Consider the following 72,089-nt stretch of genomic DNA (forward strand, 5'->3'; position numbering starts at 1 on the left):
TAAAAAAGGCAAGTGGGACACATATCCCAGATTCCTGTCTCATTCCCAGCAACATCAATTTTCAACAGTGCAGGATGAGGGGGCAAATCGGGGGCCTGAATGCTAATGTTCCAATATTGCCAGTATCAGTAAGGAAGCAGACCTTCTGCAATTTGCATGGAGTCAGACTAGTTTTACAAGGCAGCTCAGTGGTGGTATAAACCATGATTTGGTGTGAGGAACTGGATGAAAGGTGAGTTCAAAAGGTATTAGCAACTTCTCATGTCTTTTATGAAATGCTGTATTCACAGGTTATATATGTTTTTAACACATTGATTAATGATAGGAGTTGAAACAGAAACTGCTAGTAACACTCAGCAAGTCTGGCACCATCTGTGGAGAGGGAAACAACTTTTCGTTGGGAGAAATGTTAGAAAATAAATGGCTTTTAAGGGGGTGAAATGGGCAGGCAGGGTTTCCCTGAAATGAAAATAGCTCCTGTGGGCATTGCTGTTGGGAGGTGGGAATTGCAATATTGGGAAATTCCTGCCAGCCTACAAGATGAAAATCCAACTTATGCAATCAAGGAAGCATTTTCCATTGGTTAAAAAAAACTTCCACAATATCCAAAAATATAACTCAATTAGCCACGACAGATCAGCCATGATCTTATTGAATGGCGGGGCAGGCTCGAAGGGCTAGATGGCCTACTCCTGCTCCTATTTCTTATGTTCTAGAGGCCGGAAATTTGCTGACCTGCCTGCTACGGAAATCAGAGCGGGTGAGGGGTCGGACCATGGACAGGTCTGTTGGCCTCGGGCAGGATTTTCGGTTTTAGGGTGAGCAAGGCCAGAAACTCCTGTTCAGAATCTCCTACTTAATTAAATTACACAAAAGGGAAATACTTTCTTTGCAAGTTTTAACAAACAAGTTTTTACAAAGATTAAACATATTAGTGGGAAAATTATGTACACAATACAGCTGCCAATTGTTATCATTATACATGTCATTTAAAAAATAATACCAAGTAAACAGCCTGATAAAAAATACACCCACTCTATATGTAAATACCAAATATTCTTTACAACAGAATGATTTAATTAGCATTCAGTTGTATTTCACTGATGTTTTATATAAGAAATTCTTTTTGGATTTACTCCAGAAGTATGTTAACATTGGCCTGTGATATCAGAGCCAACGTTCCTCTTTTCATGAAGAAACAATAGGGAGAGCTAGCCAGTTTTTCAATGAAACTAACAAATTGCTGACAAAATTGGAAGAATGCATGAAATTTAAATCTGTTGGATGAGATTTGTAAGAATGTCATTTTGACAAGGCACCCTAAGGTAAAGGCAAAATTGGAACATGGGAATTAGGAGCAGAAGTAGGCAAGCTCAGTCCTTCGAGCCTGCTCTGCTTTTCAGTCAGATCATGGCTGATCTCTCTCTGTCTCAAATCCACCTGTTCCCCATGTCACTTTATCCCCCTTTTTATTATATATATATTATATATATAAACCATTCAACACTTTGGGCTCCACCGTGCTATGAGGATGCTGGAATCTGCAAAAAAAACCCCAAAAATGCTGAAAAAAAACACACAGCAAGTCTGACAGCATCTGTGGAGAGAGAATAGAATGGGGCGGCATGCTGGTTAGCACTGCTGCCAGGGACCTGAGTTCAATTCCGCCTTGGGTGACTGTGAAGTTAGCACATTCACAATATGTCTGGATGGGGTTTCCTCTGGGTGCTCCAGTTTCTTCCCATATTCCAAAGATACGCAGGTCAGGTTGACTGGCCATTCTAAATTAGTGACAGGAGGATTTGCAGGTTAAATATGTGGGTTACGAGGGGGTAAAACCTGGTGGGATTGCTGTAGGTGCAGTCTCGATGGGCTGGATGGCCTCCTTTTGCACTGTAGGGGTTCAATGATTTTGAGCAGCATAAGAATTTGCAACCGATCTTTTTACAGGAAAACCCTGAATGTTTCCCCAATAGTTAACAAAATTTAAATGTATTTAAAGATTCTGCTGTGGAGTGCGCAGTTGCTGTTTAAGGAAAAATGGTGTCAGTTATGACAGCATTCTGTGAGAGCTGATACAATTCACCTGAAAACAGCAAGTGGAGCCTCTTTTCAAAGATTCATAAAAATGGTGGTAAGCATGGCAACATGGCAGAGTGGACTCCCTCTCAAAGAATTGGCAGAATTGACTGACTAAAAGTGCATAAAAATAATTCATGGCTATTACTGTAAAATGTAAACACAACTATGAAAACCTGCAATTAAAAAACCTTCAGCGGAAGACCGGTAGAAACACAGAAGAAATGGCGTGGATGCTGATTACATCTGTTCTCTGGAATTGCCCTCAAACATTTGCTGGGGTTAATTGAGAGAAAAGCAGCAGAAATTCTTTCCCCTTCTCCAATCATGTACTCCACTTACCACCACACCCACTTCCTCTCCCCACCCCACATCCCACCATTCCAAAGCCTTGTCCTGCACTGAAATATAATGATCAGTTTTCAATTTGGCTACGCAGCTTCAAATTCTGACAGCATTCCGATATTGCTTACATTGAACAATGTTTTATCAAGTAAAAATCCAACTATTTGGTGGGGTACAAATGCTTCTGTCAATAATGAATATCACTGGTGCTTTCTGCTGCAATTATACCACTTTTTACTCATAGCCAGCCTACGAATTACCTGATCGTTTTCCAACAGCCCAGCCCAAGATGCTTCACAGGAGTGTAGAACAACAGCTACATAATGCTCCACATAGAGTCTGGTTTACTGTGGATGCTCTTTTGCAGATACAAGATCACTTGTGGGCTGGAATTTTACTGCCCCACCCACCATGGGAATCAGAGTGGGCAAGGGGCAGACAGTAGAAAGGTCCATTGACCTTGGGCAGGACTTTATGGTTTCGGGACGAGCGAGTCTGTAAAACCTACCCATAATGTCCAAAGGAAAGGTGTTAACAAGCACAATTTCTTACCTTATCTCCTAAACCTTTTGAATCAGGTATAAATGTGCAAAATTAAAATGGCAATATAATATCAAAATTCTCATTTTCTCATCCATCATGCTGCAGACTTTTAATAAAATCAAATAATTTCCCATCTCAAAAGATGTCACTGTTCATTTTGAGGAAAGGTAACATGTTGGATAATAAAATACTAGCAGAAAATGCATTGAGGAGTATGCCTAAAGTGATAAATGAGTCCTTGAAATCTGTTGAGTAAGATTAAAAAAAAAGTTTGCTGAATGTTTAAGGCAAGTTGTAGCAATTAATTGCTTTTACATAAGTGAGTCATCCAGCTTGTTTGCTGTTCACCATTCATGGAAGAAGAAAACATGTCGAAATTACTCCTGTACTGATTTGGAAATTCTATAAGTGTTTTGGTTTGAGTGGAATTTTATTGACATTGATGAATTTGTAACAGGTGACCATGGGGAAAATAGAGGATCATTGGATAGCCAACATGTGAGCTACACAGATAATAGTATATATTTGATAAAGAGCGCATTAATCATATTTTGGTTGAGACATTAAAACAAAGCCTTTTTCAGATAGACAATAAGGGGGTCATTAATCCAAACAATGACAAATGGGTTTTGGAGTAAACTCCCTAAAAATGGTGTCAGATCAGTTCTTTCAGCTAAATTCATTGATTTCTTTGGGAATTTTATCTGTGTCCGTGAATTTGCAAATGTCTTGGAGCCCATTGAACTCAATCTCAACTTCTTGCGCGTGAGATTGCATCACATGGAGTTCACTATGCTGCAGTATCTGAGGAGGAGCAGGAACCTGATGCAGTCCAGTAGCTGTAGCAACAGGAACAATGACTCTAGCAGCAGTACCAGCCTTCCCCACAGCCACAAGCAAATCCATGGGAAAGAGGGGATGGAAACAGGGCTGCACTCTGAAGGAGGCAATACTCCTCAACACAGGGTCTAACAGCCCAAGAGTCAGCTTCCTCCGCCTCAACAATGCCTCCAAAGGCTCAGACTCTTACAGCAGGCGGTCACAGATATCTGCGTCTTCTGGAAGCAAACTCTGCCCGTGAGGAACACGTCACAAAATGCCCAGAGTTGCCGAGGTCATCACAGTTCTCAACATCTTCATGTCTGACTCCATCCAGGGATAACATTTGCAGCATTTCACAGTCTGTAGCCCACGACTGAATGTGATCATGTGGCTGTTGGAGGTCATCACAGGGGTATGCACCAGTTTCAGTGTGCTTGGGGTTCAAACTGGACAGAAATAGGCTGTCAGGGGACAGTTGTAAACATTTTGATTGAGGTTAGGAGAGGTGTTGGAGGGCGCTAGGAGGTAGAGTAATGGGGGGAGGAAAGTGAAAGAAGTCCAAAGAGACTTCTTTATTGATGTTGGAATTGGGGACGAAGTCAGACATCTTGGAACTGAGAAGAGTGTTGATGAAGCTGAGGGCTAACCTCTTTATCATGCTGTGCTGCTAAGAGTTAGTTTTCCTGGGAACAGTCATCACAGGTGATATCAGTCTCAACCAGAAGTCAAAGTTTCAAGAGGGCAAAGAAACAGGCAAAAGGGCTGATGTTAAGGAAGTAAGCCTGGCTGTATTGTGGGTGAGGGTTTTGTTTCACCTTTACCAAAATGGCAGCCAGTATGACCCACACTCAAACTATGCTCATTACACAGATGCCATTTGCCTTAAAACACAATTAAACCATCTAACACCTTGGCTGCAAAGAAAAAAATACACATCCCCCAAAACAGAAATCAGATAGTGTGGCAAAAACCTTAAACAAAGCTTGGGGATGCTGTAAAATTACTTCACAATTTGAAAGTATACAGCAATGATTGAATTAGAAATGAAAGTTCACTTTTATTGGATTTGTAATTAGAAACATCACCGACTTTAATGAAATCCAAGGTTGGCCAACTGTAAAACAAGCAGCCAAGTTGAAGCTATCATAAGTTAAAATCAGAATGAAAGTATCATTACTGAAAACTGAGAATTTTGTAACTAAGTTCATTGCTAAACATCGTTGATTTAGCAATTGTAGGTGAGCGCTGAGGGAAGTGGGAATTGACTTTTGTGGTATTAAAAAGGTTTCCGTCTGTGAGGGATTACTGAAAATAAGAGGAATACAGAGCTCCTTCCCCGGGTACTTGAAAAGTTTTGAATAGTAAAGGCTCCTCAGCATTCTTCACCATCAACAATTTTTGCCCCACTGATGTGAGATTGTGTTCCAGATGGTTAATTATAGATCCAAGTTTCGCACAATGCCAATCTGTTAACCTTCATAAATGTCAATATGTGTACAAGGTTCTATTTATAAAAGGTTGACATAAACTAAAAAAATTACATTTTCACTGTGAAGGTCAAACTTGCACTGTTCTTCTAAGAATTCACATCAGCATTATACCTAACAAACAAGTAAACTGAATGATTATATCTCCACTATAATAATGCAAGTTATAAAATTATTGAGTCATTTTGAAGGATGCCATTTTACCCATCAATTCCACATAAAATCTTTGTACAGTGATCTGATCAGTCCCATTTCCTCTGTAATCCTGCGTGTTTATTCCCTTCAATTACCCACCCAATTTCTTTTTGAGATCAATCATGTCTGTTTCCATCACTTTCGCATCAGCTTATTGCAGTTGATGTGTACAAATGTTCTTCATCACATCCTCCATGCACCACTTGCCCAAAACCCGTCCCCTGGTGCTTGTAAAATCAACTATTGGGAACAGCAAATTTTTGTCCACCTTAGCTAAACTGGAACTTTCAAGCAGTTATTGGAACTTTCAAGCGGTTATTGGATAGGCACATGGAGCACTCCAGAATTATAGGGAGGGGACAGCTTGATCTTGGGATTGGACATAGCTCGGCACAACATTGAGGGCTGAAGGGCCTGTACTGTGCTGTAATGTTCTATGTTCTAAACTTGACAGAATTTTTTCACCTCTATCAAATCTCCACTAAGGCTCTTTTGCTCCAACGTGAGCAACCCCAGCTTCCCCAAAGCACTCTTGAAGCTAAAATCCTCCAGCCTTGGAACTATTCTAGTAAATCTCCATTCCGCCTTTTCACAGACCCACACACTCTTCCTAAAGTGTGATCTGGAAACAATATTCTACTTGTGGCCTCATTCATTCATACTTTTGTGTTCTGCCGGAAAGCAGATCCTTTGGTTCACTGTCAGAAACTCAGCTGGACTCGCCACATAAACACAGTGGCTACAAGACAAGTCAGAGGCTAGGAATACTGCGGCGAGTAACTCACATCCTGTCTCCGAAAGCCTATCCACTACCTACAAGGCACAAGTCAGGAGTGTAATGGAATACTCCCCACTTGCCTGGATGGGTGCAGATCCAACAACACTCAAGAAGCTTGATACCATCCAGCACAAAGCAGCCTGCTTGATTGGTCACCACGTCTACTCCCTCTACCACCAACGCGCAGTAGCAGCAGTGTGTACTGTCAACAAGATGCACTGCAGCAATTCACCAAAGATCCTTAGGCATGACCTTCCAAACCCATGACTACTTCCATCTGAAAGGACAAGGGCAGCAGATGTATGGGAATATCACCACCTGCAAGCACCCCTCCAAGCCACTCACCATCCTGACTTGGAAATATTTCTTTGTTCCTTTGCAGTCACTGGGTCAAAATCTTGGAATTCCCTCCCTAACAGCATTGTGGTTCAATCCACAGCACATGAACTGCAGTGATTCAGGAAGGCAGCTCACCACCACCTTCTCAAGGGCAACTAGCGATGGGTAATAAATGCTGGCCAGCGATACCAATGTCCCATGAATGAATTTTAAAAATTGTCTGATGCTTCATCCAGAGCCAATTCGTTGTGAGTTTAGTTGTGACCTATATATAAATGAGATGGGCTGGAATCTCACCACCTTTCACGCCAACAGGATTTTACCATCCCGCCACAATGAACAGAGATTTGGCTTGCCAGCAAATTCCTGACTTTACAGCAGCAGGAATGTGGGGAGGCAGTGGGAGGGGTGGTTGCCGTTGCTAGGACTGGAACATCCAGCCAGTAGGAATGGCTGGAAAATCCCACCCACAATTAGTTTTGTTCCATGATGTTTCTGGTAGATTGCCAGATCACGAGTATATGTCACCTCTTTCTTTAATTTCACATGACATGGAGATGCCAGTGTTAGAATTCTCTAACTCTAATACAATTAGAGTTTGATTGGTCACCACATCTATTCCCTCACCGCCAATGCTCAGTAGCAGCAGTCTCTAACTCATTCTGAGAATTACATTTCACTGTTTTGAAGTCTAGTGGGAATTGTAGGCTCTTTATCCTCTCTTAAGTGAATGTTGAGTTTCTTTCTCTTGCCATGTTCTGTTCTTGTTCTTTCTTCTCTCTCCATCTTCCACCACCTAGAGGAACAAGGGCAATGAATGCATGGGAATACTTGCACTTGGAATGCATCTTCAAGTCAAGCACTATTTAGACTCCTCTTCCTTCATTGTTGCTAGGCCGATGACCTGGAACCAGTTACTTAGAAGCACTGTAGGTGTATCTTCAATACATTCAACAATTCAAGAAGAAAATTGCCACCTACTATCTTCTGAAGGCATAATGGAATGGACAATAAATGCTGGGTTTGCTATGGTCATACTCAAAATCCAAGAATGAATAAAAAATCTCATTAACTTCAAATCAGAAAGATGACCTTACCGCATCTTAATTTCTGTGCACAGCAGAGGTCTATGTTCTTCATTTGGAAGAAGATTCTTTCCTGATCTATTCACAATAACCCCATTACAATTAGAATGTGATGCTTATTATAAAAACTCAACAGTTGACATAAACCAGAGAAGCTTAATTATAAATGTTGCATTATTAACAATGAAACAGGCCCATGTTCAGTGTGCCGAAAGAAAATAAGATTTAGGCTGTTCCACTTGTATCAAGAACTTTCATCTTGCCTCAGTGAAAATTGAGATTCATTAATGCTTGGCATTACATTGGTTAAGATTTACAAATAGCCGACATCACTGAAGTTATGAAGTATGGGAGAAGGTATTGTTTTAAATCAATACAGTTTAAAAATTAACATTGCAAACATCCACACAGGTACAAGCTATTAGTTTGAATTCTGAGCATCATGTCATGAGCCAGTTTCCACGCATTGGCACTGCTGATTCCAGTTACTTTTCCGAGCGGAATCCCTGCTGTAGGTTGCTACCAGCAACTGATATTGAAAGTGAACACAAGAACATACGAAATAGGAGCAGGAGTAGGCCATCTAGCCCCTCGAGCCTGCCCCGCCATTCAATAAGATCATGGCTGATCTGTCGTGGCTCAGTTCCACATTCCCGCCCTCTCCCCATAACCCTTAATCCCCTTGCCTATCAAAAACCTATCAAACCGCGTCTTAAAAATATTTAGCGAGGTAGCCTCCACCACTTCAACGGGCAGAGAATTCCAGAGATTCACCACCCTTTGAGTGAAGAAGTTCCTCCTCAACTCCGTTCTAAACCGCTCCCCCCGCTTTATCTTGAGGCTGTGCCCTCTAGTCCTACTGTCCTTTCTGAGCAGGAAGAGCCTCTCCACCTCTATCCTATCCATCCCATTCATCATCTTATACGTCTCAATGAGATCTCCCCTCATTCTTCTAAACTCCAACGAGTACAAGCCTAGTTTATTCAGCCTCTCCTCATAGTTCAACCCCCTCAACTCCAGAATCAGCCTAGTAAACCTCCTCTGCACTCCCTCCAAGGCCAAAATATCCTTGCGCAAGTGCGGCGACCAAAACTGCACACAGTACTCCAGCTGCGGCCTCACCAGTGCCCTATACAGCTGCAACAAGACCTCCCTACTTTTATATTCAATCCCCCTCGCTATGAAGGCCAGCATCCCATTCACCTTCCTGACCACCTGCTCCACCTGCAGGCTGGGTTTTTGTGACTCATGCACAAGGACCCCGAGGTCCCTCTGCACCGTCGCATGCTGCAGATTTTCGCCACGTAAGTAATAGTCCTTCCTACCATTATTCCTACCAAAGTGGACAACCTCACATTTGCCAACATTAAATTCCATTTGCCAGTTCCTGGCCCATTCGCCCAGCCTATCTAGATCCTTCTGCAGACTCTCCACACCCTCCGCATAATTTGCTGTTCCACCAATCTTGGTGTCATCAACAAATTTCAACACCATACACTCGGTTCCCTCCTCCAGATCATCTATATAATGGTAAATAGCTGAGGCCCCAGCACCGACCCCTGGGGCACTCCACTAGTCACCAACCGCCAATCCGAACATGCATGAAGGGGAATCATTTAAGGGTCATCCTGGGTTTTGGTGTCCTTGCACAAAAAAAAGCTCACCTCTTGCTGTCTGTAAGAATGTACGACATATATTGGATAGGTAGATAATTGGAGCTCTGAACCCCATATCCAGAAAGGTGTCAGTACCTCTAGCAAAGAGAAAGAGAGGAAGAAACTATAGAAAGTTACAGAAACAGAAATCCTGCATTACCTCCTGATTTTATAATCTACCCAATTTTTTTTTGCCCAAATGGATTGCGTGGGCACTTAAATTGTTATTTGTTACTAGTAGCTCCTTCCCAGAGATCAGGTCAATACCTTTTTTCTCGTGAGGCTTCAGCTTCCTGCATATCAGTCCATCACTCACAGCTTATTCTTGGCATTGCTTCAACTGCAAATGGCATTGAATTATTATAGTCAAATCTTCAGCTCTGCATGAAAGCCATTTTCCAAGAACTAGTTAGAAAACTCCCTACCATCTGAAATGTTCAAAATCAAAACCACTGGAATCATCATTACAAAATATTTCACATAGAAAAATCCAGAAGACACAGAAAAGGGACTTTTGCCAGCACTTAGTGACCTTTGCCTCCCATTAATAGCTAGATCTCGCTGAAGAACTCTGATGCTCATTGGATACAGTTGTTTATGAAGGGAACAGAATCTATAACAGGCTCCAAAGATGGTAGCCCATAACTTCTGTGTATCAGCGGAAAACCATGGGCTACAAAACAAGGAGAAAAGGTCACTCACTTACCTCCATTGGAAATATATTAGGTAATTTCCAATGGGAACAACACCTTCGGCCTGCACTGGGACAGTCTGTACAGCCTCCAGCACGGTGTAGGATCAGTCTAGCTATGCCCACTTATAATGGGAATGCCCATTAAGGTTAATTCTTTACACATCAATTTTGTATTGAAGAGAGGGAGCAAAACAATTCCCTGCTGTTAAAATATGTTGAAGCATTTTTAAAAAATCTTTTTTTTATGCTATTATTATGGGCTCATTTAAATTGTAATTTTTAATTTTATTTTTATGATTGAAGATGAATACTACTTAATAAGTGATCATAAGTGATTTTGTGTTGTTTATCATTATACTTAAGCATTCAGTTAAACATTTTCCTGTTCAGCTATGTTGCTTACTTCAATTATGCTGTTCAGTTATAATAATCTTGTATGTAAATGTTGTATTTTGATGTTGAAATAAGACAGTTGTCGCAGTCTGTGTAAAGTTTAATGTGAAGCATTTATTAGCAAAAATAATGTTATAAATACACCATTTTACTGTAATATTAACATTTCACTTAAGAAGCTGCAGTAATACATTTGGGATAAGAGCTACTGCTACTTTTTCACATTTTTGGCAATTTTATTTCACTTTACCACAACGGTTCTGTTGCCTTTTTATTGTAAATGGAGGGGGAGGAAAGGAAATGACAGAGGGAGGGAGGGAAGAAAATAAGGGATGGAGAGAGGGAGGGAAGTAAATGAATATTACTCTCCAATTTGTGCCAGGGCACACAAGAGCAAAGCAAATGCTGGCCATTTGCTGGGGTGGGTGGGGGGGGGCATCGGTTCTTCAAGGGAGCTGATGGTTGGGAGGCTTAAATGGGGTTGGAGGGGGCCAGGTCAGGGTATCCCCCTGGAAAGGGATCATGGTGGGCCTATGTACCCTTGAAGCCCACTTTCTTTCAGGTTTAACACTCCTTAATAATGCACAGCGCAGCTACAGCCTGCCTGTCCCAAAATACTCTCACAGGACGGAGCCATTCTGCAGCTTGTCTCTTGGAGAAGCATTTCACACCCCTTGAAATTTCAGTCAGCTTTGTGGTTTTACTGAAGCTGTGTGACTGCTTTGATCTTTTTGCATTTGTTTGTTTAAAGTGCATTTCATGCCCCATTAACTTTTATGAAGCTCTGTAGGGTTTCCCTCAGGCACCTGCCTTTGTAGTCATTTGTTTATGTTCAATTTTGCACCACATTAACTTTTAGGAGACTAAGTCAGCTGAGGCAGGCATTATATAACCTACTGAGGTTGTTTGTTTATACAGCATCTCACACATCATTAACTCTCAAGAGGTTTCTTGATTGCACACCTGGATCTGTCTGACCTCTCTTGTTTTTAACCTGACCAAGCTGAAACTGAAAAAAACTGCTTAAATGCATAGCAAAATCCAAATGAACTGTAGCTGAAGCTTATTAGACACTCCAAACCCACTTTGTTATACATGAAAGTATTTTTTAGTGGAATTAACAGCCTTATGACAAACCAACATTAAAACAAAACCTAAAAATGGTGGAATGATGGTACAGTGGTTAGCACTGCTGCCTCCCAGTGCCAGGGACCTCGGTTCAATTCCAACCTCAGGTCACTGTCTGTGTGGAGTTTGTACATTTTTCCCAAGACTGTGGATTTCCTCCGGGTGCTCCGGTTTCCTCACAGTTTCCTCACATAGATATGTGGGTTATGTTGTTTGGCTTTGCTAAATTGCCCCCTTAATGTCAGGGGTGGCTAGCAGGGTAAATACTTGGGATTATGATGATAGGGCCTGGGTGGGATTGTCATCAGTGCAGGTTCAATGGGCTAAATGGCCTCCTTCTGCGATGTAGGGATTCTATGACTAAAAATGTATCTTTCTTTCACTTTTATGTATTTTAAATATCTTTTAAGCACATTTACAAAAGATTAACTCACTTAAAATATCTCCCCAATGTGTCTGATGCCTCTGCTAACTGCAGCTAGAATTGAAAAAGCTGTGTAAATAAGCGGATGTTAATACCTAGCATAAGCAGGTGAAGCTAGCACAGTCCCATTCATTTTCATTCAGCCAGTTCAGAACAGTGCTTCCATACGGACACTTAAAAGAAACGTCTGTGCACTGGGATTTCCACATAATCCTGGCGCATCTGTGCGGCGTATGATTTCCACATTCCTGAAGATTCAACGGTTGTTGTGTCCCAATAATCTCAAATTTCCCAATATTTGGCTCAAGGAAGTTAATGTTTATCTAAATTATTTAGCAGAAGGTTGGCTGATGTTGACGAAGAGATAGAGTGAGCAATTATCAGCACGTATGTGAAAGCTGACCTGGTGTTTGTGGATGATGTCAATGAGAGATAACATGTGATTTTTATTGGTCTTTGAATATAGTGTTGAAAGGGTGATAGTAAATTGACAGCACATTTTATAGCCTGCCACATTTTCTTTACTGCAACATCAGATTAATGTGAACATTGGAAATCCATTTCACTTGAAATACATTCGCATAACAGTGGCCCAGCTCTCCCTAAACTACAATTTTGCTGACAATAAAAGCTAAATGAGTCCCATCGCCACTTCTTGCCGTGCACAGCAGTTATCCAGCCTAAACAGAAAGGTGCCAGAATACCATAAATGGCTGGGAAATTAAGGCTGCAATACTTCTAGTCGTACTAATCAGCAAACCCTAAATAACATATGTGTTACAATTCATCTCAGTAAACTCTTCTATTCATTTGCCACGTTACAGGAATCCAGCTCTTTAAAAACTCATCATCTGATGTCTCATTTATCTAAACTCGGGCCAATTGCATCTTCCCACACTATTCCTATCCTGAAACATTGTTTGCATTGACCGCCAGTAATCATGAATTATGAGCAGGTGAGTAAGTTCACCAACCACCCCATTGATGCTTTTGCTGAGCGGGAAGAATTGCGAGGAATTCCGTTGCTCTAATCAGTGCAATGATGCAGGGTAATTATTTCTGCCAATTTTCAAACTGTGGTTTAGGCATCAATTGATTTAATTTGCAACTCAGAAATAGATAAAACATTTAGAATTTTGGACAAAATTAGTTATTTAAAGTGAAAATTTTATGACGTTTCCTGAGCAAGTTTCTTTTTGCAAATTGACAGTGATTTCTATCTCCTTTATTAAATTAGGAGATTACCAGCTCTGGAATATTGAAAATGCAGATTATTTCTGGGGGAGTTGTCATGAATGCAAGCTGCAGTGGAAAGGTTCACTTGCTTTTCTAAGCCTCATCTCAGCTGCCCATACTTAGAATTGTTTTGTGTGATTTTTTTAAGTTTAATCTAATTGTTATTTAAATTGGGAATCCTTTACTGAATATATTTTTATTTATAAAGTGCATACTGTTAATGGAACAAAGTTCATATTAAAGATGAACATGTAATATTACAGAATTGTCTGCTTTACAGATACTTATAAGTAGACAGCTGCATATTTAAAAAATAAATAATAGCTCTATGACTATGGTCCTCTGCCTTGGAAATCAGACAAGAATACTGAAAATTGCCATTGTGCCTTGTGAGATGAATTTCTGATCCAACTTCTATAATTTAATCAAACTGTTTTGATTTTCAGATAATGGGAATGATTCTGTTATTCTTTACCTAAGCTTCAAATTTGAATTCAGAAATCCCCTCGCCGATGCAACTGCTTTGATATTTGAAGACATGGAGAATAAGAGCTTTGTGGAGGCATCTTTAAAGGATCTTGAAAGAAAGAAAGTATTTTACAGATTTTAATTTTGGTTTAGGGTCAACTTTGTCACATCTTGTCTATTATTATTTTTGTCTTTTTTGATATCATGTTTATGGACTTTTATCTTAACTATTCAATTTTAGAAAAAACTATATAATGCTACAATTTAATAATGGTATTGGAATAAAAAACAATTTCAATAACATATAGAATACTACAGCACAGAAACAGGCCTTTTGGCCCTTCTTGGCTGTGCCGAACCACTTTTCTGCCTAGTCCTACTGACCTGCACCTGGACTATATCCCTCTACACCCCTCTCATCCATGTACCTGTCCAAGTTTTCTTTAAATGTTAAAAGTGATGATAACAAAGAGGAAATAAATCCATCATGCTTAAAGGGTCTGGAAACACCGGCCGCGATTCTCCCATTGTGGCCTGCAACTTTTCTGGCGGGTCGCTGTGGGAGATGTGCGTCTGCGGCCTTGAATGGGGATTTGTGCGTGCGCCGGGAATGCATGCGCATCTCCCAGATTCGGCAAACAGTTGCTGGTCAGACTACGCTGGAAACCAGCAGGAAGGCAGGCAAGTCATTTAAATCTGTTTTTAATCTATTTTAAATATATATATTTAATTATTGGATCTTTTAGGTGCCAATTGAATCTCCCACCCCACCAGGAGTACTTCATCCCGGTGGGGTTCAGACTAGCTCCCCACTTTAGAGACCTGCCAGAATGAAGTGGGGGCAATCGGGGCACCCCAGGGGGTTAGGCAGCAGGGGGTGGTGCCCTCTGGGCATGGGCATCCTGGCACTGCCCAAGGGGCAAAGTGCTTATGGCCAGGGGGCACCTAGGCATCAGTTGGTGCCAAGAGGGTGGAACTTACTGTGGGCAGGGCCTAAGTGTGATTGGTGGGTCCCACTGTCACTCGCATTGGGATCGGTCTGGGATGGAGGGAGGGCAGCGAATAGGACGGGCTTAAGGGGACCTGCCTCAAGGGGTGGGGGGATGTAGGGGGTGTTGGGGGGGGGGTGGTATGGGGGGGTGCTGTTGGGGGGGTGTGGGGGGTGGGGGGGGGATTCTGCCAGGGTGAGGGAGGTGGGGGGAGGGCTGTAAATCGGGGCGCCCCAGGACAGGGGGTGGTCAGGGCTGGTCTGGAAATTGTTGTGGGGCTGCAATTGGACCATTGTGGGGGGTGGGGTGGGGGCGCTGCTAGAGGAGCAGCACTGCGGGGTGTCCCTGGCTGGCCAGTGATTGACCTGGTTAGCAAATGGAAGGTCGACAGTTTGGGGCCACTGCACATATGCAGAGCTCCAGAACTCTCAATCTCTGGCATGAGTAGGCCCCACCTCCCTGGATTTTTAATGAGATTCACGACTGGGACCTCTTCAGTGGACAGAGTGTGGAGATTCATGTGGGAAGCTGAACTGTCAGAACGGGTGGGATTTGGAACAGTTTTCCTGCCAATTCAGCACTTTTGGGAGAATCGCCCCCATCATTTTTGATATGTTATTTTTCTTGTTATTTGGAAATAATACCAAGCAAGTATTTTTTAGATTTTATTCCAAAGCAATATTCATATCCAATATTCTCCCACAGTCCAAAGAATTTACATAAAAATCTCCAATTCGCAGTAGCAAGAAGATTTTACAATTCTTTGACTGATAAAGGCACATAAGGAAGAGAAAACAGGATAAAGAGATAACTTAAAAAACTCATTGGATCATTGATGAATTAGTATCTTTCTTTCCATAGAGTCAATAATACATCATCTGTATGTTGAGGATAGTCAGCTTGCATTGTTAAATTGGGAACTTTCCATTTGTGAAAATTAGCTGAGGACATAGCGATGGTGGGTACTGATGTTTCACAATATGTGGAATTAAATCAGCTTGCCTATCTTCCAAAACAATACTTGAGTTAATGTTTGTATACTGATGAGTTTCACCACCTGATGTGTATATGCCTATTACACCATAGAATCTTTACAGTGCAGAAAGAGACCATTTGGCCTATCAAATCTGCACTGACTCTCTGACAGGGCATCTTACCCAGGTCTTACCCATGTAACACCACATATTTACCCTACTAATCCTCCTAACCTACACATCTTGGAACACTAAGGGGCAATTTAGCATGGCCAATCTACCTAACCTGAACATCTTTGGACTGTGGGAGAATATTGAAGCACCCGGTGGGTATCCATGCAGACACGGGGAGAATGTGCAAACTCCACACAGACACAATCACCCATGGCTTGATTTGAACCTGGATCCCTAGTGCTGTGAGGCAGTGGTGCAAACAATTGTGTCACCTTCACTGGCAATGACACTGCCCTCATGCTTTCCAGTGGGATCAGACACATTTGGGACAGAGCCCTATCACCCATCATCGAATGAGGTGGCTGATCGGGCAGTGCAGACTTTTAAGTTGGGCAAGAAGAAACAACTGCAGCTTCCATAGAGCCCAAACTGGCACGATTTCTATTTGATTATGGGACTACCCTTCACACAATGACAGCAATCACTCCAGTGGAATTGTTAATGGGATGGAGACTTCAAACAAGATTAGGTCTACTGTTTCCAAACCTGGCAGGGAGGGTGGAGTCCCAACAAGAGAACCAAGAACTATGATTCTGTAAAGACGGAAAGAACATTCAAAACTAGTGACCAAGTCCACGTAAGGAACTTCAGAGATGGCCTCAGTTATGTCCCCCAGACTTATAAGGTCCAAGTGCAGTGCAAAATTGCCAGGAAGCACCTGGACCATCTCAAGCGTGGGGAGCCTGCACCAGTGCAGGCATCAATCCCAGCCATTGGAATGGCCACTGCCAGTGTCAAACCATGGTTAGGAGTTGATCCTATGCCTGTCTTCTGGGTGATGAGAACTTAGATTCTGAGATAACAGCAAAAGAGACCAGCATCCCAGGTGAAGCAACACCTCTGGAATAATCGGTGCCAGTGACTTTATGGTGCTCCCTTCAGAAGCAAAGTTCTGTAATCTGCTTCAGCCAGTGCTCAGGAGTTAGAGCAGCAGCAAGAGATGGCAGCAGTGCCATTGCAGTTAGGCTTTGAATGTTCTACACACCTTGAAGTCATGAGTGAAATGAAGAAGGACAGATGTACGCCATTCATATCTAGTCATAAATCCAGTCTAATTGGTGTGGCATTCAATTCAGTGAGGAGAAATCTGGTTTCCAATGGGGGTACCATAAGCATAGACACGGGTCAAGGGAGGTGTAGGAAAAATACATTGTTAAGATGACGGCGTGGGCTCGTTGGGCCGAAGGGCCTGTTTCCCGTGCTGTGTTGTTCTTTGTTCTTTGTTCTTTGAGAACATGTTTCCAGTGAGTTGTGGTTTTAATGAATATTCATGACATTCTAATATAATCCCCAACATGGATCAGCTAGAAACTTAACCTGCCATTAGGCCACCATGAAAGTCAGAGGGGAAAATTTCAACTTGTTTTCCCACCTGTGGATATCTGACCACTGGGACCTAAAAATTCCCTCCACATCTACTGTATAATATAAACTACGATAGATGTGATAGATATTGGAAATCTGAAATAAAAATAGAAAAGGCTGGAAATGCTCAGCAGGTCTGGCAGCATTAGTGGAGAGAGAAACAGAATTGATATTTTAAGTCAACTGTCTTCCTTAGAACAGATATATCCATATCTGTCTGGAATTCAAGTACTATCAGCCATAGTGAGATTTTCTCAATATGCTAATAAAATCTGTTTGGGGATTCTTTTGCTTGTGAGAGATATTCATAGACTAATCAATATGAATTATTTATGTTCTGCATTGATCTTTGCTTTCGTAATATACTAGAATGCTTTAATTAAAACACACAAATCTTTGCTTCAATTCAAACTCCAAATATTCAGTATTTCATGTAGCTTTCTGTTGATTTAATTAAGTAGGCTTGGTGTCTTATTAAATGCTTCTGTTGTCATTTGCTTCTTATGAAGTAAATTTAATTAAAATTACTATCAAGCACTTACATACAAATTAAACGTTGTAAAAACACTAATTTCTAAAATGCTTTCCAAATTTAGTCTGATTGTGGTTAACAAGATATTAGCAAAATTTCCAAAGATGAGATAATATTATTTGCTACATGCTAACTTTTGAAATTTGTGCCCAGTATTGGATGAGTAATGAGGAATGAGTGATGTACACTAATTGTCTGGAAAACTACTTGTGCCATAATTTTCAGAGTTAATTAAATTGTATATCCATGGATTGGCAATGCTACAAAGCTCAACAAATATGGAGTCAATATGCTGAGGTGCATGGTGGCAATCCAGTTTACCAATTTGGACCATGGCAGTCCTGTGGAGGTTTAAGATTTCATAGTTGTTATTATATCGACCATGGTCCCACCACACTGATACCATAGTTAAGAAAGCTCACCAATGCCTGTACTTTCTCAGGAGGCTAAGGAAATTCAGTATGCCAATAGGACTGTCATCAATTTTTACAGATGCACCATAGAAAGCATTCTTTCTAGTTGTATCACAGCGAGGTATGGCTCCTATTCCGACCAAAACTGCAATAAGTTACAAAGGGTTGTGAATTTAGCCCAGTGCATCACACAAAACAGTATTCTATCCATTGATTCTATTTACACTCCCCGCTGCCTTGGAAAAGTAGCCAGCATAATTAAGGACACCACACATCCAGGACATACTCTCTTCTACTTTCTTCCATTGGGAAGAAGATATAAATGTCTGAAATCACATGCCAACCAACTCAAAGGACCTACCATACATTAAGCTGATCTTTCTCTACACCCTAGCTGTGACTGTAACATTACATTCTGTACTCTTTCTTTTCCTTCTCTACTATGTACTCTATGAAATGTATGTTTTGTCTGTATAGCACGCAGGAAACAATACTTTTCACTGTATCCCCAATACATGTGACAATAATAAATCAAATTAAATTATTCTGAGGTTCAGTATGGACACAGATGCAAGACTCGGTGGAACAATAATGATCAGCATCTTGCAGGAAGGCAGTGTATGCCAGTTGTCCTTCCTTTTCCTCAGGCTACCACACAATGGAACCTAACTAACACCAAGCAATCAGGAACATTTTCCAAGATGAGCCCTGCAGCAGTCCCTGCCAGGATCCAGTTGCCATAGAGAGAGAGAGGCATCTTAGACTCATGGCCCTTTTCCAGAACATTAGCAGCTAACCAGCTCTTGAGATTCTGAATCTCAAAATGCATCAGTGAGAGCTTTAGATTGGCAAAAAGAAAAGTGCTTTAAGCTACCAGGGAAATAGCCATGTCAGGAAAGAAGGGGTTAGCTAATATTGATATTAGACTGTTGAAATAAAGCAGAATGCATAATTATCATTCTTTGTTATTCATTGAGGTTGAAGTCACAGAGGAAAAGATATGTTTGGTGCTGATTTGTTCAGAAAAGATTTTGATGTGATGCGCTTTGATAGTCCTTGTAGTGATTATTGCAAATTCTTCATCTTGTGATGCCGTCCTCCATCCACAATTGCCTGCAAAGCTGTGATAGCTAATTCCCCAGTGTCTTGTGTGGTGATGCATTTGGTTCAGCCACCTATTAAATGCAGGCATCTGATATTCAGTTGCATTGCAGTCAATGGATTAAGCAATAAACATCTCATGGCTCATGTTTAAAATCCCATTTCATCATCCTACTGGAGCAAATGACCCAGGCGGAGGAGAGTACAAGGTGAGAACTGCTCACAGACCTACCCATTGGAAAATGTTGAGGAGGAAGGAAATGAAGATGAAGTCACCGGATCAGGGTATGACACAGAACACAGGATATGTCAGCATGAATAACAGGGGACATTCTGCCTATGGATGTTTTCCCAAAGAGGTTTGATAGATCGTATCTGAAGATTAGAGATCCTTAATGAGAAAACTGTCCACTGTGTACTTACTTGATACATTTCAACTGAGATTTTCTTCCATAACATGCAATGGAAGTCAGGTCATTAAATATATCCAATTGACAAGGCAGTCAAGGCCACAATCAGGTCAGCCAAGTTCTTATTGAATAACAGAGCAGTCTCAAGGTGTCAAATGGCCTCTTCTTGCCTTTATTTCTTATGTTCTAATACTCTGAGCAGGTTCTGCATATAACAGACTAACAGTAAAATCTTTGTGTGATAAAATTGTGCAGCGGACAGTAAGTAACAATTGTGTGTGAGACACAAAATGCAGAATACTGCATATTCCTGATATCGTAGACCTGATATAATACTGTACGGTATCATCAATAAAAAAATACAATTTTACTGACTCACAACCCCAAACTCAATTCAGATTACTTTGTTATTCATTGAGATTGAAGTCACAAAGGAAAAGATGTGTTTGGTGCTGATTTATTCAGAAAAGATTTTGATGTGATGCACTTGATAGTTCTTGTAGCAATTATTACAAATTCTTCAAGAGAGCAGCTTATTGTGATGGGGTCCTCCATCCACATTTGCCTGCAAAGCTGTAATAGCCAATTCAAGCCTTATCAAAATTTGAAAAATAAACCACTTGATCGGAGTTCTGCTACAAAGATTCAAATAAGGACTGAGATTTCCTGGTTTTTCCACTTACTTCCAGCAACGTTTTCTTCTAATTTCCCATAATTGTCAACACAGGCAGAGCTAACTTCTTAAGCTACAATTGCTACTTGTTACAGTTGTGCAGGGTTTTGGTGAGACCACATCTGGAATATTGTGCCCAATGTTGGCTTCCACATTTAAGAATGGATATATTTGAATTGGAGGTAATAGAATGAAGGTTCACTAAATTGATCCCTAAGATAAAGTGGTTGTCCTGTGATAAGAGGCTGCACCCACAGTCCCTGGAATTAACTTCATGTGATCCAGGGCACTCTTACTATTTATTTTACAGGCAACTTGGACACATGAGCATTTAGTTCTTAAAGGGACCAATATCATAACATAAAGTCTAGGGCAAAATTTTCCAGTCCCCCCACTATGACTGTTTTAATGGTAAAGACAGTAATAAGTCTCAGAACACCAGTTTAAAGTCCAACAGGTTTATTTGCTGGCAAAAGCTATTAGCTTTTGGAGTGCTGCCCCTTCGTCAGGTAATTGGGAGTTCTGTTCACAAACAGGGCATACAAACTCAATTTGCATGAATAATGTTTGGAATGTGAACCTTTACAGCTAATCAAGCCTTAAAGGTACAGACAATGTGAGTGGAGAGAGCTTTAAGCACAGGACAAAGAGACGTGTATGTCTCCAGACAGGACAGTTAGTGAGATTTTTCAAGTCCAGGCAAGTCGTGGGTGTTATAGATAATGAGACATGAGCCCAAGATCCTGGTTGAGGCCATCCTCATGTGTGCAGAACTTGGCTATCACTGAAACAACTATATGATGACATCAACAAGTTCCATCCCACTATCAGAATCACTCTGGACTATTCTCCAGAATTGGTTGCATTCTTGGACATGCGCATCTCCATTAAGGATGGTCACCTCAGCATCTCACTATACCGCAAACCCAAGGATAACCTCACATTGCTCCACTTCTCCAGCTTCCACCCTAAACACACTAAAGAAGCCATCCCTTTGGACAAGCCCTCCATATACACAGGATCTGCTGAGATGAGGAGGATCGCAACAGACACCTCCAGATGTTGAAAGATGCCCTCATAAGAACAGGATATGTCGCTTGACTCATTGATGAATAGTTCTGACATGCCACAGTGAAAAACCGCACCGACCTCCTCAGAAGACAAACACGGGACAAGGTGAACAGAGTACCCTTTGTCATCTAATACTTCCCCAGAGCGGAGAAGCTACAACATCTTCTCTGGAGCCTTCAGCATGTCATTGATGAAGACAAAGTTCTTGCCAAGGCCATCCCCACACCCTCACTTCTTGCCTTCAAACAAATGCACAACATCAAACAGTCTGCAGCAAACTACCCAGCCTGCAGGAGAACAGTGACTACAGCACCACACAACCCTGCCACAGCAACCTCTGCAAGACATGCCAGATCATCGACACGGATGCCACCATTTCACATGAGAACACCATCCACCAGGTACACAGTACATACACTTGCAACTTGGTCAATGTTGTCTATCTGATACGCTGCAGAAAAGCATGTCCCGAGGCATGGTACATGGGGATAGCACGCAGACATTACGACAACCGATGAATGAACACCGCTCGACAATCACCAGGCAAGACTGTTCTCTTCCTGTTGGGGAACACTTCAGTGGTCACGGGCATTCGGCCTCTGATCTTCGGTAAGCGTTCTCCAAGGCAGCTTCATGACACATGACAGTGTAGAGTCACTGAGCAGAGACTGATAGCCAAGTTCCGCACACATGAGGATGTCCTCAACCGGGATCTTGGGTTCATGTCGCACTATCTGTAACTGCCATGACTTGCCTGGACTTGAAAAATCTCACTAACTGTCCTGCCTGGAGACAATACACATTTCTTTAACTTGTCCTTAAAGCTCTCTCTACTCGTATTGTCTATATCCTTAAGACTTGGTTAGCTGTAAAGACTCGCATTCCAATCATTATTCATATAAATTTAATTTGTGTCTTTATATGCCCTGTTTGTGATCAGAACTCCCACTCACCTGACAAAGGGACAGCGCTCTGAAAGCTAGTGGCGTTTAACCTGGTGTTGTGAGACTTCTTACTGTGTTTACCCCAGTCCAACACTGGCATCGCCACATTAATGGTAAAGGGCAGGGAGAACAATGTTTCAGAAGCTAAAAAATTGTTTTGCTGCCATTGTAAAATGATGGCAGGGTTTTGTGCCCCTGCCTGCCATGGCAGGTTGCAATTCCCACTAGAGACCAGTGGGGGATCAGGACATTGAATTTGATGATCAGCCATGATCAGAATGAATTGCAGAGCAGACCTGAAGGACTGAATGGCCTACTCCTGCTTCTAATTTCTAGGTTACTATAAGAGGCAACCATATTGCTGTCTGACTGGAATCACATAGCTCAAATAAAGATATGACAAAGAACAAAGAACAACAAACAATACAGCACAGGAAACAGGCCCTTCAGCCCTCCAAGCCTGTGCTGCTCATGTGTCCAACTAGACCATTCATTTGTATCCCTCCATTCCCAGCCTGTCCATGAGGCTATCCAGATAAGTCTTAAATGATCCCAGCGTGCCCACCTCTACCACCTTGCTTGGCAATGCGTTCCAGGCCCCCACCACCCTCTGTGTAAAATACGTCCATCTGACATCTGTGTTAAACTTTGCGCCCCTCACCTTGAACCTGTGACCCCTTATGTTCATCACCTCCGACCTGGGAAAAAGTTTCCCATTGTTCACCCTAACTATGCCATTCATAATTTTATACACTAAGTACACTTGACAAAGTAGATGGCAAATTTAATGCCCAAAGGGAACTGATTAACTTGATGCAATTTCACAACAAACAACAAGAGTTTCATATTAAATCTAGGTTTCAATTCCAGACTTTATTAGTTGAAAAATTCCACCATCTGCTGCGATGGCATTTGAATCCATGGCACTTGGGCTTTAGTTTAAGCCTCTGGATAATAGTCCAGTAATATTACCACTACACACCATCTCCCCCAAGGTACAGATCTCCTCCTCAGGTACAAATCAATTATGATCTAAATGAATGGTGAAATATATTTGAGGAGTTGAATGGCCAACTCCTGTCGCTGTAAATGTATAAAACTGAAATCAGGAGGAATCCCATTGCTTCCGATTGCCCATGTTCACTTCATGATCTCTAGGATGTGATCACATGGAAACCTGTTGTTGCGTTGCAGCGCATTAAATCATTGCACCTTAAATGAAATCCACAGATTTGCCAAACAAAATTTCACTGAAGTGTAACCCGTTGAAAAAATGCTTTAAACCATGACATCACAGTGCAAGTCTCACCATCACAATGGGTAACACAGTGAAATCAGACATCACAATGACTTTGTAAACATTTAAGTTTGAGTCAGGAGGCTGAGTAATCAGTTGATGTGAAGGAAGCAGAGCTGCACTGACTGACTGATTGACCTCGGAGTGAATGTGGTTGGTTGGAAGATTTGAGCAATTTACTCTGTGAAAGGAGTGTGTCCAATGTTGAAGTCATTGACCAGTAGATACAATGGGAAATTGCAGACAAAACGAGGTGTGTCAACATAATTATCCAGTGTTTTAATTTGCTAAAGGATATAACAAACAGAGCAACACCGATATACAGTAAGGTGCAATAGTTTTGATTGTTGTTTCGACCAGATCTTTCATGTCACTGCTCATAGCAAGTTGGGTGCATGGAGCTTTATTTCTGATGGTTTATCAGCCTCACTCTGAGCTCCTTCCTTGCAATTCCTGGCTGACCATCAGAATGGTCAGACTTTGACATCACAGTGCAAGTCTCACCATCACAATGGGTAACACAGTGAAATCAGACATCACAATAACTTCGTAAACATTTAAGTTTGAGTCAGGAGGCTGAATAATCAGTTGATGTGAAGGAAGTGGAGCTGCACTGACTGACTGATCGACCTCGGAATGAATGTGGTTGGTTGGAAGATCTGAATAAGTGAAAGGAACGTGACGTGAAAGGAAAGTGAAAGGAATGGCAACATCAGGTAGATTCAATGGGACATTGGAAAGTTTGTCTCACTGTGGTTGTATTTTAATTTTAATTTTCTGAATGACTTCAATATCTTCAATATTGTTGCTCATAGATAGTCTGGGTCCTGGAACGTGGGTAATGATGGTCACACAGCTCAACTCTGAGGTATGTCCCTCACTGACTGACTGCTATCTGTCCTTGAATTTGGCGTTCACTCTGAGATCTGTAAATGTTTGCAGCTGTTTTATTGGCATCAGCCTGAAGTGTGGACAGTGGTGCCTGCCTTTACTGTGCCTCACACTAAAGGTTCAGGAAGATATTTACCATCTTCTCCACTCTCTCCTTCACTTGAACATAATAAATCTTAACAGATGTGGTTCGTCAACTATTGCCTTCTCTTGGGCAGAAACTTATTGAAAAGCCTTGATCTAAACAATATGTACAAGTGCAGTCTGAATTGGAATTGGCTCCATATAAACCCCACATTGGCACCAATCAATTCCCCAACCAATGATTAACCCTCAGCCTCAGTGGGTCCTGATCAATGTCTCCGGCATCATTGATGATCTGGAGCATTCAGCTCTACAAACCCAATAGGATGTTGGAACATTGGATTCATTCTTCACTTGGAGAAGGTAGCAGGGAGAAGGCTATTAAGACCCGTTCCTCCTCTTAGTTGCTGAATTTTTTTTACATTCTAGCTCCTTCTCTCACAATAACTGAAATGAAACCCAGGGATGTTTACCCAAGACCAGCATCAGGATGAGGCCCTTTAACTGGATGAGGGAAACCATGATATCACAGTGAGAACACACATTACCTTAGGTTTGTAAACTGGATAAATAAGAGACAGGAGGATTCCCACCCATTTCCAGTGACAGAAATGGAGCTGCACTGATCCTTACTCTCTGGTTGATCCCTTTAGGAGTGAAAGCGGCTGTGCAAAAGGCCTGAATATCTTTGTTTTGCAATGGGAGCATGAACAATGGAACATTAGTAGCTAGCTGGTACTCACAAGGTTGGTGCTTTAAAATGTATATTTATATACAGGTAGTTGAGAACCTTGCCTTTGAGTGGGTTTTCTCTGGATGCTTCAGTTTCCTCCCACATCCCAAAAACGTTTTTTAGGCTGATTGGTGTCAATAAATTGTCCCTGAATTGGATCTCCCTTAATCTGGTGCACATATATTTCCCTAAATTTGCACCCCCTTATGGTGGAGTCCACTAGAGGTAGACAAAAGCATCGTCGATTGACGAAAGACTTGAATAAGGCACTCACTGAGTGTTAAAATGGGCAGCACGGGCTTGTAGGGCCAAAGAGCCTGTTTCCTGTGCTGTGCTGTTCTTTGTTCTTTGAGGTGCTGATTGATATTGAGTGTAATGACAGGATAGAATGAATGACTAAATAACGGCAGGGTGAACACATGAATATTCAACTGCTCAAATTTTCCACTAACACCAAGCACTCAGATGTGAAAAACCAAGTATGGAGAGTTGAAGAAATTCTTCATACAGACAGTTAGCACGAGTAGCTTTAGAGACAGAAACTGGAAAATGGTTTGAAGAAGTAAGTTGTTTAACTCCAAAACTTATGGAATCTTCTGCTTTTCATACTGAGCTGATACCAGTAAAATTACAAGAAATGTAACAAACCAATCAGTTTTGCACTCAGAATCTTTAATAGTTACGGGATGAAAGGTTTTACTATATGAGGAAAAATATGAATATCTGTTGTTGCAGTTGGTAGTATATCCAGTATTTTCTGTGTCTAATTTCTTCTTCTGCTACAGGTACATGGTTCATTTCAAGTGAAGAAATCGAGTTTTGACCAAACTGCCACAGAGTGAAATCATGAGAAATGAAGTATCAAAGGCAAGTGGATCAATTACAAGGGTGATCAAACCCCAACCCAAAATCAATCATTGCCTGTGGAATGCTAAGGAGACCAATTGAAATTCTCCTCACATCATCGTTCTCTGTGTCTCAGTCTTTTTCTCAGTGCCAACTCTACAACCTTTAATTTGTTGTTGATTGTTGATCAGCAATTACCTTCCCACAGACCTCTATCTAAACGATGTGTTACTGAGAATGGCTGAGGGACAAGAACATTGCAACTTTTATGGGAAAATTTGATAAATATCTGAACTAGTCGAATTTGCTAGTCTGAGTGAAAGGGATGGAAATAGAGAATTGTGAGAGTGAGAAATGCATTGAGTGGAGGGAAAACAAAGTCAGTGTTAGTGCAGAGTGAGAGTGAGACATGGCTGTGATGGCACAATGATGTGGCTGAGTGAGCACTTAGGATTTTCAGATGAGGATGTGAGCAAGTGTCTGGGAGACAGGAATGAATGGGGAGTGTAAGGTGTGTTATTTTTTGGAATTGTGCTGGGAAATGTTGGGAAAGTAAGGAGCTGAATGGGGGAAGTACATTTGGGAGAAAGTAAATTCTGAAAACATTGTTGCTGATGAGGGCAAAATGCTACCACCAGGAGACTGACAATGAGCCCTGGCTTCAGGGGCAAAATAGCTCTTGTTCCAGTTAAGGAAAATTGGTTGAGTCATCCACGTGCACTTATTGATTGGCCTTGTGAACAACAGGGAAGGCTCTGATCCCTTTAAAAAACTTTTGCTTCTAACTTTATCAATAACACATGTATACATGCCTTGCTGTTTGACCTTCTTCCAATATTATCATGGAAAATTCATCCAAGTATATCTCCGCAGCTTCATGATCTGTGGAGGTTTTTTCACCATATACTTTCAGCACTCACACACCAAGACACTTTTTAAACTTGTTCTGCCATCCTGATGCTTATCAACATGGTGTTGTTAGATCTAGCTCTTTACAGAACACTTTCGCTTTGGCTATGGTAATGGAGTGATCCAATTGATAGCTTGCCCGCTGACAATGACAGATCCACTCTAATAACACTTTGTCTACATGGACGGTCTTTGACTCATGGAAGGTTTCCCTATTATCCATTAATTTTGGCACATCACTGTCAACTTAATGTTTAATTTCTCCATTTGCTTCTTCAAATCATAAATCGTTCATGTACCAACACCACTCTATTTGCTTAATCTTTTCCCTGAGATGCCTCTCTCAGATGCATTAGGAACTCTATTTTCTGCTTTATTGCCCGCGACTTATTGTCTTGCTGTTCCTGCAAGGACTTTTTGACATGAAAACAGACACGGAATTATATAGACAGAGATATTTTTTAGCAGTAGTTACACTGTGCAGGTAATGAAAATGGAATCTAGGACTTGACATATTACTTTGCAGGCCAATTACAAATTGTATCATGTGGTGTCATCGGAAAATGTAACGATTTTTGGGACCCTCCTCTTTCAGGGACACCTGATAAGCAGTCCAGTACCTGTACCAGTTTCTCATTCAAATATACTGCATAGATTGCTGGGAAGTAACCAGACCATATGAAGATCAAAGATGGTGGAGCACTTGTATGGGAATGGTGAGTTAAATCAGCTGATGAAATATCAACCAAGGGTTCCAGCATGAATAATCAAATCAGCTTGAGCAGTAAGTTTGATTCGTGGTGTAGGTGTATTTGCAACACATGTAGTGTGTGCAATTTTCTTGTTATTACACTGCTGATATACAATAATCTGATAAGAATTCAACCTCAACATCCAGCCAGTTTCGGAAAATTATGATTCACCAAATTAAGGAAGGGTTGTCCTTACTCTTCAAATGAGTTGGGCTTCTCGATTCTGTCTCTGAGGTTAGAATGGCAGCATTTAACACATTTAATCCAACCATGGCATTAGCACCCTGATTCTGAGTCTGGAATTGATGCACCAAATCTATGAAAGGAAACATTTCCCAAGGGTTTCATTGCAGGTCATTGCTGAGATCTGCATCAGCTGGATAATGTTTGACCAGCCAGAAGTTCTGATGGCTGAATTGTACAATGCACTCCCGAGGCTTCAGCAATCACAGGAATGGAGAGGAGAAATGGAAAGGATGCATCAATATCCTCAGATACTTAGATGGAACTTTTGTTGTGGCACCTGGTGATCGAAATGAGGTAATATTTTCCAAGAATTGAAGGAATAGGGCCAGCCTTGTAAAACCAGCAGGCATGAATACAAGTGGCCGAGAAAGTGATCAGGAACATTGAAATCCCTTAAACATGGGGAAAGTATTTCAAGACATTCAAGAACTGCAGGAGGTCAGGAAAGTGCATGACATAACTTGTTCAGGTGCCAAGACTAACAAAGTGTTATTAGAGTGGATTAGTCATTGACCGAGGGCAAGATATCCATTGGATCACTTCATTACATGGTGAAAGTGTTCCATAAAGAGCTAGGTCTAACAACATCATATTGTTAAGCATCAGGGTGGTAGAACAAGTTTTCCTTGATTGGTGCAAGAGCCATTTTGTCTCTGAAGCCAGGGCTCATTGTTGGTCTCTGGGAGTTCCTGGGGGACTGCACGGTTATTTTGCTCTCATTAGCAACAATGTTTTCAGAATTTACTTTCTGCCCAAATGTACGTTCCCCCATTCAGCCCAAGGATCAATGCATTATGTGGGCAATTGTGACCAGATGCAAGGCTGAATTCATGCACAAAAAGCTCACTGCGTGGAATAGGGACTTGGATGGGAGGGAAGTCCAAGTAGTATTCAATTTAAACAATGAACTCTGCAGTGCTGCCAAGCCTGAGCCAATGTACCCCAAGGCAATGGATTGTACAATCTGTAAAATGCATCATGTTCCTGAACAGTGATGGTGAAATTAAACCTGAATTTAATGTTTTTCATCTGTCTGAGGAGAAAGGAGTTTCTGAAGATCTATTGGCATATGTTAAAATCCTGTTTTCTCTTCTTCAGGCGAAATATAATCTGAGTTGTAAAATTATGAAATAATAAGATTACAGCGTTGAAATAAAAGATTTTTAGTTCATATTTCTCATTCATTTTCCATATTTCATGCAGAGTCCAGAATCCATAAGCTCTAGGACATGTTTAAAAGGTGTTGCCAGAGCGTGAACTTTCAATTTTCACAGCCTGTGTCTGTAGGGCGATGGTGATTGTCCTTTTAAGCGCAACACAGCAGTATAAGGGTCAACATGGATTGTGCGAACAAGCGGGACTCAGAGTGTGGAATCACCCATGCTTGATGTATGAATTAAATTGTACAATTATGAAATAATAAAAGTAAAATTATGAAATTAAAATCTAGTAGTCCTTATTTCACATCCCTTCATCATGTTTTATAAGCATGCCATGAGGGCTCAAAATCTGCCAAATCCACAAATCCAGAATGCACTGAATCCCAGGCATCCCAGAATACTTCTCATTCCTTAATGTTTTACAAACACACCATACAGAGACCATTAACCATAATCTGCAGAACATGTTTAAAAGGTGTTGGCAGAGCCTAAACCTTCAGTTTTCACAGCCCAGCTGTATACCAGCTGTACCTTCCTCAATTGAAATGCAATATGTAAAAATTATGAAATAATAGAAGTATGATGATTAAATTATGAAAGCCTTTCAATCTTTATTTCATCCATCTGCATCTTGATAAGCACGACACACAAAGATCATAATTCATAAGTTGCAGGACATGTTTGGAAGATGTGCAACAGGATCTGGATTCTCTCAAAAAATTTGTGAGAAAATTGGCGTTTTTGGCAATTGAAGATTGGAGATTTCTGGCATGGAGCTGATTATGCTGGAAATCATAGTTTGGGAGACTCATGGAGGCAGCGCAGCGGGCTGGGAGAATCGCCCCCCAGTTCTTGAACCTCCAATTTTCACAGCCTGTGCCTGTATGAGCTTGCGAAACAATTCTTATTTATCAATCCTCTTTGTTTTCATCTATAAGGACTGTGAAAGTGCATATTTACATTGGCAGATATCTCTTCCATGGTTGATATATGGGTTAAATTGTAAACTATGAAATAATAAAATACAATAACGAAATAAAAGCCTTTTAGTTTTTTCCCTTGTTCCTTCTCCCTGTTCTTTAAGCACGCCAAACAGAAACCATTAACCATTAGCTGCAGGGCATGTTTTAAGTTGTCGACAGCCCATGTGTGTACAACAATTGTCTCTTCCTCAGTTGATATGTAATAGGTAAAATTATGAAATAATAAAAATATGATAACTGCATTAAAAATGCATCCTTCTTCAAGTTTTATGAGCACACCATCCAGAAACCGTAATCGATAAGCTGCAGAACATGTTTAAAAGACAGACAACAGATCCTGATGCTTCAATTTTCACACCCTGGGCACAATGTTCCTATCCCACCTGCCACGGGATTCGTAGCAGGCGGGGGCAAACCATGCAAAGGTCTGTTGACCTCGGACGGCAATTTATCGCCCTTGGGGCCAGCGTAGCCAGAAAATCCCACTCACTGAGTCTGTATGGTAGATACCTCATCCACACTGATATGTGTTTTAAGTTGTAAAGTTATCAAATAATAAAATACAGCAATGAAATAAAAGCCTTTGAATCTTTATTTCTCATTCCTTCTCCAAAATCTTCCCAATTGACCTGAACCTTCAATTTTCACAGCCTGTGTCAGTCAGACAGCTGCCCCTTCCTCAGTTGAAATGCAATATGTAAAATATGAGACAATAGAAGTATAATAATTACATTAGAAAAGCCTTATCGTTTTTATTTCTCATTGCTTCTCCATGTTTTATAAGCATGCCATCCAGAACTCCAAATCCACAATTCTGGAACAGGTCCAATCCCCAGCACCTCAGATACAGGATCCAATACCTTACATTGTAAAACCCAGTTCATTCTGCACCTAATACAGCATTTTCCTGTTGCCTGCTTGAGCCCCAAGTGACTGCAGGATTTTTTGCTTGACTTCTGTACTTCATCCTGAGTTGCATTTAGCTGCCAATAAGCTGAGAACTAGGCTGCGAAAAATGATCAATGAATAGGAGCCACTCGGGTTGTGGCAACCGAATCAACGTGATCTACAGAGTTGTATCAAGAGGTCTGAAAATTGTATCATGTCTTCAGATGTCTCATTGAGACAGATGTCCTGGACATCTCTCACCTTGATATGTGCTTCCCTACTGTCTCACCACATCACGGAAGCACTTTGAACCTCTGATGAGGAACAAGAGGAGCAGCAATGCTAAAACCAATAGGAACAGCAGCTGCTGGAGCAAAACCAGCAGCAGCAGCTCTCTTCACCTCAGCCACATGCTGCTCCATAGGGCAAAGGTGATGGGAACTGAGGTTTTGTTTGGAGGAGGCTGGGTGCCCAGAACAGAATCTGAAGGCAGAATGTCAGCATTTCCGACATGTGTGAGCAACAGGTCCAAGCCATCCAACCTTCGTGGCAGGACTTCCTGATGCCTGACGCCCCTGGTAAGAAGACCTCCCAGGAGGGCACGCACTGCCAGTGCTTGTCAAGGTGCCTGTCACTGGAGGATTTAATCCTGTCCACTGCCTTTCCGCAGTTCTTCTCACCCTTGAATGAAAGACATGACTAGTTCTACTTGGCTAGTTCCCTGCTCTCTGTGCAGAACACCCAAATGAGATTTAGTTCCCTTTAAACTGATACATTGTAAAACTCTATTCATTCAGCATTCAGCAGTTTCCTGTTGGCTGTTCGTTGGTCCTTGTGGAGAATATTTGATAAATTTCTTTTACTCAATCTGGGTTGTGTTTAAGTGTCAACAATCTGAGTTTGAGGGTGTGCTCTAAATTAATAATTCCCCACTCAGGCTGTCAAAAACATTGGTGTGAGTTTTCCAGAGTTAGAGAGTTTAGTCACCTGTTTGTCTTGTGGCTGTTTTGAGGATTGTTTGCTACATTTCATTTCCTCTTTCTGGGTTGCTTTCTGAGCTGCTCAGGGTGGAAGATAACTTGTGGATGCTCCCTCCAGATTTTGGACATTTAAACAATACAATAGAGGGTGTGTGTTGAGCTATGGCTTTGTCGCCACAGAGACCATTACAATAATGACTCAGTGACCAATAGATTTGTCAGGGTGAGGTCAAGTAGATTTTGCCCTTGTATTGGTTCTCTCACCACCTGCCACCAGTTCGGCAATTATGTCCTTCAGGACTCAGCACGCTCAGTCAGTAGTGGAACTATTGATGTATATTGAAGTCCTCATCCCCTCAGTACATTATGTATTGTGGCTCACAGCTATTCTTCCAGAACTCCAAGTGTTGGGAGGGATGGATTTTTTAGGGTCAATAAAATTGAGTTTGCCTTTGTTGTGTTGAAATCTAATTTCTATACAAAATCAAATGCTCCAGCCAATATTATTCCTCTTTTACCTTTTTAAAGCAGTTGTGATACAATTGTGTGGCTTGCTTGGCCTTTCCAAAATGGATCCAAAGTTACATACAGACAAAATCAGTTCAGAATGGCAGCTTTCCTTTCCGAAAGGATGTTAGTGAGTCAGCTGAGTTTTTAAAACAGTTTGATAGTTTTGTGCTCACCATTACTGATATAAGCTTTTCTTCAGAGGTTTATTTAATTAACTGGATTTAAATCCACTCATAAAAGGTGGGATTTTGAACTTACATATTCCAATTATTAGCCCAGTCCTCTGACCACCATGCCTGAGGTTCAGGTCCCATTGAATTAAAGGACGTTACAGTTGACATTTTTAAAATATAAATTTTAGAACTGTTTACTTCAATCTGTAATGATACGGAAGTGGGAAATCTGGTCAATTGAACAACAGCTTTCAAGTCACCGATGAATGTTTGGGAAGCAGCTGCTCAGACTGAACAGTGGAAATTGTTCGAACACAGGATCTGAGCCCTGTGTTCAGATACCAGCTGCAAAGTAGGAGTGTAGAAGCAATCACCTTGTAAAGCATGGAACTCACTAGGACCAGAGTGATCTCCTGGACTAGTTTTCAATTGCCTTTGGGAATTGGAGAGGAATTTACCAGCAAATCTTTCTCTGAAATTAACCTTGTTTTTCAATCTGTTTATTCACCTACCCTGGTTGATAAGGCCACCTTGGTTGAAGTGGAGAAATCTATATATTGTGTATTTGAGTGAGGCAGGTGGGATGCACCAGAGTGTCTTTCTCCATCTGTCATTTCCCATACGTTTTAAGCATCATATTATTTCAATAACTTAAATGTAAGAAGTTTAACTTCTGGAAGTAATCATGGAAGGAACATGAATAAACTGTGTTTTCTGATTTATACATGGATCATAGCAAGGTTTTGAAATTCAGACACTCTCTGTGTGAGCAGCACTGAGTGTGGCTTTGGTCAGAGTGTGAAAGTTTGGTGAGAAGAGGGAATTCAGTGAGGAGGGGAGGGCGGTACTCCTTTGCTTCTCTAACTTCTTCACTCTGTGGGAATTGGTTTCTGCTTTTCTACAGGGGAGGTGGTGAGCAGTTGGTAAATATCCAATAAGTGGTCAAGACCTATTTTCTGAAGGTGGAAATTTGTCCTGCACTTTGTGATGAGATTAATTAATATCTAAAATAAATAACTGAATAAAATAATAAAATAATTAGTTAAAGATCATAAGGGTATGGCAGGTGACGTGTCATGACTGCAGTATGTGGTTACTCATGGATACTGGTGTTATCCAGGGCAAGTATGCCTACAGTAAGTAACTGCAGCTTGAGGAGCTCAGCTGAGAGTCACTGAGCTGGAGTTTGAACTGTGGATACTGCTATGCATCAGGGAAGGAGAGTTTTACCTGGAAACTTTGTTTCAGGAGGTGGTCACACCTTTTCGGATATAATCTTCCAGTTTGGAAAGTGGTGAGGGACAGGAAGGTGTGACGGCTGCTGAGGCAGGCAAAGGGGCCCAAAAGGCAGCAATGCCGGAGTGACAGTCACTGCAATTGTCCAACAGGTTTGTGGTTTTTCCGGCTGGTTTGGATATGAGAATGGGGAATGAAGGGTGGATGAGTTGACTGACCGTAGTGCTGTATACAGGAAGTTATTCAGTTGAATGGAGGTTGTGGGAGTTGGGGGCGGAGACACTGTATAAAAAGGTGGTGATAGTAAGTGACAGTATAGTGAGAAGGATTGACAATGTTTCCTGTAGAGTCCAAATTACTCTGTTGCCTGTCCCATGCCAAAGTTAGGGACATCTGCTCTAAGCCAGAAAGGAGCTTTAGCAGTTGGCAGGGAGAGGGCGAGGGGGCGGGAGGTGCTGGGGGCATGTGGGGGGCCGATATAAGGAGGATCCAATTGTGGAATATGTAGGTACCAATGACATAGGTAGAATGAGGAAGCAGTTTCTGCGCAGATATTTACAGGAGCTAGATACTAAATTAAACAGCAAGACACACATGGTTATAATCTCTGGATTATTACCTCAGCCACGTGCAAATTGGCATAGCACACATCAAATTAGAGAAATGAATACATGGCACAAAGATCGGTGTGGCAGGTGAGTTTCAGTTTGTGGGGCATTGGCATCAGTTTTGGAGAAAGTGGGGGCTGTGTCATTGGGATGGCCTACATCTGAACCATGCTGCGAGCAATGTTCTTGCAAACTGCAGAACTAGGGACATAGAGAGTGTTTTAAATTCTAAATAGAGAAAGGGATGGTCCTGGAGAGGAGCATATGATCACCATACCAGCCTAACACATCTTTTAATGAATTATTTATCCTTTAACTGTTCCACAATTAAAGCTGTCTATTTAACTAATCTATCTGGTTTCCAATAAGGCAGGTTTCATTTTTTTAAACGGCTTTTGTTAATTTACTATACAATGTATAATAACATAAATTCAAACTACAAGAAGATAGTCACACCAAAACAACTGATTTTGAAACTACCAACAATGGCGAAATATACTTGAGGAGTTGAATGGTCTACTCCTGTTGCTGTAAAAGTATGAAAACTACTTAAGGTTAAAAGAAGGGGGCAAGGAATCCCATTGCTGTCTATTGTTCACAGTCCCTGTTCTTTCAGATGTGACCTTGTGGAAATTGGTTATTACATTGCAGCACAGTAAGTCATTGCAATTTAAATGCAGCCCAAGGATTTGCCAAACAAAATTTCATCAGTCCAGACATTTCACTTGTAACCATCTGGAGTTTTGAGTTCAAACCTGAGCATTACAACTCAGGATATGTTGGCCCTGGAGTGGCTGGGGTGTAGGAGGATATAAGAACAAAATAGCAGGAGTAGGTCATTTGGCAGCTCATGCCTGCTCCACCATTCAGTAAGGTCATGGCTGATCTTTTCCTGGACTCAGCTCCACTTACCTGCCCACTCACCATAACCCTTAATTCCTTTACTGTTCAAAAATATGTCTATCTTTGCCTTAAAAACATTCAATGAGGTAGCCTCAACTGTTTCACTGGGCAGGGAATTCCACAGATTCACAACCCTTTTGGTGAATCTCAGCTCAGTTGTAAATCTGCTCCCCCTTATTTTGAGGCAATGCCCCTTACTTCTGGTTTCACCCGCTTGCCTAGGCCATTTCAGACAGCAATTGAGAGTCAACCACATTTCTGTGGCTCTGGATTCATATCAGCCAGATAAAGATAAGACCTGGTTGATGGCAAATTTCCTTCCCTAAAGGAAATTGGTGAACTCAATGGGATTTGTAGCAACCTGAGACTGCTCATGTAAAGTAGAATCATTGGAAGGGAACACACTGCAGGCAGCAATGAGGCCAGAAATATAAGCACAGAAAATATAAAAGCTTTGGGACTCCTCCAACAACCTTGCAGTTGGTCCAGTGTGGCCATCAGCCCCTCCTGCATTCCCTGGATCTGTTTCTGCATCTCCAGCAGCTGAGGGAGAAATGATCTCAGAGGCCCAGCATGTATCATGGGATCAGCTGAGGCCTCAAGTTGCCTCAAATTGAGTGGAGGATTGACAGGCGCTGACTTCTTGACTCCAGCTGACCAAGCATCTCTCCTTCCCTGGACAGCTCCAGCACTTGCCCCTCAAAGGGGGCTAGGACCTGTAAGTCTGGCTCACCACCCCTTGTCTTCACCCTCTCTCGGGTCTTATTATTGGTCTTCTTTAGAAACAGAAGGAGTCATGAAAGAAGTGATGGTGAGACTCCTGCAGAGTATCAGATGATGGCCCTTAGAGGGCAATTGCAGTGCTACTCTTTGGGGGGAATAAGAATGAGGTGGTTGGGGGTCAGGAGCTGGAAGCATACAGGGTGCTAGGGATGGGTGAAACTGGGCGCGATCTGGGGGGAAGATGCTAGATGGAGTTAAGTGCCCACCTTTGCTGCCCGAATGAAGTCTTTGACCTTCTTGTGGCACTGCTTCCTCATTTTGGGGACCAGTGCCATGGCACTAACCAAGGCAGCAACTGGCCCCCAATCTGCGTCCTCCTGGGGGGAGAAGGGTGTCCCGCCTCTGCTGCATCTAGCAGCCTGCCCAAAATCACTCTCAGTAAATTGGGGAACTGGTCCTGTGCCCATTTTTTTCCTGCACTGCCTACCTGCCTGTCCATCCCTGGGGTTTTTATGGAGTTGTCCAGCTGCATGCAGTTTGGCAGCTCATTCCAGCAAGCTCCATGCAATTTGTTTGTTAGCACTGAGGGAAAGGCAAGTGAGCGCTTGCACTTGTGCTGGTGGGGAGGGGGGGGTGCGTGGATGGTGGATCAATGCCTCAATGACTGGGGACAGGGGAGAGAGAGGGGGATGTCACACAGCCATCTGAGTCAGGAAGAGATGGGAGCCTTGTGTGGGAGGGTCCGGGGTGGGGAGGAGTGGGTATCACTCTGCCTTAGGTTGGTAGGGGGAAGGGGGGTCTGCTGCCACTCTGCCTGAGATCAGTGGGAGGGGGTTGGGGGGGAATGGGGCTGCAATTGCTCTGGGTGGCAGGAGGGGATGGGGAGGATAATGGGGTTAGTAATGTTGTTGGGGGGGTCGGGCAATGTCTGTGGGAGCCAGGGGGAGGCGTTATCTGGCCTGGGAGGGTTGTGGCAGGGGAGCAGCATTTGATCATTTTATTTGCATTTGTAGGCTACGATCGGAGCTGCAGGATTTTGGGTGCGTTAAGCCCAGCACACAGGCTTGTGCAGCACGATTCAGAATCACTGATATTTTTTCAGGCAGAACGCATACGGTGGGGTGCATCAGAATGAGTCTAACAGTCGGATCTGAAATACTCCCAATTTCAATTCCTTAGAATCAAAACGGTAAGATAAGGCCCAAAGAGCCTACAGAGCCTTGTGGATGCTCCAGTGTCTCCAGATAACTGCTCTAGCTCCAAAACTCAGGCTTCCAGGAGCTGTAGCTGGAGATACTTGTTGTACTGAGTCTCCAGAACTGAACATTCTGCGCATGCTAATTGTGAAACTAATGAATTGTAATAACCCATCCAGTTCACTAACGATCTCCTTCTTAAGGACAGCAAATGCTACCTAGCCAGTGATGTCACTTTCCGTGTGTGAGTAAAGTAATGCTTCCTACAGTATGGAACTAAGTGCTGTTTACAGTACTCAAACGGGTTTTATTAAAATTAAATATAGGCCCATTATTACATATTGGCTGTGTCTTGTATTTTTTGATAATACCCTTGCTTCTGAGTCTGAAAACGTGAAGTTGAGTCTCACTCAATGATTTTAATGCATAATCTAAGTTAATACATTGATAAAGTACTGAGGGAGTTCAGTATTGCTGGAGGTGCCGCCTTTCTCTATTGCTAGATGTTTAACTGAGGCTGCCTCTCAAGTGAACTTATAATAAATCCTGTGGTGCTACCTGGAGAAGAGCTGGGCAGTTCTCCTGATCCCCTTATCAAAATCTGTCTCTCAATCAAAGTCCCAAAATAGTAGACAATCTGGTCATAACCTCATTGATGTTTGAGGGACATTGTTATGCACCAATTGGTTACCTCATTTCATAAAATCTCAACGGTGTATAAAGAGGCCATTCAGCCCATCAAGTCTCTACTGATGACAGTTCCACTTAGACCCTGCCCCCATAACAGGAAGGTTAACCTTAATAATCCACCTAACATTCAGGGGCAATTTAGTACGGCCAATCAACCTGCACATCTTTGGACTGTGGGAGGAAACTGGAGCATGCAAAGGAAACCCACACAAACACTAGGTGAATGTGCAAACTGCATATAGCCAGTCACCTGAAGCCAGAATTGAACCCTGGCCCCTGGCACTCCAAGGCAGCGATGCACTGTGCCACTGTGCCTACATTTCCTATATTACAGTAATGATTATATAATTCCAAAATATTTAATTGGCTATAAAGCCTGTTGATGTCCTAAGGCCCTGAATGCAAATTATTTATTTTATTCTTGGCTTTACTTTCCGTTTTTATTTGCTGCCAATAGTGGGAAAGATTTGCTCTGAGAAAGATTTACCCTGCCTGCTATTTCAAGGAAAACCATTAAGATTGTTTTATAATTATGCTTGTTATACAGTCACAGAGAAAATCTTCCCAAGTATGTTTACAGTTTCACTAATAAAAGCCAACAGAGGAAGTCTTCCCTATTGTGTATGAATTGTCATGTTTTGATACTATCTCTGTGGTCATGGTGAGTAAACAGGTTCTGTTATAAAGTAGTTGCTACTATCAAATGCTGACTGAAGTCTTTATCGTTCTGGCATTATCAAATAAATCATCAGTACAGAGAGTAGGAAATTCACCCAATGCAATACACCTGTATTTCCAAATCCCTGCAGGACCTTCGGCTGGAACTGAGTTCTGCTGACTGGGGTCCTACTGACCACAGAAGTGGAGTCGTCCTCCTCTTCTGGATCCATCAGAAGGACCTCAGGTTGAATCTCATCAGCAGAAGCCAACTAATTGACTTCACCAGGGAGGCCATCTCTATAATGGACAGCTCCCCAGCCCCAGAATCTGCTGGGCAATAAAATGGAGTGGTGGCCACTGCTGAGGATGCACTTGGAGAAGGAGGACACAGTGATAGATGTATGCTGTCACAGGTTGAGTGGGGTTCGGTGCTTTTGAGAACAATCAGGAAGGCTGTGGTAAGGGGGAGCGTTGTTTAGAGCAGGCAGTGCTTTTGGCATGGGATGGCCATTGTATCGAGGACCCCTACACAGGCTAAAGAGTGCCCAGACAGGAAGGCACTGCACCTTCCAGAGACAACTTGGGTTAACACAGCATTTTTCCTATGCAGCAGGGGCACCAAAGTGCCAACAGAGTTCAGAAAAATCCCTTAGCTGGCCATTTAAATGCTCCATTGGCCTCTGGGGAGGAGGGCCATCTGACACCTTTCCTTTCACAGCAAAACGGCATCACCCTATCCTCCCGTCCCCCCATCCCCGCCCTGACCCAGAGAGCTGGGAAAGTCCATCCATTTATTGCCATTTTATATCCACTTTTTTTCTGGATCTTTTGTCGATTTTTCAGCGAGAATTTAATGCCTCAGGAACTCATGTGGTGCAAATTATGTTTTTGAAAATTGCAAAATAGAACTGATAGAAACCTAATGTTTCTCATCTTGTTAAGTTATAGATGGAGTGACAAATATTGTAAGTGGCATTTGCAGAATAAATCAATAGTGTTTAAATGCTTCAACGTGAGCATTATTATTTAAACATATACTTTATTGTACATAATAATGAACTGTAAAGAATTATTGTGCATGTTTAATATTCAGGAGGGATTAACTTAGATAATGGGCTATGAATTCTAAGCAACATGCTAATTGTAATTAGCCAATAATTGTATTAGATATTTTCTAATGTTTTCTAGAGTCCAGAATGAATGGTAATGTGGCCATTGATGATGAATCATGAGAATGAAATACTCTCAGCATCTGTCCATGGTAATTGTGATGTGATCAGACTGCAATACCGTAGAAACAAAACACCTGAAACAATCAATACCATGACCACCCCATGCTTTATTTCTCTGCCAATCCTTCTGTTATTGAAATGGGGAATTCTATTTTGGTGGCCAGATTACTTTAGAAAGTTTTAAAAAACAACTTTGATAAATAAACTCTTGCAAAGTTAAACAAAACTCAGTCATAGAACATAAAATATGACAGCGCAGTATAAGCCCTTCAGCCCTCGATGTTGTGCTGACCTGTGAAATCAATCTAAAGCCCATCTAACCTACACTATTCCAATGTCATCCATATGTTTATCCAATGACCATTTAAATGCCCTTAATGTTGGCAAGTCCACTACTGTTGCAAGCAGGGCATTCCGCCCCTCTACTACTCTCTGAGTAAAGAACCTACCTCTGACATCTGTCCTATATCTATCACCTCTCAATTTAAAGCTATGTCCCCTTATGTTAGCCATCTCCATCTAAGGAAAAAAGCTCTCACTGTCCACCCTATCTAATCCTCTGATCATCTTATATGCCTCCATTAAGGCATGTCTTAACCTTCTCTCTAACGATAACAGCCTCAAGTCCCTCAGCCTTTCCTCATAAGACCTTCTCACCATACCAGGCAATATCCTGATAAATCTCCTCTGCACTCTTTCCAATGCTTCCACATCCTTCCTATAATGCGGCGACCAGAACTGTACGCAAAACTCCAAGTGCAGCCATACCAGAGTTTTGTACAGCTGCCTCTTCAAAGCATAATAACATTTTATTTTTAAAACTAGTCTTCTTAAAACATTGAAATGTTAGAATCAAAAACATTACAAATTAAAAATATTCAGAAAATACATACATAACAATTAAGACAATACAAATTTCTTTCACCCAAAAGGGTGATCTCTGATTTCACCTACACAGCAAATGAACTATAAGGCATTCTCAAAAGATTTCAGATATCATGCCAAAAAGCAGAATGATTATACTTTTTGTTGTCAGATTAAAAGTCCAGCTCTTAATTAAAAGCAATTTCATTCATTCATTGCTCTGTCAATCTAATAATGGCATGGCCTTCAGTCAATTATAGTTTGATATCTTCAGATGTTGATCTGTCATTCGTCTGTCCATTTTACAGAAGTTCTCTCCCAAAAATGTCTTCTTATGATTTCTCTAACCAGTTTAAACCGGCCTGAATATACATGGATAATTTACTTTGTTGCACTATTTGTGCCTGATTTGTGCTATTATCTTTCATGAATATGATTCACTATTGAATTTTAATTGACTTTTAAATTAACCTAATTGCTCAGGAAACCCAGAGGAAATACAGTTGGATTTATAAAAGACTGTGAAAGAACAGATTTTTTCAATGACAGATCATGCACAGGAAAGTCAGGTTACTTGAATACTTACTCACCTGTATTCAATACAGCCAAACAGGCACCCAATTTGATTCTAATTGATACAGGATTAGAGGAACAATGAATATTATGCATCAAGAATGATCAGGTAAGCATAGATATTGGGATTAGTAAATGAAATCTACACCATAGATGTCAAGAATAGGATTTGCTTAAGCCCATCAGAGAATGATCACATGTGCAACATTCGATATTGTTTCAGAGGAGAACATATATACCCAACACTTAATGGGTTTGTGGATACAAAGCTTACTCATGGCTGCCCAAAGGTTGGAAAAGAGTTTTTTTACTTAGGATATGTAGTCCAACATACTTACCACACTGATCAATTGCCAAAGGTAACTACCAGACGTCGACATACTGCAGTGGGCATAGACTATTTCTTTGGAATAATGGTGCCAGGATATTCACATGTAAGACTGACAATAGAATTGGAAAATATTGCCAATATCTTAGAAAGGATAGCTAATGACACAGCTACTGCTGTATCACAAATCAATGATGAAATGGTAGCAATGCGTATAGTTGTGTTACAAAATCAGATGACGTTGGACTTCATTCCAAGAGGAGGAACATGTGCTTTGATTGGATTGAAATGCTGCGTCTACATACCAGATATTTCAGAAAATAACACCAATCTGGTAACTCATATTCGGAAGGAGGTCAACAAGTTAGGAAAACCAGAGCCATTCTCTCTGGAAACATAGACAATAGGATGGATCGGAATATTGGGAAGGAATACATTAATCAGAGCTACATATCTTTTTGTTTATTTACTGTAGATGAACGTGACTGTAATGTTACTGAGATGTTGTTGTTCTACCACAAGCCAGACTGTTGCAAGAGTAGCATTGATCAAGGAAGAGGAGAAAGAAATAGCTATGACTTCAACTTCTTTTGATATTCCAACTTATCAAAGAACGAATACACTAGAGCGTCTTTTTAAAACAAGAACATTTTTTAACATGAAAATAATTAATATTTTATGGCCATCAATAAGGAATCAGTTAAAGATGCATTAATACATTGATTATAAAGAAAATACTTAAGTAGGATAGGGTAGATTACATTAATAATTTTTAGACACAACTTTGGCCTTGCATTGCTGTTAGGCAATATGGCCAACAGGGGGAATTGTAATTGAGAATTATGATTAATTCTAAATATCCAACATGTGGATAAATTAGCAGCCAATGTTTGAGAATATTTAAGTAACATATTAATAATGTCACTTAGAAATGAATTTATAACATGCCAGCAAAATAAAAGATGTTATATTTATTTAATGTGAATTAATATAATAAATGTTAATTTGTTGAATCTATGTAATTAATGATAAGAGAAAGCCTACACTAGCTTTTTGGGTTGGAAAATGCATTGTTGTAATTCTAATGTTACCACTAAAAACCAAAGAAACTTCAAAAGTGAATTGTATTCATAGAACAAGTCAGGCACAAATTATGCAACAAAGTAAATTACCCATGTATATCAAGGCCAGGAGATAATGCCAAATGATAAAGGCGCCTTCATTTGGTATTACAGCCGGTTTAAACTGGTTAGAGAAATGCTGTAGCATAAGAAGCCATTTTTGGGACAGAACTTCTGTAAAAAAGGCAGACGAATGACAGATCAATAATTTAAATGTCAGATTATAATTCGAGCATCAAAATTATCATAACTAGATTGACACGTTGATTATTAAATTAAATTCTGTAAATTAATTACTTGGGTGTATTTTGAGCTAATTAAGTTAACCAAACTGTTTAATTGATCAAGCTTCTGGTATGAAAACAGAGATCTGTGGAGAAAATTCAGTGGTGCTGTTATGTCATCTTGGATCTTTCCTTTGGCTGAAGTCTCTGTTTGTCTGTATGTTTTCATTTTTTTATTTTCTATGTTTCAATAAAACTAGTTACAAAAATAAAAATTTATTATACTTTGAAGACTGAGTTTCATTTACCTTTGCAAGGGTTTACTTATCAGAATTGCTTCTTAGAACTTTCTAAAGTAGTCCAGCCACCAAAATATAATTCCACACATCAACTTCAGGAGCTGATATTAATCAATATTAGTTTCAACTTCAGTTAGTGACCTTTTATTTCAGAAACTGACATATCCCAGCCTTTATAAAAGCTACCTGGTGCAGTTGTTAAAAGTTAGTGGATATTAAATGAATACATCTCGCAATTTGTTCAATTCCGAGGGCGGTATTATCCAGCCACATTCATTCCAAAACCAGAAAATACTGCTCATGGCCAATGGACCTCTGCATGGTCTGCTCCCCCTCCACCCACGCAACCCCCCCCACCCCCCCACAACTACCCGCTATGGCAGGATGGGAAAACTCCCCCATAAAACTCTATTTTGCTCATCTTCAAAGAAGAGGGGCATTTGCCGCAATTTTGCACTTGCATTCAATGAGACGTAGGCCTGCAAGATCTCAGAACAGTCTCTTTCACTTTGGTAATAGCTTGAAGTCTCCTCAGGTTGAAGAGCTTCCCATCCACCCTGTACTTGAGGCTGATTCCAGCAACACTGTCCTGGATAGCATTATTCAGCATGGCAGTAAACATCATGCTGAACAATGTGGGTGCAAGCACACAGCCTTGTTTGACTGGGAATGCCTCTGAGGATTCTCCGCCATCTAGTACTCTGGCCATCATGCCATCATGAAACTGGCGTACCATCTGAATGAATTTGTGGGGTCAGCCGAACTTTGACATGATCCTCCACAGGCCTTGTCGGCTTACAGTGTCGAAGGCTTTCGCGTGGTCAACAAAGGTTGTGTAGAGCTCACGATTCTGCTCCTGACACTTCTCCTGAAGTTGGCACGCAGCAAAAATCATGTGGGTAGTCTCACAACCTTTGCGGAAGCCACACTGTGACTCTGGAAGCAGGCCCAGCTCCAGATGAGTGACCAGACGATTTAGCAGGACTCTTGCAAGGGTTTTTCCTGTGATGGCGAGCAGCGAGATTCCTCGGTGGTTGTCGCATACTTGCCGATTGCCCTTCCTCTTGTAGAGGTGAACGATGGAAGCATCCTGAGGAATGGATCCTTGCTTCCAAAAGGACTGGAACAACTCGGTGAGCTTCTCGATAAGTGCAGGACCAGCAGCTTTATAGATCTCTGCAGGTATGGCATCTGCCCTGGGGCTTTTGTGACTTTGGCTACTACCGGTGGATCATCCATGGCACTGTTGATATCAACCTGGGGAATCCTGTCTATTGCTTCATTGTTAATAGATGACAGTCGGTTGAGGACGGCTTGAAAGTGTTCAGCCCATCTCTGCAGGATCTGAGCCTTCTCTGTAATGAGAGTTGTACCATCTGTACTCAGGAGGGAGGAACTCCCGAGAGATTGAGGTCCGTAAAGAGTGTTGAGGGCTTCATAGAACCATTACAATATGTATTAATGTCATTGTCAAAGTGGGCTTTTTATTTCCAAATAAAATGAAATGGACTGAAATGACAGTGCTCCAGAGATATAGGAAAATGCTTTTCTCACTTTTCCTCTTTTTTCTCTTGCTATTTATACAATTTATCTATGTTCATGCTGATATACATATAGGTGTGTGTCTGAGTATATGTGTATGATATGTATATACATTTACATAAAACAATTGCATTCACTTATCTACCAAAGGGAGTATTCTATAAGACCATAAGACATAAGAGCAGAATTAGGCCACTCAGCCCATTAAGTCTGCTCTGCCATTTAATCATGACTGATATTTTTCTCATCCTCATTTTCTTGCTTTTTCCCCATTAGCCCTGATCCCCTTATTAATCAAGAGCCTATCTATCTCTGCCTTAAAGACACTCATTGACCTGGCCTTCTGTAGCAAAGAGTTCCACAGATCCATCATTGTCTGGCTGAAGAAACTCCTCCTCATCTCTGCTTTAAGGGATCGTCCCTTTAGCCTGAGGGGCGATCTAACTTTATGTTGTGTGTAATTCACCTGCTAGAAGTCTATCATGTTGAATTCTCTAGCCAATACAGGCTAGAGGTGTGGGATTGGTGTGCTCCGTGCAGGCTTTATTACATTTCATTCTTCTGACTCCTGGAACTGATTCTGGTGGCTCAGCAAATATAAAGTTCAATGTCAACCTAGACTTCAGCTACGGGTAGTTCAGTATGAAGATTGTGTTTCACAAAGAATGCAAGTTAATAATGCAGCTTGAGAAAGTGCAAGAATGTATTTATCTTCAACATGTTGGATAAAGTCCGCACAGTGTGGCATGAATATTAATAAGTAACGCAAGGTAAACACCTGGAAAATAAGGAAGTTACTGAAGGAGCAAATTAAACCTAACCTGATACAATACAGTGGGTCATTAATTAATTTGAGCCCCTGCTCCATCATTCAATTATCCTCAATCAAATTACCCATTTTACTTCATATCATTTGACACATTTAAACAATGAAGCTCTATTGATTTTAGATCTGACAATTTTAATTAATCCAGGCAGCATTCGTAATGTTTGTTACCATGACTGAGTGAATCTCCCCTGTAATGAGAGGAAATAGGTCCTTGTAGTCTGTATGGACAAAAGCAGAGGCCACAGACTGGAAGAACGAAGCAACCACGTCACCACAGTATAAGAAGTCACTCAAGTAGTGGGAGTTAACAGGAATGAACTGATAGTAGGGGTCAGTATGGTCAGAGGGATAGACACAATTCTCTGCAGCCCAGAGCTAGCATATTGCTTTATAATTTTAATTATCTCATTTATATCATTCCTGGTCTTTCTAAATACATGGGGACTCAAGCCAACCCCTTTGAGATAAATGTCGATATCACATTAAGTTTTCTAATTGTTTTCTGTACTTCACAGAAGTGTGTAATTATTTCTGTATGGACACCTACGCAGATATGGGGAGAAAGTGCAAACTGCACACAGATAGTGACCCAAGTCAGGTCCCGGAACCTGAATTCCTGGCATTGTGAAGAAGCAGTTATAACCACTGTGCCACTGTGCTGCCCGAGGGCAGGGCAGTTGATGTGGCTGCAGAATTTGGGAGCTTATGTAGTAGTTGAAAGGGACAGTATAGTCAATGGAATTGACACAATTCTCTAACGTTGAGAATGAGAGTCCAGAAGACTGTTGTCTGCCTAGTGCCAGGGTTGGGAACATCTGCTCTAGATGGGGAGGAACTTATAATAGGAGAGGGAGGATCTTGGTAGGACTAAGAAAGAGGTTTTGTTGAGCAATGTGAGGAATTAAGGGCTAAATTGAAAAGCAGACCCTCAAAGATAATAACTTTTGAAATATAATGTGCATGAGTCGCAAAAACCCAGCTTGCAGGTGCAGCAGGTGGTCAGGAAGGCGAATGGGATGCTGGCCTTCATAGCGAGGGGGATTGAATATAAAAGTAGGGAGGTCTTGCTGCAGCTGTATAGGGCATTGGTGAGGCCGCAGCTGGAGTACTGTGTGCAGTTTTGGGCGCCGCACCTGCGCAAGGATATTTTGGCCCTGGAGGGAGTGCAGAGGAGGTTTACTAGGCTGATACCGGAGTTGAGGGGATTGAGCTATGAGGAGAGGCTGAATAAACTAGGCTTGTACTCGTTAGAGTTTAGAAGAATGAGGGGAGATCTCATTGAGACGTATAAGATGATGAATGGGATGGATAGGATAGAGGTGGAGAGATTCTTCCCGCTCAAAAAAGACAGTAGGACTAGGGGGCACAGCCTCAAGATAAAGGGGAGGCGGTTTAGAACGGAGTTGAGGAGGAACTTCTTCACTCAAAGGGTGGTGAATCTCTGGAATTCTCTGCCCGTTGAAGTGGTGGAGGCTGCCTCGCTAAATATTTTTAAGAAGCGGGTTGATGGGTTCTTGATAAGAGAGGGGATTAAGGGTTATGGGGAGAGGGCGGGAAAGTGGAACTGAGCCACAACAGATCAGCCATGATCTTATTGAATGGCGGGGCAGGCTCGAAGGGCTAGATGGCCTACTCCTGCTCCTATTTCTTATGTTCTTATGTTATGTTCTTATAATCTGAGCTATAAGAAAATTGTAGGGCAAATAAGATTAGGAAGTTTAAGGACACAGCTTAAGATTGGTGTGGGAAAGATGGGTTTGACTCATGGGAAAATGAGAACTACATCATTGGGACAGTCTTTACCTGAACAATGCTGAGATTTGTGTTCTGGTGAATCCTATAACTAGGATGGTGAAGAGGGTTTTAAATTAAATAGTGGGTGTGAGGAACTAGGTTTGTGAAAATCTGATAATTTAAGACAGAGGACAAGGCAAGATAACAAGGTAGCAATAAGGGAAATGATAATCAGAATGTTGAAATTAATTAATTCTCAGTGGAGCCCATTTCACAGGCTCTTCACTGGGTGCCATCGTCTATATTATTTCAATCAATTTACATACAATTTAAATACAATTAGCAGGCCCAGAACTGAAATCTCCAAGCCTGTTAGCCCTCCATCCAGGGACCACCCCACCGCCCCCAAGGAGTGGTTCACCCCAACGGGATTTGGTATAGCTACTCATTTGCGGGGAGCTGGTGGTCAAATCCTGTTGGAATGAAAGGGGGACAATTGAGGATTATGCACTGGAGATGGGGTGTGCCTTTGGGCAGTGTTACTTTGGCAGTGCCAGCCTGGGCCCTGGCACTGCCCAAGGGGCACCTTGGTACTGCCCACTGGGCATAGGGCAGTGCAAAGAGACGGTGCCTAATGAGGTGGGATCTGATGGGTTGGGGCCTTTTGGGGCAATCGCTGGGGTTGGGGGTGTTCTTTTGCCTCTCTGCACTTGGGCCGAGTGACAGGAGGAGGGAGGCCTGCTGTTCCTGTCAGGATTAAAGGCAAAGTATATAGGAATAAGGAACCTTGGTCCTTGAGGGAGATTGTAACACTGATTAAGAGGAAGGGAGAGTTATACGTAATGTACAGGCAGCAAGGAACAGATCAGATGTTTGAGGAGCATAAAAAGTGCAAGAAGCTACTTAAGAGGGAAATCAGGAGGGTAAAAGAAGACATGAGGTGAAGGAAAATTCGAAGAGCTTCTATACGTATGTAAGGAGCAAAAGGATAGTGAGGGATCAAATTGGTCCTCTTGAAGACCAGAGTGGTAGACTGTGTATGGAACCAAAAGAGATGGGGGAGATACTAAATGGGTTTTTTGCATCTGTATTTACTGTGGAACTGGATATGGAGTCTACGAAAATAGTGCAAACAAGTAGGGAGGCCATGGAACCTTTACAGATCACAGGGGAGGAGGTGCTGGCTGTCTTGAGGCAAATCAGAGTGGATAAATCCCCAGGACTGGACATGGTATTCCCACGGACCTTGAGGGAGGCTAGTGTTGAACTTGCAGGGGCCCTGGCAGGCATATTTAAAATGTCAGTATTCACGGGGGAGGTGCCGGATGATTTGAGGGTGGCTCATGTTGTTCTGTTGTTTAAAAAAGGTTCCAAAAGAAATCTGGGAAATTATAGACCAGTAAGTTTGACATCAGTGGTGGGCAAGTTATTGGAAGGTGTGATAAGGGATAGGATCTACAAATATTTAGGTAGACAGGGACTTGTTAGGGAGAGTCAACAGGGCTTTGTGCATGGTAGGTCGTGTTTCACCAATCTATTAGAGTTTTTCGAGGAAGTTACCAGGAAAGTGGATGAAGGGAAGGCGGTGGATGTTGTCCACCTGGATTTCAGCAAGGCCTTTGATAAAGTCCCTCATGGGAGGTTAGCTAGGAAGGTTCTGTCGCTAGGTATACATGGGGAGGTAGTAAATCGGATTAGACACTGGCTTAATGGAAGATGCCAGAGAGTGGTTGTGGAGGATTGCTTCTCTGAGTGGAGGCCTGTGACGAGTGGTGTGCCACAGGGATTGGTGTTGGGTCCATTGTTGTTTGTCATCTATATCAATGATGTGGATGATAATGTGGTAAATTGGATCAGCAAATTTGCTGATGATACGAAGATTGGAGGTGTAGGGGTCAGTGAGGAAGGTTTTCAAAGCTTGCAGAGGGATTTGGACCAACTAGAAAAATGGGCTGAAAAATGGCAAATGGAATTTAACGCAGACAAGTGTGAGGTATTGTACTTTGAAAGCACAAACCAAAGTAGAACATACAGCATAAATGGTAGGACTCTGAAGAGTGCAGTTGAACAGAGGGATCTGAGAATACAGGTACAGAATTCTCTAAAAGTGACGCCACATGTGGATCGGGTTGTAAAGAGTGCTTTTGGTACATTGGCCTTTACAAATCGGAGTATTGAGTATAAAAGTTGGAGTGTTATGGTAACGTTGTATAAATGCCGACATCTTCTAGACTTGAATAGTAGGTTAGTTGTAAAGACTCGCATTCTAATCAGTAATCTGTAAATTGTCTGTGCTGTTATGTGCTCTGTCTGAGGCCAGAACTCTCCAATTACCTGACGAAGGGACAAACCCCGAAAGCTTGTGAGTTTACTATCAAATAAATCGGTTGGACTTAAACCTGGTGTTGTCAGGCTTCTTACTGTGTTTACCCCAGTCCAATGCCGGCATCTCCACATCAAGGTTGTATAAGGCATTGGTGAGGCTGGATTTAGAGTATTGTGTACAGTTTTGGTCACCTAGTTATAGGAAGGATGTAAATAAGGTTGAAAGAGTGCAGAGAAGGTTCACAAGGATGTTGCCGGGACTTGAGAAGCTGAGTTACAGAGAGAGATTGAATAAGTTAGGACTTCATTTCCTGGAGCATAGAAGAATGAGGGGAGATTTGCTATAGGTGTATAAGACTTTGATGGGTATAGATAGAATGAATGCAAGCAGGCTTTTTCCACGGAGGCTAGAGGAGAAAAAAAAAGAGGGCATGGGTTAAGGGTGAAAGGAGAAAAGTTCAAAGGGAATACTGGGGTGGGGGGGGGGTTTTCATGCAGAGAGTGGTGAGAGTGTGGAATGAGCTGCCGGATAAAGTGGTAAATGCGGTGTCACTTTTAACATATCAGAAAAACTTGGACGGGTTCATGGATGAGAGGGGTGTGGAGGGATATGGTCCAAGTGCAGGTCAGTGGAACTAGGCAAAAAATGGTTTGGCACAGGCAAGAAGGGCCAAAAGGCGTGTTTCTGAGCTATAATATTCTATGGTTCTATGGAAGGCCATTGGGATGGGGAGGGGGTTAACCTGCAGGGGGTAGGGTCAGGGCTGCTGTTGAGAGCCTACTATGTAGGTCCTGTCTCAGCACTGGCAGACTGGTGCATTCACGGTGGCCAGCTCAGTGCTATGATGCCGACATCTCCAGCGGGAATACTGAATTTCGGCGTAATTTATAGTAAGGCACGTTGCAGTGGACAGAGTGTGGGAGATTCATTTTTAAACTTTTGCTCAAAAAATGGGATTTACTCCAGTTTTTACATGAATTCAACAGTCAGAATTCTTTTACGAGAATCGGCCCCAGGATGACTGAAGTTAACATTAAGTTTAAAAATGGTGTAATTCAACCCAAAACTAAAGTCTTAAATTTAAACAAAGGCAATTATGGAGGCATGTGGAGCAAATTGACTATGGGAAATTGGGAAACAACATTTCAAGGTTGATTGTAGACAGGAAATTTAAAGAATTAAAACATAGTTTATGATAAATTTATGAAAAATTTCTTGAGGCACAAAAACCCAGGAGAAAAAGTGATCAAAACATGGCTAACAGACGTTAAAGAGAGCATTGGATTAAGGGAAAAGGTTTATCATGTTACCAAGGAAATAGTAAACCAGAGGATTGGGAGAATTTTAGGATTCAACAAGGAAGGACCAAGGAACTAATAACAGAAGAAAAATAGAATATGAAATTAAACTACTGAGAGAAAAAAATGGACAGTCAAAACTTTGACAGGTATGTAAAATGAAAACGATTAGCAAATGCTAAAACCATTACTGGTAGAGACAGGAGAATGTACTTGTTTTTATTTGTTGATGCGATGTGGGAACCACTAGTGACACCAGTATTTATTGCTCATCCCTCAATGTCCATGAGAAGCTGGCTGTGAGCTGCCTTCTTGATATGCTGCAGTCTATGTGGCATAGATATACCCATAATGCTGTGGATGGCATGGTGGCACAATGGTTAGCACTACTGCCCCAAACTGCCAGGGACCTGGGTTCAATTCCAAACTTTGGGGTGTGACTTTGGCATTTGCATATTCTCTCTGTGTTTGTGTGGGTTTCCTCTGGGTGCTCCAGTTCCCTCTCACAGTCCAAAACTGGATTAGCTATGACAAGAACTGTGACTTTCAGATCTTGAGCCTGCCAGCATTGACATGGATGGAGAATGCAGGGTCAAGATAATCTCTTAAAAAATAATAGTAAGATTGGGTAGAGTCAACATGGGTTTATGAAAGGGAAATCATGCGTGAATTTTCCAAGGTTTTATTTCAAAGTATTGGGCAGAATTTTCCAAGAAAATGGCAAAGTGTAAGGTTCTGGCTGAAAACCAATATTTTTCTCCCTGGAAACACAGCCAGGTTTTCACTCCACATCTTCTCACACTTTGTCAAAAAGACTGGGGATTTATGTTTTGCACCTTGTTCTGGTGGATTGAACCTCACAGAGATCAGGGTGCCCTTTAATAAAACCCCTTTTAATTAATGGTCTGCTAAATTGTGCATCCCGCCCCCTTATGAATCCGGTGGTGGGTGAGACTGGAGCTTTTGGGTGAATAATTCGGGACAATGCTGACAGTCACTTGGATACATGGATCACTTAGGGAGAGCAGGCACTGTGTTTACAGGCAAATCATTTTTTTTTAAATGAGGCAACGGAAAGTGTTAATATTGTGCACATGAATTCCAAAAGGCAATCGATAAATTGTCACATAATAGGCCTGTTAGCACAATTAAAGTGATGAAATAAAAGGGACTCAGATATGGTGGACACCCCTAGGGTCTGCTGGGTGGAGGGACCCAGGTTGTGCACCGAATGATCCTAATCCCTTCTCACGAACAATTCTGAACCTCTTTGGAAGCAATACCCAAAATCTTTATGTTTGTGTCCAGTCATCAATGGAGGAGTCAAATGGATCTACCCATTTAGAAAGGGGCATCTTGGTAAGTACTCTTTTCTTCCTCAATTTCAAAATAAACTGGATCTATGTTGCCAAAGGTAAAGATTTACAGGTTAAAGCTATACAGAGGCTTGCAGCCTCATGGCTGCAATCAGCTCCTGAGATGACTCTGAGTACAGATGACTACACTCTTCAGCTATTCCCCAATTTGTTCCCAGGCCATGTGATCCTCACTCTGCAGATTGACCCTCAAAGGGACAATCACCACAATGGGCCTGCAGCAGGCATCATGGATCTATTCACAATCTGAAAAGAGGAGCATTGCAAAGTCATTTGGATTAGTCCCTGTAATAGGTCATGGATGAGGCAATGTGGCTTGAATCAACAAAAGCTTTACATGACTCCCTGCCTCCAACTCTGAGTGCCTCCTTGATTTGTGGTATGCAGCCTCCTGCTGATTGGCTCAGCTTTTCACTGGGATGATCCATAGGGTCCTCGCTGATCACCTGCCCCTCAGAAAACACCCTCTTTCAAAAGGCCACTTGGTGAGCACAGTCCTCCTCATCCACTTTTGTCATCATTCACACCAAATCCACTATAAAACATGCAGAAAATCCTCGCCAACCTTAGAGTTTGCTGATTTCGTTTTTTTCATGTTAAGGTTATTTGTGCCTTTTCTCCATTTTACCTTTGTTAAGCAGTACATACACATCCTGTCATGCATTAGCATACAGAAAAAAGGATTAATTTTGATTCTTTTAGGGCCAGAGGATTTTAATAGCTTGAATTGATTTCAGAAAGGGAGTTTTATGTGAAACTGCTGTTACTCAGGATACTGAAACATTTTCTTCGGTGATAGGTGAAGGAATTCACTATGTAAGTGAGTACAGGGTATTAACACTCATGTCACAATAAAATATAGATTATTTTGTGTATTAAATGGACGTTATCTAGAGTCTGATGTTTCATTACTTTCTTGTTCCTGCTGCTTTTGTAAACCACGGTGATTTTGAAAAGCATCCAAAATCTCTCTTGCTGTCTCCATTTGATGAATAATGCACAGGTGGAGCAGAGATTAGACAAGAGATCTAAGGTTCCCACTGGCTGGAGTGGAAAATGACCTTAATGAGCTTGAAGGCATCATTAGGCAAATACCAGACAGGGTGACTATTACTTCAAAATGCACATCGTAACATCTCAAACTAAAGTTGAACATGGCAAATAGTTTCACAGTTGTCTAAAACTAATTTTTAAATGCACTAGGGATATTCACTTACTGCGTAAGCTAAAAGCAAAATACTGCGGACACTGGAATATGAAAAAAAACAGAAAATGCTGGAAAATCTCAGCGGGGCTGGCAGAATCTGTGGAGAAAGAATAGAGCTAATGTTTCGAGTCTGGATGACCCTTCATCCTGTCTTAAACATGGACAACTGAACACGCATTTATCAGCGGGAAAGAACCTGAACCAATTATTTAAAGGTGCAAAGATGTGCAGGTTACGTGGATGGTAAATGGTAAATGTGTGGTGTTCCAGGGTTCGGATAGGACCCTGGGTAAGATGCTCTGACGTGGAGATGCTGGAGATGCCAGCATTGGACTGGGGTAAACACAGTAAGAAGTCTCACAACACCAGGTTAAAGTCCAACAGATTTATTTGGTAGCACAAGCCATTAGCTTTCGGAGCACTGCTCCTTCATCAGGTGAGTGGGATTTCAGTTCATAAACAGGACATATAAAGACACAAACTCAATTTACAAAATAATGGTTAGAATGTGAGTCTTTACAGGTAATCAAGTCTTAAAGGTACAGACACTGTAGTGGAGAGAGGGTTAAGCATAGATGAGTGGAAAAGCAAATTGTGCGGAGGGTGTGGAAAGTCTGCAGAGGGATCTAGATACGCTGAGCGAGTGGGCGAGGACCTGGCAGATGGAGTACAATGTTAGCAAGTGTGAGGTTATCCACTTTGGCAGGAATAATAGTAGGAGGGATTACTATTTAAAGGCCGAAAAGCTGCATCATGCTACGGTGCAGAGGGACCTGGGGATCCTTGTGCATGAGTCGCAAAAACCCAATCTGCAGGTGCAGCAGGTGATCAAGAAGGCGAATGAGATGCTGACCTTTATAGCGAGGGGGCTAGAATATAAAAGCAGGGAGGTCTTGCTGCAACTGTACAGGGCACTGGTGAGGCCGCAGCTGGAGTACTGTTTTGGTTGCAGTTTTGCAGTTTTGGTCGCCACACTTGCGCAAGGATATTTTGGCCTTGGAGGGAGTGCAGAGGAGGTTCACTAGGCTGATACCGGAGATGAGTGGGTTGGACTATGAAGAGAGACTAAATAGACTGGGTCTGTACTCTTTGGAGTTTAGAAGGATGAGGGGGTTCTTATAGAGATGTATAAGATAATGAAGGGGATGCATAGGGTAGAGGTGGAGAGATTCTTCCCGCTCAAAGGACAACTGGACTAGAGGGCACAGCCTCAAGGTAAGGGGGGTGGAGTTTAGAACGGAGTTGAGGAGGAACTTCTTCACTCAAATGGTGGTGAATCTCTGGAATTCTCTGCCCGTTGAAGTGGTGGAGGCTACTTTGCTAAATATATTTAAGACACGGGTAGATAGGTTTTTGGTAGGCAAGGGAATTAAGGGTTATGGGGAGAAAGCGGGAAAGTGGAACTGAGCCACTTCAGATCAGCCATGATCTTATTGAATGGCGGGGCAGGCTCGAAGGGCTAGATGGCCTACTCCTGCACCTACTTCTTATGTTCTTGTGTTCTTATGTTTAGATTAAAGAGATATGTATTGTCTCCAGACAGGACAGTTAATGAGATTTTGCAAGTGCAGGCAAGTCATGGGGTTTACAGATAGTGTGACATGAACCCAAGATCTTGGTTGAGGCCGTCCTCATGTGTGCAGAACTATAAGACTCTCCTCAGCGATTCTGTGTTGTCGTGTATCATGAAGGTCACTTGGAGAACGCTTACCCGAAGTTCAGAGACAAATGCCCATGACCGCTGAAGTATTCCCCAACAGGAAGAGAACACTCTTGTCTGGTGATTGTCGTGCGGTGTTCGTTCATCTGTTGTCGTAGCATCTGCATGGTTTCCCCAATGTACCATGCCTCTAGGCATCCTTTACTGCAGCGTATCAGGTAGACAATGTTGGCCGAGTTGCAAGTGTATGTAGCATGTACCTGGTGGATTGTGTTCTCACGTGTGATGATGGTATCCGTGTTGATGATCTGGCATGTCTTCCAGAGGTTGCTGTGGCAGGATTGTGTGGTGTCGCGATCACTGTTCTCCTGAAGGCTGTTGCTGCAGACAATGATCTGTTTGACGTTGTGCGGTTGTTTGAAGGCAAGAAGTGGGGGTGTGAGGATGGCCTTAGCGATCATCTTCATCAATGACATGTTGAAGGCTCCGGAGAAGATGTCATAGCTTCTCCGCAAGACCTCGTCACCGCACAGGACCTTAAACCGATGCTATACACTAGATACATCGATGACAGTTTCTTCCTTTGGCCTCATGGTGAACAATCACTGAAACAACTATATGATGAAAAGTTGCATCCCACCATCAAACTCACCATGGACTACTCTCCAGAATCGGTTGCATTCTTGGACACACGTATCTCCATCAAGGACAGTCACCTCAGCACTTCACTGTACCACAAGCGACTGATAACCTCGCGATGCTCCACTTCTCCAGCTTCCACCCTAAACATGATACACTACAGGAAAGAACCCATCCCCTATGGACAAACCTTCTGAATACACAGGATCTGCTCAAATGAAGAGGAGCACAACAGACACCTCCTGGCGCTGAAAGATGACCTCATAAGAACAGGATATGGCGTTTGACTCATCAATCAACAGTTCTGATGCATCACAGCGAAAAACCGCACTGGCCTCCTCAGAAGACAAACACGGGACACGGCGGACAGAGTACCCTTCATCATCCAGTACTCCCCCAGAGCGGAGAAGCTATGACATCTTCTCTGGAACCTTCATTATGGGGATATGGCTAAGGTATTGAATAACTTTTTTGTTTCTGTCTTCACGGAGGAGGACATGAATAATTTGCCAGGTGTTAGCGATGGAAAGGTGGTAGGACTGGAGGGTCTTAATGACATTACTGTTACTAGAAAGGCGGTGCTCGACAGACTGGAGGGGCTGATTGTGGACAAGTCCCCAGGACCGGATGGAATGCATCCGAGGGTTCTGAAAGAAATGGCGGAGGTGATAGTGGATGCCTTGGTGGTTATTTTCCAAACATCGCTGGATTCCGGGGAAGTGCCGGATGATTGGAAAACGGCTAATGTTACGCTGTTGTTTAAGAAGGGTGCCAGGCAAAAGGCGGGGAATTATAGGCCGGTTAGTTTAACGTCTGTGGTAGGTAAAATGTTAGAATCTGTCATTAAGGAGGAAATTGCGAGGCATCTTGAAGGGAATTGCTTGATAGAGCAGACGCAGCACGGTTTCATTAAAGGGAAGTCGTGTCTGACAAATTTACTGGAGTTCTATGAGGATGTGTCTAGGGCGGTGGATAGAGGAGAGCCGGTGGATGTGGTCTTTCTAGATTTTCAGAAGGCGTTTGACAAAGTGCCTCACAAGAGGTTATTGCAGAAGGTCGAGGGACATGGAGTTGGGGGTAGGGTGTTAGCGTGGATAGAGGATTGGTTGTCAAATAGGAGGCAGAGAGTTGGGATCAACGGGTGCTATTCGGATTGGCGGATGGTGACTAGTGGAGTGCCCCAGGGGTCGGTGCTGGGGCCTCAGCTTTTTACCATTTATATAGATGATCTGGAGGAGGGAACCGAGTGTAGAGTGTCGAAATTTGCTGATGACACCAAGATTGGGGGAACGGCAAATTGTGCGGAGGGTGTGGAGAGTCTGCAGAAGGATCTAGATAGGCTGGGCGAATGGGCCAGGAAATGGCAAATGGAATTTAATGTTGGCAAGTGTGAGGTGGTCCACTTTGGTAGGAAGAATGGTAGGAAGGACTATTACTTACGGGGCGAAAAACTGCAGCAGGCGATGGTGCAGAGGGACCTCGGGGTCCTTGTGCATGAGTCGCAAAAACCCAGCTTGCAGGTGCAGCAGGTGGTCAGGAAGGCGAATGGGATGCTGGCCTTCATAGCGAAGGGGATTGAATATAAAAGTAGGGAGGTCTTGCTGCAGCTGTATAGGGCATTGGTGAGGCCGCAACTGGAGTACTGTGTGCATTTTTGGGCGCCGCACCTGCGCAAAGATATTTTGGCCTTGGAGAGAGTGCAGAGGAGGTTTACTAGGCTGATACCGGAGTTGAGGGGGTTGAGCTATGAGGAGAGGCTGAATAAACTGGGCTTGTACTCGTTAGAGTTTAGAAGAATGAGAGGAGATCTCATTGAGACGTATAAGATGATGAATGGGATGGATAGGATAGAGGTGGAAAGACTCTTCCCGCTCAAAAAAGACAATAGGACTAGGGGGCACAGCCTCAAGATAAAAGGGGGGCGGTTTAGAACGGAGTTGAGGAGGAACTTCTTCACTCAAAGGGTGGTGAATCTCTGGAATTCTCTGCCCGTTGAAGTGGTGGAGGCTGCCTCGCTAAATATTTTTAAGACGCGGGTTGATGGGTTTTTGATAGGAGAGGGGATTAAGGGTTATGGGGAGAGGGCGGGAAAGTGGAACTGAGCAGCGACAGATCAGCCATGATCTTATTGAATGGCGGGGCAGGCTCGAAGGGCTGGATGGCCTACTCCTGCTCCTATTTCTCATGTTCTTATGTTCATGTCATTGATGACAAACATCTCGCCAAGGCCATCTCCACACCCCCACTTCTTTCCTTCAAACAAGTGCACAACCTCAGACCATTGTCTGCAGCAAACTCTCCAGCCTTCAGGAGAACAGTGATTACGACAGCACACAACTCTGCCACAGCAACCTCTGCAAGACATGCCGGATCATCGACATGGATGCCACCATCTCATGTGAGAACACCATCCACCAGGAACACGGTTCATACTCTTACAACTCGACCAATGTTGTTTCCCTGATACACTACAGGAAAGGATGTCTTGAAGCATGGTAAGTTGGGGAGAACATGCAGACGCTACGACAACAGATGAATGAACGCCGCTTGACAATCACAGGCAACAGTATTCTCCTCCTGTCGGGGAACACTTCAGCGGTCACGGGCATTCGGCCTCTGATCTTCGGGTAAGTGTTCTCCAAGGCGGCCTTCATAACAACACAGACTGATAACCAAGTTCCGCACACATGAGGATGTCCTCAGTATGACATGAACCCAAGATCCCGGTACCAATCGGGATCCCAAGGTCCAACCGGGATCTTGGGTTCATGTCACACTATCTGTAACCCCCATGACTTCCTGGGCTTGCAAAAACTCATTAACTGTCCTGTCTGGAGACAATACACATCTCTTTAACCTGTGCTTAACCGTCTCTCCACTCTCATTATCTGTACCTTTTTTAAGACTTGATTACCTGTAAAGACTCGCATTCTAACCATTATTTTGTAAATTGAGTTTGTGTCTTTATATGCCCTGTTTGTGAACTGAAATCCCACTCACCTGATGAAGGAGCAGCAAGCGCTCCAAAAGGAAATGGCTTGTGCTACCAAGTAAACCTGTTGGACTTTAACCTGGTGTTGTGAAACTTCTTGCTGCATTAGACATGAGTTATGCTTGATAGGAAATCCAAGTGGTGAGTGAACTGAGTGCTGAATGGAACAGATTCTGGGATTATCTATTCATTTGTAAATATGTCTTTTCCAACGGTAGCTGTTTACCATGGAAACTCCTGTGAGGTTATTAAACGTCTTACAGTACCTCCTCCAGATTCTGAGGGTTGCATCGACAATGAAGCTTATCTGGCTCCACTGCTTTCTCAGTGTTTGCCTGGAGGGCCTCTTAGCCTCCTATAAAGAGGGGATCTCTTTTCTTCTGCCTAACTTTTTCACCAAGGTCTTTAATGTTGCATCAGAGAATCTCAGAGCACTCTCCCTGTGGTGTCATTTAAAGTCATGTTGCAGATGACGTCCAACTCCTACTATAATCAGATTCACCGTCTCTTAAATAGGCTATCTTTAATGAGTCCATGCTATATTTGAGTGGTGCTAGCCTTGCACAATCCTGGGCCCTAGGTTGAGGTGTGCACCACACTCTAGCACATTTAGCCTGGCATGATACTGTTATTTAAATTAGCATGATGTGGAGATGCCGGCGTTGGACTGGGGTAAACACAGTAAGAAGTCTGACAACACCAGGTTTAAGTCCAACCAATTTATTTGATTGTAAACTCACAAGCTTTTGGGGTTTGCCTTTTGTCAGGTGAATGGAGAGTTCTGGCCTCAGACAGAGCATATAACAGCACAGACAGTTTACAGATTACTGATTAGAAGCGAGTCTTTACACCTAACCTACTATTCAAGTCTTAAAGATGCGGACAATGTGAGTGGAAAGAGCATTATGCATAGTGTAATTGTCTCCAGACAGTACAGTAAGTGAGGTTTTGCAAACCCAGGCAAGTCATGGGGGTTACAGATAGTGCAATATGAACCCAAGATCTGTCAACCCTACACTCGGTTCTCTCCTCCAGGTCATCTATGTATATGATAAGCAGTTGAGGCCCCAGCACCGATCCCTATGGCACACCACTAGTCACCAACTGCCAACTGGAAAAGCACCCATTTATTCCAACTCTCTGCATCCTGTTAGATAGCCAATCCTCGCTAACACTTTACCCCCAACTCCGTGTACCTTAATCTTACGCAGCTACCTTTTGTGAGGCACCTTATCGAACGCCTTTTGGAAATCTAAAAACGCCACATCCACCGGTTCCCCTCTGTCAATCATACTTATTACATCTTCATAAAAATCTAGTAAATTCATCAAACATGATTTTCCCTTCATGAATCCATGCTGCGTCTGCTTGATTGAACCATTCTTTTCCAGGTGTCCTGCTATTTCTTCTTTAATGATGGATTCCAGCATTTTCCCAACTATGGACATTAAGCTAACCGGCCTGTAGTTACCCGCCTTTTGTCTTCCTCCTTTTTCAACCAATCTATCAACAGCTCGAACATAATTCAGACATTATGGATTAAATATCTTCACTGACAGTTGTATGGAAATCACTGATGATTACTATTTCAGCCTTCAAATTAGACTGAGCTGTGGGCCTTGGCAGTAGGAAAATGGTTTTTAACCACTAATTGCAAAAAGGCTTACCTTAAATATTTTCAATGTTAATCTTTGATGTATTGTTAAATTTTCTTTTTTTCCTTCTCCCTTGGCAATCACTAGATTGTGCTTTGAATTTGACTTTCTACCAGATGGATATTTTGGCAGAATCACTCATTTATGTGGGAAGATCAATAAGAAGTGAGTAACAGTTGATGCAAATGCTTCCAGCTGAATATAAGACAGGGTAAACTTGAAAGAGGTGTTAATCCACTTTGATTTGACAGCAGATCTTTGACTGGGATCTCTTATTAAATTTTCCAACTGAGATCTAAGATCTCACTTAACACTGCAAGTAACTGACTCCAGCATCAATAATTTGATCATTTTATGCTTACTCATACCGTAGCTTAAAAAGAATAAGACATTTAGATATAAGTTAGGTGCCATCAAGTCCTATATTCTTAATACATTGTATTGACAGTGAAGACAGACTCAATAGACAATTTCCACACAGATTCACAGATACATGTACAACTGATAAATTTTGTAGCTGTCATCTGGGCAGTGGCTGGAAACATAAAACAATCTCAAACACTTTCACAGCTCGATATCACTAAAGACCTTTAAATGGTTAACTGCCCCAATGTAGGTAAGAAATACCCTGGTGTCCTGCATCAATCTGTTTGCTCCAGGAGATGGATAAATAGAACATGAAGCTCAACCCAAAAGATTGATATCATCTAAACCTGGAAGATGAAAGGAAGGGGAGGAGAGGCAAGAATGGCCAAGGGATGGTGGAGATGTGACGGTCAGATAGACTGATCCAATCTGACATTCCACTCATTCCAATCAGATTTGGGGGACTCTTTTTTTTAAAGTTTCATTGTCGCAAGATTGTGCAGTTGCAATTGGAAATAATTCGATGAAGCAAAATAATTGCAACAGCAGTTTCCAAAGCTGGAAGTGAAATGCTCATTTCAATTGAACAAAAAGAGACAAAAATAGGAACTGGGTTTTAAAAAGATGCTGTAATATAGGCACATTGAGGGGCCAATTTCAGAATCACACATCCTGCATCCCAAAGATATGTGATAACTATTTCTGCCAAAATCAGACTGAACAATATTTCAGGTGCCCTGGCAACTGCTTTAAACAGATGTTAAAATTCTCACCCTTCTTTTCAAATCCATCCATGGCCTCACCTCTCCCTATCTTATATGCACTGCTGCCTCACAGTGCCAGGGACTTAGATTCGATTCTGGCCTTGCATGACTGTGCAAGCTCCACACAGACATTCTCCCCATGTCTGAGCGAGTTTCCTCCAGGGTGCTCTGGTTCCCTTCCACAGTTCAAACGTGCGCAGGTTAAATGGATTGACCACGATCAATGAGCAGCATTAAGGGGATAGGACGGAGGGGAGGGCCTGGGTGGGTGCTCCTTTGGAGAGTCGGTGCAAACTTGATAGGCTGTATTGCGTCTTTCTGCATTGTAAGGATTCTATGGTTCTATTTCTGTAATCTCCTCCTTCTGAGATATCGCACTCCTCTGATTCTGACTTAATGAGCATTTCTGATTTTCATCACTCCATTGTTGGTGGCCATACTTTCAGGCCTTAAGCTCTGGTAATCCATCCCTAAACCTCTATAACTCTTTATCCCCCTTTATTATGTTACTGAAGACCCATCTCTATAACTAGTTGTACTAATATCTTCTTATATGGCACGGTATTAAATTTTATTCTCCTGATGAGCTCAATGCATTCTATGCCCGTGTTGAGCAAGAAGTCAGCAAGAGCATGCCCTCCAACCTGGAAGCACTGGATGAATCTATATCTGGGATCTCCATTGCAGATGGCAGAGCAGTTTTCTCAAAGATCAACCCACAGAAAACTACTGGCCCGGATGAGGTACTCGGATGAGCACTCAGATCCTGTGCGGATCAGCTGGCAGGGGTATTCGCAGACATATTCAACTTCTCTCTGCATCAATCTGAGGTCCCTATCTGCTTCAAGAGGTTGACCATCATCCCAGTACCTAAGAAAAGCCAAGCAGCATGCCTTAATGACTATCGTCTGCTGGTTCTGACATCCATCATTATGAAGTGTTTCAAAAGGTTAGTCATGGCACGAATCAATTCCAGCCTCCCGGACTACCTGAATCCACTGCACTTTGCCTACTGCCGCAATAGGTCCACGGCAAACGCCATCACCCTGGCCCTGCACTCAACCTTGGAACACCTAGATAACAAGAACACTTATGTCAGACCCCTACTTATTGACTACAGCTCAAGCTTCAACACCATTATTCCTATGAAAGTCATTTCCAAACTCCGTGGCCTAGGCCTCGGCTCCTCGCTCTGCGACTGGATCCTGAACTTTCTAACTCACAGATCACAATCAGTAAGGATAGGCAACAACATCACCTTCACGAATATCCTCAACACCACTGCCCCACAAGGCCGTGTTCTCAGCCGTCTACTATACTCCTTATACACCTATGACTGTGTGGCCAAATTCCCCTTCAACTCGATTTTCAAATTGGCTGATGACACCATCGTAGTAGGTCAGATCTCAGATAATGACGAGACAGAATACAGGAATAGGATAGAGAAACTGGTGCGGTGACAATAATCTCTCCCTCAATGGCAATAAAACGAAGGAGATTGTCATTGACTTCAGGAAGCGAGGTGGAGAACATGCCCCTGTCTACATCAACAGGGATGAAGTAGAAATGGTGGAGAGCTTCATATTTTTAGATGTCCAGATCACCAACAACCTGTCCTGGTCCATCCATATCGACACTATAGTTAAGGAAGCCCACCAATGCCACTATTTTCTCAGAAGACAAGGGGAAATTTGGCACGTCAGCTACGATTCTCTCCAACTTTTACAGATGCACCATAGAAAGCATTCTTTTTTGTCATATCACAGCCTGGCATAACTCCTGCTCTGCCCAAGACCGCAAGAAACTACAAAAGATTGTGAATGTAGCCCAATCCATCACGCAAACCAGCTTCCAATCCATTGACTCTGTCTAGTCTGCCCACTACCTCGGCAAAGCAGCCAGCATAATTAAGGTCCCCACACACCCTGGACATTCTCTCTTCCACTTTCTTCCATCAGGAAAAAGATACCAAAGTCTGAGGTCGCATACCAACCGACTCAAGAACAGCATATTCCCTGCTACTATCAGATTTTTGAATGGGCTTCCCTTGCATTAAGTTGATCTTTCTCTATACCCTAACTATGACTGCAACACTACATTCTGCACTTTCTCATTTCCTTCTCTATGAATGGTATGCTTTATAGTGCAAGAAACAATACTTTTCATTGTATGCTAATACATGTGTCAATAATAAATCAAATCAAATCAAAAAACTTTTGAAATGTTTCTGTGAAACAGCCTTGGACACTTTAGCAAGTTAAAGGTATATAAATGCAGGTTCTTGTCATTATTGTAGTTAGGCCCCTTTCATATGTGAAAGACACCGAAGCTATTTTAAGATGCACCTGCCAAATTGGGCAGCAAAGGAGAGTGGAGCAGATTGCAGGTCTGATTCCAGTCAAACCCTATCCTCTTCTTTTGGGTTACCACTTCTCCCTTAAACCAAATTGATAATCCGCTTTTTAAAATGGCCAAGTTGCACCAGGCTCTGCAAGATGGCATCCAATGAAATGCATTGAAGGGACTGAGACCCATGGGAAATTTCAACATGGTAGAGTGGGTGCAGGAGTTAAAATCTTTAAAGATGTAAGCCTAAAAGGAAGCTTGCTTCAATCCAGCTTTTACTCAGGTGGGCCAGGGATGGCAGCCAACTTGCTCCCAAAGAGATGGGTTGGCATTTTAAGCACATTAATAAGGCTGAAATCATTGGTCTAACATACTTAACTGGCTTAACTGTGACTGTTGGCTCCTTGGAAAGGAGCACTCCTTGCAGCCTAAGACGGCATCCAGCTGACCACTATTCCCACCCCTAAATCTCCCCCACCATCAGATCACTGCCCATGTAGTTTCTTGCAGGATTGGATCCATGCCCTCAAACCAGGCATCATTCCTCCAGGAATGAAATACTATTCACCAAGACTGCACCCTCTGCCTGCCTCCCTGAATCAGTGCACCCACCCAAGGTTAGGTGTCAGAACCCCACATTCCCTTTCTCACATCGTCACAAAGAAGAGTTTGGGATCTATTTGGTCTTGTGGCCCATACTCCAGGATTCTCCACGCAATTAGAAGCACTGACATTGTTCTATTTTGCCTAGATTTTCCAGCTTTAACTATGAAAAAATGTGGGTGGAGAGTTGACATCCCTGTGTCAAATTCAAAATTATACTGCACCCATATCAGATTTTCCATTTGAATATAAGTAAAATTAACTTTAGTTGACATTATCATTTTACAAGTTTTAGGTCTGGCTCTGATATTTTTAAGCATTTTAAGTTTATTTATTAGTGTCACAAATAGGCTTACATTAACACTGCAGTGAAGTTACTGTGAAAAGTCCCTAGTCACCACACTCCAGCACCTGTTCAGGTATACTGAGGGAGAATTTAGCATGGCCAATGCCTCTGCCCAGCACGGCTTTCAGGCTGTGGGAGGAAATCCATGCAGGCATGGGGAGAATGTGCGGATTTTGCACATTCAGTGACCCAAGCCGGGAATTGAACCCAGTGCTGTGAGACAGCAGTGCTAACCACTGTGCCACCATGCTGCCCCATATTTGTTACTGTCCACATGGTGGGAACATAAATCAAAATAACCAAATTCACTAAATGATCCCCAAATTATGAAATTACCAACAAGATTTCACTTTTTGTAGCTTTTACTTCAACACAAACCAGAATCATGAATTAATAGCTAAATGATACTTCAAATAAAAAGGTAAATTTCACTTCAAGTAGTCACTATAGCAAAGATGCATCTTACACAACTATCAGTGTTCATCTTCAGCATATATGGTATTACGCATCTACATGTTTCCACAGTAGACTGTTCTTTCTTCATACAGGAGAGGTCAGCAGGCCTATTGGATGGCAGATTTCACCACCAAGTTGCTTGGATAAGATTACCATCAACAGAGTGCATTTCTACAACTCTCTTTTCCTTGGGTCATGACAATGCTGAGGGTATAACTTGCCAGAGTTTCTTTTCAATTGACAAACCAAGAGCAATCCAATTCATGATTTGACTACTTCTGAGAAAGCACCTTTAGCATCTTGTATCTTTAGCATCTATTCACATGGATTTCCAGGTTTTAGATCTTTTTAGCTAGATTGCACAGTACTTCCAAGAGCTCCAGTCTCCTTTTCTGCCAAACAGAAAATCTGACCATTGGCAACCAGGAGTCTGGTAAACATGTTGTGGGTTGGTTCATTTATTAAGACTTGGTACATGAGAACAGTTAGACAGAGATGTAAAGCTTGAAAGCATCAGAGCTGTGTCTGGGCTCTGCTTAAAGCAAAAATGAAACTAACACTAGGTCACATGACACATTTCCCATCATGCTGCTATCCCCTGAAAGAATATTACAACAAGAGTGTCATGATGTTCATAGATTCACTGTGAGAAAAAAAGAAACATAGTACCCTCAAGCAACTTCTACTGACTCAAACCTGCCCAGTGCTGTTCAGTGCAGGCTCTGCCAGAATGACTGTGCTCCAGGTCTCATTATAGCCTAGGCACAGATATCAAGACAGGAGCTGAATGCCCAAAGAGAGGCAAAGCTAAATATGCTGAACATCAAGAAAGCATTCACCCTGAATATGACACCACAGGGCCCTAGAAAAATTAAGGGCATTAGGATAAACCCTCTAGTGGCTGGAGCCATATGAGATATACAAGAAATTATTCTGATGTTAGGGAAATAATTGTCTCAGCCCTGGAACTTTGTTGCAGGAATGTTACAGAATAGCATTCATGATTTAGTCACCTTCAACGGTTTTACAAATGTCATCTGCAGGGTTGCTTAATGGGTTGGGTGTTCAGCTTCATTCACAATCTCTCCTGTAATGGAGGAGCCTCTGCCAATCTGCCTCAAACCCTGGACATCATCAGGTTGAGCTAAAGAGTCCTTGGTAAATTGTGTCGCAAAAGTGCTATGCATTGACCATCTCCAGCAAGAAAGAATGACATATTTACCAGTAACATCTTATGGCTCAGCATTGAACAGCAGCTTAATTGGAACATCCTTATCAAAATAGTGACTATCCCTGTACTAAAACAATTACGTTGTCAGATCAATTAACCATTAGTACATTTCATATTTTGAAATTGTTTGTAATTGTGTTTTTAACATTTTAATTTTAATCAAATTACTGATTGCATCTAGATCACTGTCACTGATTATTCATCTGGCTGTTGATATAATTAAAATATTATTATTTGAAAAGTTCATTATTGATGTAATTCACCATGGGGTTCATTATCACCAGAACTGTCCCCTCCACTACAATCTCTCTTTCTATCCCACACAGATGCACTGCTTGTGAAATTAGTTTTTCTTTGCTCAATCTCTTAATTGAGTCATATTCATAGATTACTCACATTATTAAGTTTTTAAAGATCTCAACAAACTTACACAATACTATGAGAGCAAGGGTCTTGGCCAGATGTCTTGAGATAAACCATGATCATATTGTCACAATAGGCTCAAAGGGCCACATTGTTTATCACTACTCCTGTTCCTTAAATTTCTATGTACTTAAAAAGAGGCTTAGAGAAAGGTTGTAACTATTCTCAATCTTTAGCGTTGTTTTGTCTTATTGTGAATGAAATAAAATGCAGCATTTTCAGTTTCAGACAACTTTACAATGTTAAAATCTCACATAGAATCCCTACAGTGCAGAAGGAGGCCATTTGGCCCATTGAGTCTGTATCGACCACAATCCCACCCAACCCTATTCCAGTAACCCCTCATACATACCCTGCAAATCCCCCTGACATTGATTTAGTATGGCCAATCAACCTAACCTGCACATCTTTGGACCGTGGGAGGAAATCAAAGCAACTGGAGGAAGCTCACGCAGACATGGGGAAAATGTGCAAACTCCACGCAGACAGTGACCTAATGTTGGAATTGAACCCAGGTCAGGTCCCTGACGCAGTGCTAACCACTGTGCTGCCTCTAAAATCTGTTCCGAATATTGCTTCACAGGTGGCATAAAGGGATAGTAACATCAGAGTAAAAATCTGGAAATACTAAAAGAAAATTATTTCACTGGTAAGACAGCATGTACACGGTTAGAATATTACAAACTGAACTGACTGTTGTCAGTGGTTTGACAACTTCATTCTAATTGTAAGTCAAAATAACTGTTAGTAGGTGACATAGGATTTTCCTGGTTTCTTATACTACACATGCATTGTGCATTTATGTCAGTGGGCATTAAAAGCTAGCAATGTGTTTGGCCAAAAGCTGCACTCTACATATATTTCCTCCCTTAGTTTTTAAGGTTTTGGTGTTAGCATTTGTAGAGGATAAGGTGAGTGAGTGGGAGCAAAGTTCAAAAGTAACTTAAAAGAGATTTTCAAGCACAAGGCATAAATCTGCTGGTTAGCTTCAAAGCAATGGAGCTGCAGAGAACTCAGGGGCCCTGGTATCTTAAAAGCAAAATACTGTGGATGCTGGAATCTGAAACAAAAACAGAAAATGCCAGAAAATCTCAGCTGGCCCTGCACTCAACCCTGGAATACCTAGATAACAAGGACACCTACGTCAGATTCTATTTATTGACTGTAGCTCAACCTTCAACACTATTATTCCCACGAAACTCATCTCCAAACTCTGGCCTGGGCTTTGGCACCTCCTTCTGCGACTGGATCCTGAACTTCCTAACTCACAGACTACAATCAATAAGGACAGGTAACAATACCTCTTCTACAGTCATCCTCAACACTGGTGCTTCACAAGGCTGTGTTCTCAACCACCTACTATATTCCTTATGTCCTATGACTGTGTGGCCAAATTCCCCTCCAATGCAATTTTCAAGTGAGTGAGTACAAGAATGTGGTAGAGAATCTGGTGAACTTGTGCGGCAACAATAATCCCTCCCTCAATGTCAACAAAACAAAGGAGATTATCATTGATTTCAGGAAGCTATGCACCAAGTGCTGGAAAATGGATTAGGAGGGTGGATCAGGGCATTTCATACATCGGTGCAGACTCGATCTGTGATTTTGTGAATCTTCTTCCAACAGCTTGGCTTCAGCACAGAGAAGAATCCTTTCATATATGTCAATAATATTTTGACAACTGTTTTCCCTCAGACACAGAGACAATATTAAATTCAGGTTTACTTCCATCGTCACCAATCAAGGAAATCTGTAGAAGATGACAGGAAAATGCTACATTTCTCGCAGATGGAACAGGATTTTGTAATGTATAGGTACCAGACCCTATATCTGGTTTGCCTGGGATTCAACACGTTCTGGTTTTGTGTATTTGGGGCACTTTTTTGCATGCTATAAAAGCTGAAAGAAGGATGAGAAGTAAAGACTACAAGGCTTTTGTTCATTATTGTAATTTTATTATTTCATAGATTTTCCAACACAAATCACATATCTACCGCGGATGAGGTATCTGCCATACAGAGGGATGGGGGCAGGAATTTTTGGTTGCACTCACCCCAAGGCCGATAAGTTGCTGCTCGAGATCAATAGACCTTTGAATGGCCTGCCCCTCCCCACTACGATTCCCGTGGAAGGTGGAATGGGAAAATTCTGTCCAGGATGCGAAAATTAAAGGGTCAGGGCCTGTTGTCCGTCTTTCAGACATGTCCTGCAGCTTATGGATTATGGCCTCTGGATGGTGTGCTTATAAATGAAGGATGAGAAATAAAAACTAAAAGGCTTTTATAATTCAGTTATCATACTTTAATTATTTCATAATTTTAATATTAATTATGACAATCGAAGAGGACACAGCTGTCATAGACATGGGTTATGAAAATTAAAGGTTCAGCTTCTGATGCCTTTTAAACGTGTCCTGTTATGGTTAATGGTCTCTGGATGGCCTGTTTATAAAACATGGAGAAGGAAAAGGAGATAAAGACTAAAAGGTTTTTTTTAAATATTATATTTATTATTTCATAGTTGAGAGATTCTCTCACCATGGGGTAATTCCACACTCAGGGGGCAATTTTACCATTTTGATTCTAAGTGCTGAATCTGGGCGCAATTCAGATCCAACTTGGAAACCTGTTGGCCCCCACATGCACTTAGCCTGAAAAAAAAATTGCGATTCTGAATTGTGATGTGGGCAGGGCTTATGGCACCCAAAACACTGCTGCTCTGGTTGGAGCATTCAATTACGCAAACGCAGTGAAAAAAAAATTGAAAAACGCACCCCTTCACATTGCTCCCGGGCTGCAAAAAGCAGATAAAGTGGCCCGGGAGAGAAGGCCCCCACAGACGTTGCCCCATCCCCGCAATATAACTGTCCCCTTGTCCACTCACCCCCCTGCTACCCAGATCCCCCTGCCCCCTTTCTGTCCACACTGACTGCCTGCAGAGTGGCAGTGGACCCCTCCACTCCCCCTCCTGCCCTGCCCACTGCCCCCCCCGCCAGAGAACCATTTGTCCCCCCTCCTCCTCCCCGCCCCCACCAGAGTTTGATCGGGCCCTCCCCCCTTTTCCTCCTCTCTCCCGCCCCCCCCCGTACCCCCATAGGAATCCAGGCAGCCAAGGGGTGGACAATGGGAAGGTCCTTTGACTTTGGGTGGAATTTTATGGTTTTGGAACAAGTAAGGCCATAAATTGCCACTAATTCTCTGAAAATTGAAGTCTTAAAGGTATCCTGTAGCTGATGGATTACATCTCTGTATGGCATGCTTTTAAGAATGTAGAAAGAATGAGAAATAAAGAGTAAAAGGTTTTTATAATTTAATTATAAGACTTTTATTATTTCATAATTTTTACATGTTACACATCAACTGAGGGAGGGACAGCTCCTATCCAAAGATGATGGGGACAATTCTCCCATTACAATCTGCAACTTTTTAGGTGGGTCAGGTGAAGAGATACGCATGCACCAGGAATGTATGTGCATCTCCCAGAGCTGGAAAACAGTCAGAGTCCAGACCACACTGGAAACCAGCAGGAAGGCTGGTAAGTCATTTGAATCTTTTTTTAGCATAGTTTAAATATGTTTTGCATGTGATTATCAGAAACTTGCCGGGCCTGATTGAATCTCCAACCCCGCCAGGAGTATTTCATTCTGGCAGAGTTTAGGATGCCTCCCCACTTTCGGGGAACTTGCGGGAGATTCCGCCAGAATGAAGGGGAGGGGCAATCAGGGCCCCTCAGGAGTTTGGGCAGCAGGGGGTGTGGTGCCCCCTGGGCATGGGCACTCTGGCAGTGCCAGCCTGTGCCCAGTGGCTCTGCCAAAGGGACAAAGTGCCTAGTCCAATGGGCAGTGCCAAGGTGCCCCCTGGTAATCAGGTAATGCCAAGGGGCAGGGCCTACTGTGGGCAGGGCCTACAGGTGATCAGTGGGGGTGGAGGTGGGGGGTCCTGCTGCCGCTCTGCATGGCGATTGGTCCAGGGTGAAGGGAGGGCAACAATTGGGGCAAGCCACGGAGGGGGAGTGGATAGGGTGGTCTGCCAGATGAGGGGGCCGGCTTCCCGGGGAGGGGGTCTGATCTGGGAGGGTCGTGGGGAGGGAGCTGGAGGGCTTGCCATTCATGGGGGGTGGGCTGGACTTCGGGATGCTCAAGGGCAGGGGGGGGTTCGCAATTGGGCTGCTGGGGGGAGGGGGTAGAGGGACAGCACTGTGGGGGCCCTGGGCTGGCCAGCAAACAGGGATTCTGACAGATAGGGCCACTGTGCATGCGCAGAATTCCAGAACTGTCAAACTCTGGCGCCAATAGGCTCTGCCGACCTAAGTTTTTAATGAGATTCACAATTGGGATTTCTACAGTGTGCAGAGTGTGGCGATTCGAGTGTGAAGTTGAACTGAGAAAACAGTCATGATCTAGGACGGTTTTCCCGTCAATTCAGCACTGCTGGGAGAATTGGCCCCAGGATGTGAAAATTGATGGTTCAGGAACTCTTGTATCTCTTAAATATGTCCTGCAGTTTAAATGGCTTCAGATACATGGGTCTTTCTTACAGGAAGACCTCTTGCATTATGTACACCCAAATAATAACCTGCTCCATAAGTAGACATTATTCCTGTTCCTCCAACACAACATTTTCATCTTCATCAACACTCTCACTTGTTTTTATATATGACTATGTCATGTATTTCATTGCTGAAAGAGTGTTGCTAATATTAAGACACTCCTCAACTGCTTCTTCTTCCAAAAATTTGGTTAAAGCACATGACAAGCCTTTCACATACACCAATAAATCTTTTCTCCTCAGACAGATGAAAAATTCTGAAT

The sequence above is a fragment of the Carcharhinus amblyrhynchos genome, chromosome 8 (genome assembly GCF_965287045.1).
Source record: "Carcharhinus amblyrhynchos chromosome 8, sCarAmb.v2.hapA, whole genome shotgun sequence".
Lineage (NCBI taxonomy): Eukaryota > Metazoa > Chordata > Chondrichthyes > Carcharhiniformes > Carcharhinidae > Carcharhinus > Carcharhinus amblyrhynchos.